At 39.7% G+C, this 72089-nt stretch overlaps 1 protein-coding gene and 1 long non-coding RNA gene across 3 annotated transcripts; one reads left to right on the top strand and one right to left on the bottom strand.

Annotated features, from left to right (window-relative positions):
* The first annotated feature begins 55470 nt into the window (after nucleotides 1-55470).
* On the top strand, nucleotides 55471-61535 carry LOC140526312 (uncharacterized). Its single transcript, XR_011974317.1, has 2 exons — nucleotides 55471-56288; nucleotides 56677-61535. It is a non-coding gene; the product is annotated as an uncharacterized lncRNA (long non-coding RNA).
* Nucleotides 57603-71624, bottom strand: LOC140526311 (uncharacterized). 2 transcript variants are annotated; one of them, XM_072642444.1, is made up of 2 exons: nucleotides 70272-71624; nucleotides 57603-61363 (listed from the first exon to the last, which is right to left on the bottom strand). In XM_072642444.1, the coding sequence occupies exons 1-2, from the start codon at nucleotides 70951-70953 to the stop codon at nucleotides 61059-61061; spliced, it is 987 nt and encodes a 328-aa protein (XP_072498545.1). In that variant the 5' UTR covers nucleotides 70954-71624; the 3' UTR covers nucleotides 57603-61058. The 2 variants fall into 2 exon arrangements, with proteins under 2 accessions (XP_072498545.1, XP_072498544.1); XM_072642443.1 differs by lacking the exon at nucleotides 57603-61363 and adding an exon at nucleotides 64139-69226 and having other exon boundaries at nucleotides 70272-71619.
* Nucleotides 71625-72089: the final 465 nt, after the last annotated feature.

Below are 72089 nucleotides of genomic sequence, written 5' to 3'. Positions count from 1 at the left end.
TAGGTTATGAAGGAATTTGAACTCCAAGCAGAGAATTTTGTATTTAATCTTGGAAGAGAGGGGGAACCATTGGAGGCTGCTGAGTAGTGGGGTAAAATGATTGGACCTGCATTTTAGGAAGATCACTTTGGTGACTGAATGAAAGATGAACTGGAATGGGGAAAGACTTGTAATAGGCAGACTAACCATCAGGCTATTGCACTAACGAGGGGATGAGGGCCTATACCAGGGTGACAGTAGTATCCGGAGGGAGAAGGGATCATATTTGAGAGATGTAAGAAAGGTGAAATTGACAACACTTGGCAACAGATTGGATATGGGGGGGTGAGAGTTGGTGAAGAGTCAAGGATGATATCCAAAGATGATGACTATGATGCAGACTTGGGGGACTGGGAGAATGGTGGTACCTTTGATAGTAATAGGGAAGTCAACAGAATGGCGGGGCTTAGGGAGATAATGAATTTAGTTTTGTACATGTTGAGTTTAAGATGTCTATAGGACATCCAGTTCAATATGTCTAATAGGCAATTGGAGGTGCATGACTGGAGGTCAGCAGAGGTTTAGGCTGGGTAAGTAGATTTAAGAATCATTGACATAAAGATGACAATTAAATCCATGGGAGTTAATAATGTTACCAAGTAAAGAGGTATAGAAGAAGAAGAGAAAAGTAAAGATGGGAAGGGAAGGGGAAGGGGAAGGGAAGGGAAAGGAAGGGAAGGGAATGGAAAGGAAAAGGAAAGGGAAGGGACAGGGGAAAGGAAGGGAGAAGGGAAGGGAAAGAAAGGAAGGGGAAAAGGAAAAAGGGGAGGGAAGGGAAAAGAAAGGAAGAAAAAAGAAGGGAAGGGGAAAAGCAGAAGGGAAGAGAAGGGAGAAGGAAAAAGGGAAAGGAAGGGAAGGGAAGAGACAACATGGTAATTGATAAGGGACAATCAAATAGGAGTAGAATCAGGAGAGAGCAGTGTCCTGAAAATCTAGAAAGAAGAGCAGTCACCCATGTTAAAGCCTGCAGAGAAGTTAACAATAGATGCCTCTGCTTTTCCTCTCACTCTTTTCTTAACTCTACAATCTGGCTTCCAACCTTATCATTCAATCAAAATTACTCTCTCCAAAGTTACCAACAACCTCTTAATTGCCAGATCTAATGATCTATCTTTGTTCTTCTTTGGCAATGCTATAAGAGTTTTGGAAAGAACCCCCTCACTTTTGATCCAAAGAACTGATAGGGAAGAAGCAGTCAAACACTTCTATTATGGAAAAGTGGGAACAGTTTAAAGTCATCAGACTTGAACCCTTGAGCTTTTCAAGTAGGGCTTGCTGAGACGTGTTGGCTTTCTGCAAGTGCACTGCCTATCACAACTTAATTTTGTCTGCTTGATGATTTATAATTTAAAAGTCTGGAACAATGGCAGAGGTACAGTTCATTCCCTGCTGCATGGCTTTGGTTATAAATTTGTTCAAGTGGCAAAATGTCCTGTCCCAAGCTGCCAAGCTGAAATTTCTGTCTGGGGACATGTATTTTTACTTTTGTGGCCCTGCAATAAAGTAGAAAGAGGGAAATGGAAATCACTGGACAAAATGAATAAGAACATTATTCATGCAAAATTCTGGCCACTGTCCATAGGCCATATTGGTTTCAGGTTTTACCGATTTTTTTTTTAAATGGAAGTGTATTCATTTCCCAGTTTTTCCTTTTTGTCCTCACCCCCAAAAAATAGGTTAAAAAAATCATTTTTCTCTCTCTCTCTAGTTTCATGACATCACATCCCATATTCTCCAAGGATTCTGGAGCCTGGCATGCTGCTATCAGATTTACTTCATCAAGTTCTCATGGGCTTAGCACTTACACAACACCATTTTGGATGACAATAATTTAGGGCAACTTTGGCCCAACATTCTCCCCTTCTTTTCAGCCCTTCTCAGATCAAAATTCTGAGAGGGAATTCTGAGAGATTCTATTCCCAAAAGGACCCTCTAATGTATATGTCAAGATCATAAAAAGGAACTCCAAGTTTCCTTGAGAGATGCCACTATGGAGCCAGAGAACCATAACATTGTTCAACATTCCATTGATAATCAATATCAAGTCACTCATAAAATAAGGAGACAGACCTTTGACAAAGAGGTTTGCTACCTTTCCTTCCCTTCCCTTCCCTTCCCTTCCCTTCCCTTCCCTTCCCTTCCCTTCCCTTCCCTTCCCTTCCCTTCCCTTCCCTCCTACCTGCTGGCAATACTCCAAACCAGACATCATACAGGCCCAAGAAAGACTCCCTAGAGATAGCTCTGCATTTGGCACTCTGGGACTACTTATTGTATTCTGGATTTGTTCCACTGAGTTCATATGGAAAGTTCAAAGCAGTTCTATAGGCCCAGGATGGGGCAATGAACAAGGACACAGAGCAGAAACCATGGTAGCATTGAACGGTGTTCAAATCAGGCTACTTGCTAGAACATGCAGGTGGTTTTGATGCATTTTTGGATGACAAGTATCTTCAAAATAAAACACTACTGTTTTGTTCTCTGTCTCTGGTATCAAAGATAATGAAAATAATCATAAAATCAGCTGCAATTAGTTAGATAGAATCATAATTAATTTAATTATGACAACTATGAAGGTCCTTGAGAAGGCCTTGTAGTACTCTGAGGCTTAACGCAGTCAGTATCATGTCTTCCACAAGCACAAGTATCTGGATGATCTCATCATTTATTAGGGAATCCTTCTTCCATTTGGCCTTTGCACAGGACATCCTCTGTGACAGTAGCAAACCTCTTTGTCAAAGGAATGTCTCCTTATTTTGTGACTGACTTGATATTGATTATCAGTGGAATGTTGAACAATGTGATGGTTGTCTGGCTCCATAGTGGCATCTATCAAGGAAACTTGGAGTTCCTTTTTATGATCTTGACATATATATTAGAAGGTCCTTTTGGGAATAGAACCTTTAAGGCTATGTTTTGCTCTATTAGATCAAGCATACTTTAATTTTTACAAAGTACTTTCTTTACAATTACTCTCAGAGGAAATATTCTCATTTTATAGATGAAGAAACTGATGATTAGGGACGTTAACTGACTTGCCTATAGTCACACAGTATGTTATCAGAGCTAGAATTTGGAACATAGTCCTCTGATTCCATCTTCAACAATTCTGTTCACTAGATTACTTTGCCATCTAACAAATATACTCCAGGATCATCCTCTTGAAGATAACAATAAGGAATCTGGAAGTTGTAAGGAGGGTCAAGATTTTGACCTAACCCTCTCCCTAAAGTGACAAGAGTGGGTTTATATTTTAGGACCAGCCTTATATGGGATGGAATAAATTATATTAAGATCTTAATGAAAGGGAAGGATTTAAAGCCTTCATAAGGAAAAGACCAGAACTAAACAAAAAAAAAAATTGACCTCCAAGGTCAAAACCCAAGAGAAGCATAAACAGGCTGAAAGGGAAAAGAAAACATAAGGGATTCAATAGAGCTAAACTGTTTACATCCCTACACTGGAAGATGATACTTGTAACTCTTAAAAATTGTATGACTATCAGTACAGATAAAAGGAATATATACAGAAAGGGGATATGGATAGAAGATGAATTTGAGGAAATGATCAGAAAAATTAAGGGATGAGAAAGAGGACTATAAAGGGTGCAGAAGGAAGGGAGAGGTAGAACGGACTATATTATCTCACATGAAGAGGCAAGAAAGAACCATTACAGTGGAGGGGAAGATGGGAGGGTGGATGATGGGCATTACTTGAAACTTACTCTCACCCAGCAATCTTACTTCTAGGACTGTATCTCAAAGAGATCATAAAAATGGGAAGAGGATCTAGATGTACAAAAATATTTATAGCAGCTCTTTTTGTGGTGGCCAAGAATTGGAAATTGAGGGGATGCCCATCAATTGGAGAATGGTTGAAAAAGTTGTGGTGAATGTAATGGAATATTATTGTGCTGTAAGAAATAATGAGTAGGTGTTCTTCAGGAAAATCTGGAAAGATTTATATGAACTGATGCTGAGTGAAGTGAGCAGAACCAGGAGAACATTTTATCCAGTAACAACCACAGTGTGTGAGAACTCATTTTGATAGACTTAGCCCTTCCTAGCAATGCAAGGACCTAAAACTTTTCCAAAGGACTCATGATGGAAAATGCCATCCACATCCAGAGAAGGAACTATAGAGTTGGATTGCAGAAGGAAGCATTCTTTTCTCTTTTGTTTTGTTTTGTTTTCTTCCTCATTGTTTCTCTAATTGGTTATAATTCTTCCATGCAACACAACTAATGTGAAAATGTGTTTGATAGGAATGTATGTGTAGAGCCCCTATCAGATTGCATGCCATCTTGGGGAGGGAGAGGGAAGGGAGGGATAGAAAACTTAAAACTTATGAAAGTGAATGTTGAAACCTGAAAATCAATAAATTAAATATTTTTTAAAAAGAAAATATGTACAGTATAAAAAATGAATAAATCCTTGTTGTTCTTTAAAAAAAAAATAAACTTACTTTCATCAGTATTGACTCAAAGAAGGATGATATGCACAACCAGTAGAATATAGAAATCAATCTTACCCAATAAGGAAGTAGGAGGGGAGGGGATTAAGTAAAGGGAGGAGGGGTTGGGGAACTGAATAAGGGAGGGAAGATCAGGGGAAGTGGTAGACAGAAGCAAAACATTGATGAGGAGGGAAAGGGTGAAAGGAGAGAGAGAGCAAAGAGGAGAAAGAAAACACAGGTGGCAATCATAACTGTGAATGTGAATGGGATGAACTCTCCCATAAAACAGAAGGGGATAGCAGAGTGGATCAAAAACCAGAATCCTATAATATGTTGCTTACAAGATACACACACAGAGTAAAGGTAAGGGGCTGGAGTAGAATCTGTTATGCTTCAGCTGAAGTAAAAAAACAAAACAACAAGGGTAGCAATCCTGATCTTAGACAAAGTAAAAGCAAAAATATACCTAATTAAAACAGATAAAGAAGAAAAATACAACTTGCTAAAAGGTACCTTAGACAATGAAGCAATCGAATTAGAAGAACTAAGAATAGTCTATCTGTCAGAAAAAAAAATACTATTTAAATAAAAATTTTAAAAAGTAAAATATAGATAAATGATACAAAAATAATAATATTGAGATCCCTTCCAACTCTGAAGTCCTGTGATTTTTACAAACATACGCGCACACACACACACATACACATACACACACATACACACACACACATACACACACACACACACACACACACACACACACACACACACTATCCCTAGTGAATCAGACATTTTTCCACAGAGGAGGAAAAGCCCTGGATTTTATTCACTTAGGGCTAAAATGGCAAATATTTGGGAGAATTAAATCATTCATGTTAATGTGTTTTAGTTCAAGTGTAAGGGATGATGGTGTATGTAACAAGATTTCATCTCCTCCCTCTACCCTCTTAGCTTAGTGCTTAGCAGCCCCAGAGAATTGGAACAACCCAGTTGCTCCCAAGGGGACCTATAAGGTGGGAGAAACGATTGGGGAGAAATGAAGGTGTTTTGTTCACTGCTAGACTCATGGGAAATGCTGAAATAGGAAGGAAACAATGGCAACTGTGTGCCTGGAGAAAAACAGGCCATCATTCCTTTTTTGATTCTTGGGCAAACTTTCATGTGAGACCAGATATGGAGGGGAAGAGTAGTTCAGAGAAAAAGTACTTGATGAGGCTCTGCATTTGAGTTCTGATGATGTGACAACAGGGAAAATGAAAGAATCCCCTCTGGAGCACTGTGGCAAGGCCCATAACAGAGGGCTTCTTCCAGAAAGGTTTAATGGAACTACCTACTGGGAGTTTTGGAAAGCTGCAATCAATCAATTAATTCATAAATATTTATTAGGGAAACCAGGAAGTCAATAGGCAGACTTTAAAAGGGAGAGCATTCTAGATATGAGGGATGGCCAGAGAAAATGTCCAGAGCAAAGAGATGAAGTCTTTTATTCGTGGAGGATCCAGGAAGAGTATATGTTGGAGAGTAAGGTGTAAGAATGGAAAGGTATGAGGGGCCTACCTTATGAAGGGCTTTATAAGCCAAACAGAGTACTTTGTATTTGATCCTGGAGGGATAAGGAGTTACTGGAGTTTATTGGGGAGAGGAGAAGGGAGATTGAAATGGTCAGATCTGGAAAAATCACTTCAGTGGCTGAAGGGAAGATGGTTTAGGATGAGGAGAGACATGAGGCAGACAGATCTACCAGCAGTCATAGGGACATACAGGAGCTAGAACATGGGTATGGTTCTGAAGTCCCTAAAGTACAGCCAAAAGAACAAAGGTAGATTGGTCTGAGTCCTTCCCAAAATGTAGGCTCCAGGACTAATTTAGGTAGCTAGATGGCACAGTGACTAGAGTGGCAAGCCTGGAGACAGGATGATCTAGGCTCAGAAACTTTAGCTATGTGACCCTAGGCAAGTCACTTAATTCTGCCTCAGTTTACTCATCTGTCAAATGAGCTGGAAAAAGGAAGGGCAAACCACTTCAGTATCTTTGCTCAAGAAAAACCCAAAAATAAGGTCCCAAAGAGTTAAGCGTGACTGAACATAAGTTCACACAAGTTGCAGATATCAGAAGCAAGTACTTCAATCCAGAAGTTTTAGATTTCTTTTTATTTTTGGTGGCTTGAATGAATTTAATTGGAATTGTTTTGTTTTTCTAAAAACTATGTAATTGTAATTCTAGTTGATGGACCCTGAGGGCCCTTCAGGTCTGCGACCCTTCCTTGGGGAGCCAGAACACCTCTGTTCCTCTTCTGCATCAGAAAGGTGACCACTGATTGACCACAGGAGGAGGAGAGTCCAAGATCCAGGAGTGTAGAAAGAGGAAGGAAGAAGTCAACTGCTTAATTTCCACAGACTGGTCTTTACCAATCCCCCTTCATCACCTTATGTTTATTTTTAAATTGAAAGAGAAATGTTTTTATTTACGGCAAATTTGGCCCAAAATACTCCAAGCCCACTACTTGGGAGAAGCTCAAGAAGCCAAGTAAGGGGGGATGACCCCCCCGGTGACCCTGACTTCCCATTGAAGGGAGGTAGAGAAAGGACTAGTCTTAGACAGAGATGGAAAGGAAGGATAAGCATTTATTAAGTGACCAGTGTTTGCTAAGCACTATGCTAAGACCTTTTCTAACCGGGTCTCACTTGATCCTCACAATGACACTGAGAGGGCTGTTATTATTACCATTCTTGTTTTATGAGTGAGGAAACCTAGGCAAATAGAAGTAACCAACAGGCTGGATTTGAACTCAGGTCTTCCTGATTCCAGGCTAATCTCTTCCTGCTAATATCAGCTTGGTATGAAGACAAACTAGCTTTGATAAGATCATGACTCCGGAGGAATGAGACGGATAACTTTGTGCAACTCAGCCTCATTAACTCCAAATCGCCCAGGAGTTAAGATAGCACCGGGGAGGGGAGGTCAGGAGCAACAACACTTCCAGAAAAAAACAAAAATAATACAAAAGAACTTACATTTAGAAAAATTCTAGAATACAACTAAGAAAAAGCAAAATTTTGCCTCTAAAGAAAATCTGCTTCTCCTGGAGAGAAAAGACAAAATGCAAACAAAATATGTTTTCAAAAATGGGAAGACAAAATCCTCCTTTGAGGCAGCAAAAATGTCTCGAACTTTCTAAGTCAAAGAGGAAGTTTCCTGTCTCTCTGTCTCCCCTGAGGTAATACCCAGTGTGTGAACCTTGGGTAGGTCAAAAGGCTGGGGAATGAAAACAGAGGATGTCAGCAAGATTCACCATCACAGGAATTAAAACAACAGCCAGGGGATGGGAGGAATCCTTCCTTTAAAGATACTCTTTAAAAAGCACAGCAAATATACAGATTTAAACTTAAGTCCTTCCGATTTAAACTCTTTCAAGGCCATCAAAGGTATAAATCAATGTAAGAAAATTCATCTCCTCGAATTGAAGCTTTGGGATCACTCAATAATAAGGGTAGCCTGCCTAGCCTTGAACTATTAAGGTAGCATGTTCTACGTAAGTATCACCTTGTATCCTCAACTGTGGGGCTGCTCCTGAGGCAAAATACTGCAAAACATAAGGACATAATTTTTTAAATATCCAAAGCTTTATTATTATTTCCATTTTTGCAAAAAATAAGTGAGCAGGGATTATTACTCCATATTTGTGGACTGTACTTCCACATGTAGGGTATGTGTTGCCATGTAGGTTTTGGAGGCTGAGATTAGGGCCCAGAGGCTGACCACTCAGTTGTCCTCATAGAAGAATCCAAGTCTCCTTTGGAGGACAATAGGTTGAGGAAAGCTCAGGAGATATCTCTTTGTGCCTCCCTTGGGAGTCCCGTCTAGACCGCATAACCCACATGACCAATAAACCAACTATACACATGATTTCAGATCCTTTCTTGGTTTATATAGGAGGAAGGGTTAAAAGAAATGGAAATCTTTGGATAGCTGAAAGATAGGGGATATTGGTATGGGAAAAGTATCTTCACTTGGCTACCGATCATATGTTGGTGATGGGTAATTGCTTACATTATTATATAATATATAATATTAAATATGATAATATAATATAATAATATATCATATATTGACCACAATGAAGAAATTATGGTAGTTAAAAACATAGGTTTTATATTATGCTCAGGCATAGTTTTCAGGCCTCAGAGAAAACCAGAGCAACCACTAGGATTCTGACAAGGCTTCTTATAAGCAAAATCATATCAGCCATGGAGAGGATGTGGGAGAGTTGGAACACTAATTCATTGTTGGTGGAGCTGCGAGCGCATCCAACCATTCTGGAGAGCAATTTGGAACTATGCCCAAAGGGTTACAAAAATGTGCATACCCTTTGACCCAGCAATATCGCTACTAGGACTACATCCCCAAGAGATCATAAAAATGGGAAAGGGTCCCACATGTACAAAAATATTTATAGCAGCACTCTATGTAGTTGCCAAAAACTGGAAGTCAAGGGGATGTCCATCAATTGGGGAATGGCTGAATAAATTATGGTATATGAATGTAATGGAGTACTATTGTGCCATAAGAAATGATGAACAAGAAGACTTCAGAGAGGCCTGGAAGGACTTATATGACCTGATGCTGAGTGAAAGGAGCAGAACCAGGAGAACTTTATGCACAGCAACAACCACAGTGTGTGAGAGTTTTTTCTGGTAGACTTAGATTTTTGTAATAACACAAGAACTTCTTACCAAAAAAAAAAAAAAAAATCCCAATGGAGGATCTCAAGGCAAAATGCCTGCCACACTCAGAGAGAGAAATATGGAAGTAACTCACATATTGTAGCAGATCATGTTTGTGTATGTGTATGTGTTTGTGTATCATGTTCTGATTTGTTATACGATTTCTTTCATTTATCTTAGTCTGACTACATAGCATGACTATAGTGAAAATATACTCAATAGGAAAGTATATGTAGAATCTATACAGAATTGTATGCAGTCGTGGGGAGGGAGGGGGGTAGTGGGGAGTAGGTGGGGAGGGATAAAATCGCAATTGTATGGCAGTGATTGTTAAACATTACAAAATAAAAAAAAAAATCATATCAGCCATGACATATTCATTTACTTATTTCAGTCTTCCTTTTAGGCCATGAAAAGTTAAAGGGAAGAAAAATCTACAATCCCATACTTCCTTTAATATCTTAAAAACTGAACAAATTTAGTTAAAAAGAGTCATAATCTCATATGTCCCCTAAGGAAACAAACATCATCAAACTCTATATGAAAACTAAATCAGATTATAGATTAAACTAGGATAGCTAGGTGGTACAGTGAGTAGAGCGCTAGGCTCCTCTTCCTGAGTTAAAATCTGGCCTCATACACTTACTAACTGTGTGACCCTGGGCAAGTCACATAACCTTTCTTGCCTCAGTTTCCTCAGTAAAGTGAGCTAGAGAAGGAAATGGCAAACCATTCCAGTATTCTTGCTAAGAAAACCCCAAATAGAGTCATGAAAAGTCAGATCTGGCTGAAACAATTGAATTATTGAACAACAGGAAGAGGATTCACAAATAGACTGTTTGAAGAAGACTGAGCAGGAGAATTCACAAGGATGTCACCAAAGAGTCAGGCACAGTTGAGATTCTTTCTCTGGCTTCTTATATAAGGAATAATCAAAAGCTTAAGACTCTAAATAAATTTTTATATCCCATGGGACAGGTTCTCATCAGGTGAGGCTAAAATTAAGTCAGTTTTAACCAAAATTTGAAGGAGGAATGGCCCTGCACCCTGAATAATAAAAGGAAATAAAAACACCCATAATAATATCTTAGAGCCAGCTCTATTTAACTTCATCTGTGCATAGTCAAAAAGAAACCGGACATAGAGACATTCCACTTTCTATGTATGTTAACATGCAAAAAACTATAGGCAGGACGGAGTCAGGCCAGATCACTTCACCTGCTCCACTTTACTATGCATGCTGGGATTGTTGACTCTTCCTTAGGCTAGAATGTCTACAGTCTTTATCAGGTGGCCTGTTCCCATCCTTTGGGTAGTTTCTTTTGGTCTATTAACCTATGAGTAATTAAAATTGTGTGAGTCAGGATCTGCCCATGCTAGCAGCTGTCTTATCTGCTCCCACTGTATCTCCATTTACAGACGCCAGACTAGTTCCTCTTGAGGATAAGAGGCAATGTCTTGACTCAGTGTCATATCGTAACTCTTTGTTATAAGTATTTTTTCATTTCTTTTTATTAATCTTTATTATTTGAGGATCAGGACTGCTACTCCTGGTTAGGACTTTATCTGACTAACCAAACCCTATCTCAGGGGATGTTAACATTAAGTGGGTTGGCTGATGTCTGTCCCATGGGATATTAAAATTTGCTGAAGGCATAAGACATTTCTGAGATAAGAAGCCAAAAGGGATGCCAGGCTTCCCAAAGTAATTTAACTTGTTTTCTTTGTGGAAGGATCCCAACTGGCTTGGACACTCTGGTTATTTTTGTCTCAATTAGCCCATTATAAATGCTAAATCTCACAAATTTACTTAACCTATGGACTCTAAAACTAAGTCTGTTAAACTAAACCTGTTTCTCTGAGAATGTATGAGATTATGATTCTGTTTAACTAAGTCTGTTTAACATTTATGGCCTAAAAGGACATGTGAGGTTGCTATGTCATCAAAACTTATTTCTCTGTCTCTCTGATATAATTGAAAACTACCCAAGTTTTGTTGGATCCCTAATCAGGTTTCAGAGTTATTTTTTTCTGAACTCTCAACCTGTGCTTAAGCATAATAAAACCTAAGTTTTAATCTTGGGAATCTCTGCATTGAGATAATGTTATTTGACAGCTGTTACCTGTCATATGAACTCAGTGGGAATATTTTTCCTGTAACTGGTTCTCAAACTTTTTGGTCTCAGGACCCCTTTACATTCTTACAAAATTTACAAGATTTTGTTTATGTGGCTTCTCCTCATTTGATGTTTATGACATTAAAAATTAAAATATCATAATACTATTATGAAAACAATTTTGACTTTACAGTCTTCCTGAAAGGATCTCAGAGACCCCCAGAAGTCAGTCCCCAGACCACATTTTGAGCTAGAAGGGACCCCAGAATCTATCTTGTTCAACTCCCCCTGCTCCCCATATTTTACAGATGAGGAAACTGAGGTAAAGTGACTTGCCCAAGTTTCATATGGGTAGTGGATGTCACCGTTGACCACTCTCTACTTGATAATCTTCCCTCTAGGTTTTCAGGACATCACTTTCTCCTGGTTCTCTTCTTAACTCTCTGACCACTCCTTCTCTGTCTCCTTTACTGGATTTTCCTCCAGATCTGTTATCTCTATTTGTAGGTGTCCCTCAGGGTTCAGTCCTGGGTCCTCTTCTCTTCTCCCTCTATATTACTTCATTGGAGATCTAATCAGTTCCCATGGATGCAATCACCATCTTTGTGTTGATGATTTTCAGATCTACCTTTCTTATCCCAACCTCTCTGCTGATCTCCAATCTCACATCTCCAACTACCTTTCAGACATCTCAAACTGGATGTCCAGTAGACATCTGAAACTAAACATGTCCAAAACTGAACTTATTATCTTTCCCCCTGAACCCTCTTCCCCCTTTCTACTTTCCCTATTACTGCAGAGGGCAACACTATCTTCCCAGTCCCTCAGGCTCCCAAGCTAGGAGTTATCCTGTTTTCCTCACTATGTCTCATCCCTTTCCCCCACCCCTCACATCTAAGATATTGCTGATTTCACCTTTACAATATTTCCCCAATATGCAACCCTCTTTCCTCTGACACTGCCACCACTCTAGTACAGACCCTTATCCCCTCATGCCTGGATTATTGCAATAGCTTTTACGCTTCCAGTCACTCCCTATGTCAATCCATTCTCCACTCAGCCACTAAAGTGATTTTCTTAAAACTCAGGTCTGATCATGCTGTCCTGCTTCTCAATAAATTCCAGTGGCTCCCTATTGCCTCCAGGAGCAAATACAAAATGCTCTTTTTGGCATTCAAGGCCAGCTTCTACCTTCCCAGTCTTCTTCTACCTTACTCCTCAACGCATACACTTTGATCCATTGACAATGGCTTCCTGGCTATTCCAGGAATAAGATCTCTTATCTCTTGACTCTAGACATTCTCCCAGCCTAGAATACTTTCCCTCCTCTGTTCTGACTACTAATTTTTGTTGGTTCCTTTAAGTCCCAATAAAAATCCCGCTTTCTACAGGAAACTTTTCAAAATTTCTCTTAATTCTGGTGCTTTCCCTCTTTTTAATTAGGTATTATTATATGAATATATTTAAGATAATATATAATGTTAACATATTAAAATTTATAATTTTAGTTAGTTCCTATTTATCCCGAATATAGCTTGCTTTGTATATATTTGCTTGCATGCTGTCTTCCCCATTAGATCACAACCTCCTTGAGGACAGACGCTCTCTTTTGTCTCTTTTTATACTTCCTGTGACGGAATCCTAATAAAGCTACCTCCAGCCCCAATATTCTAACTTCCCTACAGGCCTCACTGAACAGCAGGCCCACTGCCCCTACCTAGCCACTCACCCCTCACACACACACTCAATATCCTAACTTCTTTATATATGCCTCACTGCTCACTAGAATAACAGGTGTGTCCACACGATGGGATCCCAGACACTGCCTCTAAGTAGGCACTGCCTCAGACCCATTCTTCATGTTTCCCACAGAGACAGTAGATGTGTCCATGCACTCAACCACAACTACAACCACATCCATTTAATTTCAGACAGGACCACAATAGCCAGCCAATAAGAAAGCAGCATCACCAGGATGCCCCAACAGGATGTGGACCCCAAAAGAATGGAAGGGACTTTGCCTAAGTAGGCACTTGTGCAGTAATAGTAAAGAACTGACCTAGAGTGAACTTATGATGTAGGGAGGCTTATTATAATATATATCTATATATCTACATCTATATCTATATATATAGATAATCGCATGCTCAATTTCACTGAGGCTGGGAACCCTCTCCTATTACATAATCCCTTAACAAACACCTCCAGCCTTTTTACTATTCATAAATTCTGTTATGTAATTGCATCTTTGCTCTATAAAAATCCATCTTGCTTTCTCTGAACCAGTAGTTCCTCTTGCAGAACGTAGTCCCTGCTTCATGAGAGGCGCCAATCTCAATAAATGCCTAAACTTGGATTAGAGGTGGTCTGACTTTGAATTCTTTAGGATGGTTCCACAACAACACATCATGAAACCACCAACGTTTTTTTGGTGTTCCTGCGTGGGCAGAGTGTAAAGCTCAATACATGGACTCAGCACAGGCCTAGCATATAATAGGCACTTAATAAATGTTTATTGAATTGAATGTCAGAAGCAAAACTTGACCTCTGGCATTTCCTTTACTCTGACTTTTCCTGTGTTTTTTATCCCTGGAGTAGTGGGAAAAGTTTAGAATTTACAGTAGAAAGACTTGGGCTTTAATTCTGGCTGTGCTGCTTACTCTCCGTATAAACTTGGGTAAGTTACTTTGCTCGTTTACAAATTGAATAGTGGAAAATGTACTGGATTTGGATTGAGACGAACTGGGTTCAAGTCCTGGCTCTGCCTGTTTTAATTCCCTGTATGACCTTAGGCAAGTCACTTAATTTTGCTAGGTCTCAGTTTCCTTGCCTGTAAATGAAGAGGTTGTACTAGAAGAGGTTGGTCTTATATCTCTAAGATCTATAATTCTATGAAGAGATAATCTCAAAATTCTTGCCTTCCTATATCCACACTCTCTCTCCCTGGATACTGGATGTCTATCTGCCTGATTACCTGCTTCTGACCCATTGCTTGAGGCTGACTTTTATACAAGTATATATCTCAAATCTCACATCCTCACATGGGGCATACCTTTGGCTCTATCAACCAAGATCCAGCTGGATGACAAAGTGTCTAGATTACAGGAGTGAGGAACCTGTGGTCTCAAGGTCACATATGTCCCTCTAGGGGGCCTTTTGATTGAATCCAAACTTCACAGAACATATGGCTTCAGGGCTGCAGGTTCCCCACCCCTAGAGTCAGAAAGACCTGGCTTCAAATCTGGGCTCAGTTATGTGTTCTTGGACAAGTCTAAGTTTCCATCTGCCTCAGTTTCCTCAACTCTAAAATGGGGATAATAATAACAACCACCTCTCAGAGTTTTATTTAGCATGTTGTTGAATCATGTCCAACTTTTCATGACCCTGTGGACCATAGCATGCCAATACAGGCCATGGGGTTTCTTGGCAAAGATACTAGAGTGGCTTGCCATTTCCTTCTCTAGTGCTTATCACACAGTAGGTGAATAATAAATGCTTCCTTCTTTCCCTCCTTCCTTCTTTCCTTCCTTCATTCCATCTTGACTATCACCTTCTTGCCTCAGTTCTCCCGGCCAACTCTTCAAACCATCTCATTTACTCTGCTGACCATTCCCCCAAGGACATCAAATAGCCTATATTATTTTTAGGGATCACAGAAACAATAGCTATATGAGATCCAAAGTTAAAGGTCATTATGAAAGGATCAGGAAAGGTTTCTTGGATGAGATGGAATTTGAATTGAACATTAAAGAATGGGTGGGCATTCAACAGGTAAAGAGGCATTCCAATGAGAGAGTACAGTAAGAGCAAAGATGCAGAGATAGGAAAGCAAGGGCATGGTCAGGGGGGCAGAGAGTCCAGGCAAGAACAGGTCATGCCAAACTAACCTCATTTCTTTCTTTGATAAGATGACTAAACCTGTAGGTGAAGGGAATGTTGTGGCTACAGGCTCCCATGACTTGAATTTGAAGCAAATCTTTTCATAAAATATCTCTGACTATTTCCTGTGAAGGAGATGGTGGGATATGGATTAGGCAATGACATGATCAGAAGAATTCAGAACCAGGTGCATGGTTGGACTCAACGGTTCAATGTTCACATGGCAGTAGGTCTCTAGTGGAATATCCCAGGAACTAATTCTTGACTGTGCTGTTTAAAATTTTTATCAGTGACTTGGATAGATTGAGTGCTCATGTTCATCAAGTTTGAAGAAGATACTAGGCCAGAAGGCATATCTCACAAACTTAATGATAGAATTAGAGTCTGAAGGTTGTTGATAGTCTAGAACATTGAACAGAATCCCAAAGATGAAATTCTATAGAGATAAATGGAAAGTCTTGTGTTTGGGTAAAAGAAAAATTCCACTTCACAAGAGCAACATGGTAGGGATAGGGATTGTAGTTTTGAGGACAATTGTTTTGAAAAAGATCTGGGGAGGGGAAGTTAGGTGGCACTGGCCTTGGATTACGAGGACCTAAGTGCACATGTGACCTCAGACACTTACTAGCTGTGTGATCCTGGACAAGTAAGTCATGTAACCTTGATTGCTTCCCAAAAAAAAGAAAAAAAAAAGGGAAAGTTCTGAGGGTTCTAGAGGACTGCAAGCTCAATATAAAGCAGCAATGAGATGTAGCAGCATTAAAAAAAAAAAAAAAAGTTAATGCAATCTTGGGATTCATTAAAAAACTTAACTTCCAGGAATAGAAAGAGGATAATCTCACTATACTCTGCCCTTGTCAGGCCCCTATTCAATCCTGAGGGTCTTCCCCTCCCAGTTTGATTTTTTTTTTTAATTAAAGGGGTCATCCCTTGACTTATTTCTTAAAGCAGCCATTCACTGAATGGGCATTAAAGTGAGAGCCTGAAAAGGCCTTAACCTAAAAGAGTCAGGATCTCCCATTGCATCCTGGATCATCTCCAGTCATCCTGATGAATATCTGGTCACTGGATCCAGATGGCTCTGGAGCAGAAGTGAGGCTGGTGACCTGCACAGCCCTCCTTCACTCAAAACAAAGTCAAGTGCAAGTCATGTCATCATTTCTCTGACGGCATGATCATCTTCCAAAGTGAAGCACAAACAACAAAAACAAGGCCTGTCCTTGGTTCTGGGAACTATGATTTAAGAAAGCCATTGCTAAGTTGGAACCTGTTCAGAAGAAGACAAGGATGGTGCAGGGCTTTTAGTTCATATCATGTGAGAATCACTTGAAAGAAATGGGAAAGTTTAGCCTGGAGAAGAGAAGACTGAGGTGGGATATGATTGCTCTCTTTTTGAAAGTCTATCATGTCAAGAAAGGATTATCCTTGTTCTGTTTTGGCCCTTGAGGGCAGAATCAGGGCCAATAAGTAGAAGTCACAAAGGTCCCAATTTAGGTTTGACTCAGGAAAAACTTTCCAACTGTCAAAGCTGTCCCAAAGTAGAATGAGCTCCCTCAAGGAATGGTGGGTTCTGCTTTCTTGAAAGTCTTCAGAAAGTACTGGGTTCAGATCCCAGCTTTGATTCTTACTGTGTGACCTTGAGCAAGTCACACTTCCTTAGATCTCAGTTCCTATATCTGTAAAATATAGAAATTCCTTTTGGTTCTAGGTATATGATGCTAAGAAGGATGGAAAGGCGAGCTGGTGTTCCCACTGTAGGTTGATCTCCACACTAGGATCTAGGTTCACTCCAGCCTCCAGGCAGGGAAAACTGTAAAGATCTACGGATCACAGCTCAAGAAACTTATCACTGGGTCAACCATTTTGCTGATCTCACTCACTTGGAACTTCAAACAATATATAGGATATGCTAGATTCTTGTCTTTCAGGCTTAGACCCAAGTCTGTCATTGGGTCCCCTGCATAACTCTAAGGCACTTGATCAATAATTTGCTGACTAGACTAAAGGTTGGCAGGCAGACTGGGAAGTCATGTGGCCAATTCTACAGAAGGAGAAAAGGCTGTGGCCCAGTGAAAGTTTATTCCTTACTGAGGCAGAAGTGGAACAAGGAGCTAAATTTCCACTATATCACGTTGTCTCCCATTAGCTAACAACAAAAATTAATTAATAATAAATAATCTTAATAATTATTAATAATAATAAATAGCATTTATATAGCACTTTAAAGTTTGCAAAGAACTTTATATTATCTTATTTGACCTTCAAAACAATCCTGTGAGGTAGGCACTATTATTATCCCCATTTTACAAATAAGGGAACTGAAATGTCTTATTTATCACAGCAAAGGGATAGAGAGTTGCCACCAAAAAAAAAGGCAGGAGAGCCTTTGGGTTGTGCTCATAATAGCCACCCTGATCACAATTGCTGTGGGGATATGGGCTAGGAGGGTATTAATTGGTTTTATTTTGTAGCTTGGTCTCCACTGTACCCAACAAATACAAACTGATGTACCCTATGGCATAGTGGTTTAATTCTGTGTTCCTCAACTTTTTTTTCATACTGTTACACAGAACAGCATAAAGGAAAGACTATTAGATTTGGAATAAGAATTAATCAATCCGCATTCATTATGTACCTGTTATGTCCCAGGCAGTGTGTTAGGAGCTAGACGTACAAAGACAAAACTGAAATAATCTCTTCTCTCAAAGAGCTTACATTCTGTTTGGGGCAGATAACTTGTACATGTAAAGATATGTACAAAATTAATACAAGGTGATTTGGGAAAAGGAAGCTAGGAGATTATGAAAGGCTTCCTGTAAAGAAGGTGGTTCTTGAGTTAAGGCTTGAAGAAAATCAAGAATTCTAAGGGGTGGGGTCCAAAGACCTAGGCTTGTACCCTGGTTCTGATATTTGCTATCTGTGTGACCTAAAGGAGGGAACTTTGTGCCTTTGGCCTACACCTTCTTCATGTGTGAAATAAGGACACTGGACAACAAGTCTAGCTTAATTAATATACCTGAAAACTCTAAATCTTATAAACTTATGAATTTACTAGGACATGATGAATGGTCCTCTTTGCTCTCCCCATTAGCCATCCATCTGAACCTCACATAACCATCTACATTTCTTAAAATTCATATGAACACAAAGACCAAAGATCGTTTTCTCTCTCTTTACCATGAGTCATATCAGAACATCTAATCTCCTGGACAAAAACTGGCCTAGAAGAGAAACTAAAGGGTTAGGACACACCAAAAATATCTCAACTCATTGGTTTGCAAGGAGTGGTTTAGTAATCTGAGGACAGATAGAGAAGGTGGAGCAAGTTTTTCAAGGGCTGCTCATGGCCACATTATTTAACTAGACTCTAAGGGTGTGTCAAGGTTGAACAAGCAGCTAAGGTGTAGTAAAAAAATACAGTGGACTTGAAGTCAGAAGATGGGATAATTTGTGAATGATCTTGGGAACAATCACTTTTCTCCTCCTCTGTAAAGTTGGGGTTGAATGAGGTAGATTCAGAGGTCCTTCCTAGCTTCGTATTCTCATGATTTTATGTTGAATGGAACCAGGCTAAGAACAGGCATTTCACTGGAGATCTCTCTCCACGAAGATGTCTCTCCTTGAACACTCTTGTCATCTGTCTGGTTAGTTATCTGACTTCAGATCCAACTACCTGGATTCTCATCCAGTTCACATTTCCTCATCTTGTCCGCAAGGTCAAGATTAGATTGGACAGGAAGAATCTGGAGAAAGTTTTCAAATGTCTTGCTAAAATATACAATATACTTGATATTTCCCTGATTCACTTAACTTGTTCAGTAACTTATTAAATTCACTTCATAAACTTATTTTAAAAAAAAGAGAAACAAGATGAGTTTTGTACAACTTATTGTTTGTACAACTTATTCTTAATGTGTCATTAACTACCTCTTAGTAAATTACTTTTTTCCTTTCTAAAGTTTACAAATGTTCCTTTTAAAAATCAGTTCTAAAATTTTGCCAGGATGAAGCATTTTATATGTATATATATTTGGTTAACTCCCAAATCTCTATTTCCAGGCCTAGCCTCTCTGCTAAACTCCAGTCCAGCATTGCCAGCTGCCATTTCTCATCAGGGATATCCAACAAGAATCTTCAAGTCAACATGTTCAGAACACAATTCATTATCTTCCCCACCACCACCCCAAACCCTTTCTTCTGTTTTAACTCCTTTATTTCCATCAAGGGCATCACAGTCACTGCAGCCACACAATTTCTGAACTTCAGAGTCCTCTTCTACTCTCAGGTCTCCCTCATATCCCCATTTCCAATCAGTTGCCATGTTTTACCAATTTTTAGCTCTATTGTATTCCTTGCATCTCTGTACTGCTTCTAGAATAAGATGTAAACTCCTCTGTTTAGCATTTAAAGCCTTCACCATTTGACTCCAGACTACCTTTCTAGGTTTATTATGTTTTATTCCTTTTTTACACATTCTAAGGTTCAGCCAAATGGGCCTTCATTCATGAAATTCCATCACCTATCTCCATACCTTGGCATAGCTTTTCTTTCACACCTGAAATATATTTTCTCTTCACCTCTGCCTCTTGGAATACCTAACTTCTTTCAAAGCTCAATTCTTCTTACATGAGACTTCTGATTCCTCCAGCTTCTAGTGCCTCTTTCCCATGTAATTTTTGTGTTTACTTTGTATACCTTTAACTTATACAAGGGGCAGACTGAGTTGTCAATCATCCAGTAGCCAGAGGATCTATTGATCATGCTCATAAAACTTGCTTCTCCCTCCCTGTGGGTAGCTTCCTTAGGAGCTCCCTCTCTTAGGAGCATGACTTTCTCTTTCCAAGTATCCCACTCTCCCCTCTCTTCATGGGATGTGGTTTACTCTTATTTATTTTTGGGGGGGGGAGGGGAGGAAGGTGATCAGGATTAAGTGACTTGCTCAGGGTCACACAGCTAGTAAATGTCTGAGGATGGATTTGGAATCAGGCCCTTCTAACTCTAGGGCTGGTACTCTCTCCATTGTACCACCTAGCCGTCCCTACTTTTGCTTTCGAATGCCTAGAGTAGCACTTGGCCACAGTGGAGAAAACAAAAAATGGAAGAAAAATAGACTCAGTCTTTGCATTCTTCACAGCCCGCCCTTCCTTGGCAGCTAGTGATTTTATCTTTAGAGGTATATAGATTTCAAATGTATAATAACAGTTTATATATTATAACAGTTTATACTTATAATAAATTATATATTTATTATATTTCAATTACATTGAATTGTTTATAATATAATATTTCAATATGTAGTTTATAATAATAATAGTTCAATACCACCCTCTCACTTGGTTTAACTTTTCTGAAGTAGCTCCCAAACCTTCAACTTCAGTTTGGATCAAACATATAATAATGGTTCTTGATCTTTTTGGTTGTAGGCCCTCTATCTACTCTTAAAAAAAACCACTGAGGACCCCCAACAAGCTTTTGTTTGTGTGGGTTTTATCTATTGATGTTTACTTTATTAGAAAGTAAAGTATCTTAATATTATGAAAATAGTTTTGACCTTGCAGACCTTAACACTGTGAAAACTGCTACTTCTAAAATAAAGAATGGTCTCTTTTCCCTCTATTTGTGAGTATTAAATAGAATATACACAGAACTTAGCATTTGTATTAATCAATAACTTTACCATATCCGCAGGCTTAAGAACCATATAAGCTTAAATTCTTCTCAAACCTAGAAGTAAATGGACAGGGAGTGAGGATTAAAGTGAATAACTAAATGACTGACCCTCTCTAGGGTGAAAGAAAGGGAAGGCGGAATGACCATCACTAATGTCTCTTTCCAGTGGGACCATGGTCCCTATTTGAATTGTGCTTATTATCTTGGTTCAGGATTTCCTGGACCCATAACATCCTGTCTAATCCCCATGGTATCTGTTTCCTCCTCTTTTCTGCTTGCTTTTAATCACCTCTCCTTTTCTTGGCTTCTGTGTCTTCTACCTCTAATTCTCTTCCCCAATAAGAGGGTCAATTGCATTCAGAGTAATTGGTCCTCAGATCAAGTCTGAAAATCCCTTGGAGCTTAGGAAATGCTAGAAAGACCATCTGCCAGTAGATAGCCTCCTGGTTATCCTTGCTCCATGTTCAAGACTATGGTGGCGCTACTAAAGGTAGGTAATAAATACATATTATTTCCCTAGTAGAATGTAAGCATGCTTTAGGGTATGTGATAGGACCAGGGTTCCCTCCCTTCTCCAAACAATGACCAGTTTTCCCCAAAAGTCAACAGAGTTATCCCTGAGTCTTGACTGATCTTTGAAGCAGCATCCTGGTGACCTAAGAGTCCCACCCACATAGATTTAGTGACCCTTGGACTTGGTGGATGTATAAATATCACATAAGTCACCCTGTCCTGTTGTACTGATCAGTTGCTTTTCCATTTGGAGAAGAGATAGATCTGTAAGTAGAAAAACTAAGTTCCACTGTACCCTTGTTGTATATTCTTGCATCACTAGGATGAAGTAAAATTGCTTTGGTTAACTTGCCAAGACTTGCTTGAACCCAACTAACATTGAACCCAATGTTAGTCCTGCCCCTAATACACAGAGACTATTTCAATTTTGTCTTTGTCTTTTAAGCACTTAGCACAGTTCGGGCATATGGTAGGCATGTAATAAATGCTTATTTATTTATTCATTGGTTAATGATTAAGGGCAGCTAGATGGGGCAGAGGAGGATAGAGTACAGGGCCTGGAGACAGGAAGACTCATCTACCTGAGTTCAAATCTGGCCTCAGACACTAACTATGTGACCCTGGGCAAGTCATTTAACCCTGTTTGCCTCAGTTTCCTCATCTGTAAAATGAACTGGAGAAGGATATGGCAAATTACTCCAGTATCTTTGCAAGAAAATCCCAAATAGGTCATGAAGAGTCAGACATGACTAAAAAATGACTGAGCAAAAACTGCCCAAGGTTGCTGTGAAAATTAAATGAGATAATATTTGTCAAGAAAAAAAAAAAGCTTAGCACAGTGCCTGGTACATATTCCTTTCCTTTCCTTCCTTTTCTGGGTTTTGTTTTTATTCTTTTAAAAAAAAATTGAGACTTTATCTCTTTTCAGTTCTATGTTCCTTTCCCTGTGAGCCATTATCGCTTTAAAAAAATGGTTTAGCAGTCACATCATTCAGTTCTTTCAATATATTGGAATGTAATTTGTACCTCAAATTCCTTGAAGACAGCTAGAAATTGTCTGACCATTTAATTATTTATTTGGGGTCTCTAACAGCTTGCATTTCAGCTCACTCCATGTTGACTACTTAGTCTATTGCCAGATTCTTATAAACTCAGGCAATAGTCATTTGTCTGTATTATAATCATGTGTTTTGGATTCCAAAGAACCAATATTACCGGAGGAGGGGGCTTGCAGTGTCAAATCCAATAGTTCTAAAGTTAGGACTATGAGTTCCAACTCCACTTGGGTCATAGATTATAGTGAATGGGTCACTGAGTCTTTCTGAATCTCAGATCTGTTTTGTGTAAAGGAAGCATAAAATTGGCCTACTTTCAGGACCTTGGGAATATGGAACATCTTATAACACTGTGTTCTTACTCTGTGCCCCTTCAGCTGTCTGTAGAACCTTGATGTCTTAGCACATTAGTGTTATCTGTTTTCTATGGAAAATCTCCAAGGAGGTAGGGACTGTCACTGCCTAGAACACAGGCAAATCATTTCATTTAAAAAGATGAATATTTTCAAAGCAGCTGCTTCATACAGCAACTTATGAAGTACATTCTGTGAGAAACATTGTACTGGAATGCAAAACCCGGAAGATATATTCTCAAACCTTTTCAATACATTCTATCACAACATATATGTGCTATGAGTTAGGACCCCACCTAGCCATCACCCTATCTAAGACTTATCAACCACTTCCTAGAGCCCTGAATTCCAAGACCACCTGACCATAACCCAGGAGCTCCAGCCTCCCTAGGGCTCCCCTGGTGAAACTCCCATAGGATTTATGACCTATGACTCAGTGGTCTCTCTCCCTCCACATTAAGATCTATAACTCAAGACCCCATTTGGTGATATTTGAAGGTAGCTGGTGATAAAGGTCTAAGTGCTACCTAGGATAACCCATTATATCATCCTTTCCCCAAGACTAAACAAACTTAAGACCCCTCTCATACATACCTAAGATGCACAGCCAGTTTCCCAGTATCTACTGACCATGAGGTAGGGCTCCATCTTCATATTTCAACATCACAAGGTTTTGGTATTTGATAATATTCAGATTTTGTTTTATTATATTCATATCAGTTTCTTTTCTTCTGGTGTTTTTTCCCTTCATGGTGGGTTTATGAGTATCAGTACATATATAGGACCTCTTAAATTCTTTTATGTGACCTTGAAGCATTCAATTCTAGAAGAACCAAAAATCTCACCTCCCTACTGAACACTTCCATGGGACACATCTTCTGCTTGATACCCTTTTCACTTTCTTGTTAATTATTTTTAAAAAAAAAATTAGTTTTTTTATATAAACAAAAATTCTCAAATGTGTAAAAAATAATTTCATAATATTTTTGTTTTGTTTTCTCTTGAAGATGCCGTTTGCTTCTTTTGTTACAACCCAGAGTAACAGATGAGTAAGTAGACGTTGAATAAATCCAGGAATTTGATGAGTTGAGCTGAATTTTTAAAAATATTGAACCTATCCTTGAGAGAGGCAGCCACAACATACTCATCATCTGGTGGATTATAGGGTAGTTAGTCACTAGCACATTTAAGGGTTTACCAAAGTGTCCACAGGCAGCATTTCTGTTTTTCTACTCTCCAGGATATGGTCTCCAACAAAGCACTTGTCACCATCCCTTTGCATCCTCCTCAGTTCCTTTATTAACATATGCTATGCCTTCTTTCTTAGTCAGACTCCTGGGGCTTGCAAAGTGACTGCTCAGGATGCATGTGAATGTGTAATGACAGGTCTGTCTGGGAAGATTACAGGTTACCTCAAATCTCTGAGACAAGCAATCAAGAGAGATTTCCAATTCTAAGTTACCCCCCAGGAGATAGAACCAATCCCAACCCTTTCTGGGGATTGACTCAACTAGGCTTAACATTTGCTGGAGGCAACAGATCCAGTTCAAAACTCTCCTTCCACAGAAGGCACGGTATAGTGGAAAGAATACTGGCTTTGTTGTCAGACAACCTGGGATTGGATCCTGACTGCCACATTTATGTTTGATGTTAGCCAAGGTGAAATCTGTCTGGGTCTCAGCTTCCTTCATCCAGAAAACAAGGGAGTTAAACCCGATGTTCCCTTCCAGCTCTAAATATATGATCCTATGACCTCATTCTACCCATCATTAATATATCCGCAGCTGGGATTTCATCCGGGTCGGTGTGAACCTTAGCCAGTCTGATAACTAGAGAGGAGCCTGGGTAGCCCTATATTTCCAAATGTAGAAGGCCCCCTTTCTTTAATTCTTAATAAGGAAACATTTCACCTGGTGGAATTAGGTGGCAAAGATGAATGGTTTTCCTTAGCAACAATATAGATTAAAAATAATAACAATCTCTTATAGGCAGCAAATGACCAGCCTGTTTCTATTTCCATCTTCAGTAGGATTAGGATGGGGAAGTAGGATTGAGTGGAAAAAAAGGAGAAGTAGGCTGGATTGGAAAGCAAAAGAAATCCTTTGGGCCAAAATCAGAGGTTCAAAGTTTTCTCGTATGCATAGGAGCAGGTGACTTTCCGTTTCAGATACAATCCTAAATTTTTAGGAATGGAGGACATCTTAGACATTGCCTACTCCAATGTTTCACACCCAGACTGGTCCCTGGCAAATTTTTATTGGTCCATCAAACATTTTTCGCCAAATGTCCTTACTTCTTAAAGTTTATAATCTTGAAAATACTCACCCTTCTTCTTTGTATCTTACTTCTCCTGCCTAAGGATTCCCCATCCTGAGTTTTTGGGTTCTTCTCCCTGCACCTCCTTCCCTAAGGGAAGATTGGTTAAAGGTCAAAGATTTAGACATTTTACCAACTTAATAATAATCTATTCAAATCCCCTCCTTTTGAAAGGAGGAAGCTGAAGTCCAAAGATGATAAATTACTGACCTAAGAATTTATTTTTGTGTATATATCCCCACTCTAAGGTAGGCTTTGTGATCCCTTGAAGGACAGCCCAGTGTCACTATATAGTGCTGGGCTAAGTGACTCATGGTTGGCTGAGAAATTTTAGAGAGAAAAATTGAGGGACTGAGCGAGTAGGCTTTGAATGATGAACAGGAGATCCCACACACTCCTTGGAGCCACAGGTATATGGTTTATATGTGATTCCAGTATTCCAGTATGCAATTCCAGTATTACAATATACAATTCCAGCATCTCAACATGTCTCTTGTTTCCCAGCATCTACATCCCCAAAGACTGCTAAGAATGAACCCTTCAGGTAATGTAACTCTCTCCCTGGCTGAGTTAAGATTTCATCTTGGTCAGATGTTGAAAAGCCCCCATTATCATCTAGATCTGGGCTAGAAATTTCCTCCAGGAGCTTTCAGGGACAGTGGCTTTCCTCGGAACCCAACAAGATTCATGCCTCTAGATTTCAAATATCTGATATGTAATGGATAGATATAGTTTCAATCTGTGTACTTCTCTTGAAATTAGAAGAGTTAGGGAGTGCTCAATAAACCACTGTAGTGTTCTGTTCTATTCCCTCTAAGATTTAGAGGGGGAGGCAGAATTCCATCTCTATCTACAAATCCCTGTGTCAATGTGAGTAGACCTGGTCCTAGGTGCATGGTTCATTTGTGACATGTACATAATGTCTCTCCAATGGAATGTTAGAGAGTTCCTTGAAAGCAGGGATTGTTTTCATTTTCATCCTTCTGTACTCTGTGCTAAGTGCAGTGCCAGGCCCATAGAAGGTGCTTAATAAATGCTTACTGATAGAGCAGTTAGGTGGCATAGTGGAGAGAGTGCCAGGCCTGGAGTCAGGAAGACTTATCTCCCCGAGGTCAAATCCGACCTCAGACGATCACCACCTGTGTGACCTTGGGCAAGTCACTTAACCCTGTTTGCCTCAGTTCCCCATTCTTAAAATGAGCTGGAGAAGGATATGGCAAACCACTCCAGTATCTTTGCCAAGAAAACCCCAGAGAGGGTCATGAAGAGTCAGACACAATTGAACAACAACAATAAATGAATTCTAAAACATTAAAAACATTAGTCTAAGAAGACATTCATAAGTTCAACCAGATTGCCAAAAAGAGGTCCAAAACTTCTTAACAAAAGGTTAAGAATTCTTCAGAAAAAATGCTTACTGATTAATGGATAGTGGAAGAACTTAGACTAGAATCCATCTTTTTTTGCTGCGTATTCTGTGTGGAATTTGTATGCACTGCAATACACATAGGCTGGCAAAAGGAAAGGGGAAGGTGGCAAGAAAACATGTATTTTGGGGACAAGTTTGGCATTGAAATGGAGTGTTATTACTATTCTCACTCTATCAGACCCAAAGGGATTTATACTTGATGGTAGAATTTCAGGCATAATGATAAGCCACTCTGAAATGGGGCAGAGCCTTTAATAGCACCACTATAGCCCTAGCTGGAAAAATGGGAATTTTAGGACAAAAGCATAATGGGAGAATCTTCTCTGTATTATGATTAGCTTAAAGTGTTTTGAGTTGACCTTATATAACTTTTAAAATCTATCTAGGTTTGAACCTAACAAAAGCTAATAATACATACATATGTACACAAATATATGTACATGTAGAATACATATATTTGTGATATGACCTATATATTAAGTATTTATATACATATGAGAAACATATTTCTCATATATGTATACACATATGTATACATAGCATATAACTGTGGAGGTAGACAGTACAACAAGTGTTATCACCCCCATTTTACAGATAGGGAAACTGAGGTCTTATTTTATACTAGGCTCTATATTCTTTTTCATTGTACCAGATTCCCTCTCTCCCTTCATTGAATGTAAGCTCTTTGAGGTCAGGAACTATTTCATTCTTGTTCTTCTATACCCAGGGCCTAGCACAGTATCTGGAACATAATTGGCACTTAATATATGCTGATTGATTGGTTAATAGCAGATACTGGATGAAATTTTGTGGTTGTAAAGAATTTTAATGTACACTATCTCAACAGATTTTTTTTTTATACCATAACCCTGTGATCAATAGGATAGCAAAGGCTGGAATTCACGATGAAAAATAAATTAAAATTTGTTGGCAAGTATCAGGAGAGTGGCCAGGAAGAAGGAGGATGGAAAATCAAATTCTGCTTCCATGAAATTCTCCTACCTCTGCTAACATACGTAAAGGAAAGTGATCAAGGGAACCCTATGATCTGATGGACTAGGGTGTTTTTATGGAGCTGGCCATGAGCAGAAAGCTGTGAGATCTGTGATCTGACCCCTTGCAGAAGAGCTTGTATTTTGTTGAGATCGATCAAGAAGCAATTTTAAAGTTTCTGCTATGTGCTAGGCAACATGCTAGGCCCAAAGGTCACAAAAGAAAAATGAAACCATCCCTGCCCTCAAGGATTTTACATTTTATCAGAAGATTCAACAGCCTGTGACTGTTCCCTAGAGACAAGGGCTGTGCCAAGATGACTGGCCACGGAGTGTCAAGGAACCACTTTGGGAAGTGTTGGAAGGACTGAGAAAAAACCAAACACTTTGTTCCTTCTTTGGGGGTCCTTTTCTTGTTTTTTTTTTCCCTTGAGCTTCCTCTGACCATCCCTGTTACACATATAAGGCAAAACATACAAAAACTATCACAGAAAACTTGAATAATTTGCTTCTCCTCTCTGAGTCTCAGCTTAGGCATCTATAAAATGAAAGCACTGGAATGGAATTCCAAGGTCCATTCCAGTTTTTTGTTCTTTTTTTTTTTAACCAATAAAGTACAAGGTAGGGAAAGTCCAAAAGGCCAAAATGACAAGCATACTTTTTCCTAGATTTCTTGGAAAGGAAATGTGACCAAAGCCAGATAAAGCAATATTTAGTGAAACTGAGGGATCGTGTGACCAGGTCAGAACAGAGACTGGAATTTAAAAAACAAAACAAAACATTAAGATTTCCTGCTAGGAAAAAACTCTTGTTTTCGAGTTCTCACTAGCCATGATGCTTCAGCCTCCAAAATGGGAATTACGGGCATCCAGGATACTTTAAAACATAACAGGTTTGCTCTGAGAAAATGTATATGGGGTAGTTAAAATTCCACTCTAGACACACTTTTTGGGGGTGGAAGAGGGGGTTCCTTCCCTCTGGACCTACCCTTGTCACACCATCCCCCAAACCCTACACTAAGGTGGCTCTTCTTATCTGGAGTTTTGCTAACCAAGCCACTCCCAGGGCTCTATTTACGGAGGGTAAGGGCTGATTTGTTGTAGGTGGGGAACTCTTTCTTAAGACAAACTGCAAATTTTCTGGGCACTACAATACAAAGGTATAATAAAGCTGAGTAGTTAAGGAACCCTTACTATTTACTTCCTGGACAGCAGAGACCATATAAGAGCAGTTTGTTTAAGAGTTCAAAAGGGTATCTCCTAATGAGCTGTTTTGTTGACACAGGGGCCTCTGATTTAAGGAATTTTAAGGCATTATTAAATTTTATGACAAATTTAAATTTAAGACAAATTAAATTTTAATTTTTCCATGAGTCTGCTGTGAACAGAGTGAAAAGAGGATTTTAGAATATGGCATGTTAGGAGTTACTCGAATAATGAATGGAGAAGATATTGCTTCATGTTTTACATGCCACTCATGAGATCTTGCACTGCTGTGCTAGCCATTACTATCTTCATTTTACCAGAGGAGAAACTGGAGACTACACAGGAGAGGGGCAAGTAGCAGTGGTGGGAGAAAATACTCCAAGTTGTCATGCTACCAACAGCTCCATCAATATCTGACTAAATATTTTTACCTGTCTTTTTGAGTCATAACCCTAAGTCTATCCTTTTCTCAGACAGACCTCGTATGAAGAACAGCCAGTTATCCTTCATTTTCTCAATGTGGAAAAATGTGGGGAAAAAAACCACTTGATATGGTCTTATGAGCAAATCTCAATCCTCCTCTGAAGTTTGGTTCTGAAGGGTATACCAAGGCTGGCAAGCCTTACCAAAATGCAAAGTCTTCAAGTATGGGCCTGGTAACACTCTACCTGTCTGTCCTTATATATGTTTCTGTTAGTCATCTACTGGTTAGCCTTTTCAGCTGTTACCAAATCTTTTCTAATTCTCTATCTACAAGTCCACCCACTCCTATTAAAATTAAGCCCTTTTAGGGCAGAAATGATTTTCACTTTTGTCTTTGTATTTTAACTCCAAAGTCCTACTCTTAAACCTCAGAACCTGGTTTGAGTTGCATCAAGCCCTGGGCCTCAGTTTCCACAAATGTCAAACAAGGGAGTTAGACTAGATAACCTTCAAGGCTATGATCATTTGATCTTAGAGAGTCTCCATGGAGGACAATGTAGTGTATTGTGGAAATCTAATTAAGGAACCTTGGAAAGTGTTCTACCCCTCCCTTGAGATATCTTCAGGATGAGTCATTGAAGAGAAAAAACTTGGGGAAGTGGGTAGGTGAGGGTAACTTGCATCAAGTAAATCCTGACCGTTCATGGACCTCTGGACATGTGTGAGCTCTGTTCCGTAAATGAATTAAGGAAGAGAGAGAGTTGCTGGCACAAGAAATAGGAATTTGGAGAATAGCCCCAGAGAGAGAGAGACAGTCAGGGGTCTTTGAATCAGGAAGAGATCAGTTGTAGTTGGGAACTCCTAGAAAGTAGACTGGCTCCTGGGAAAACTTGAAATACGAAGGTCAAATGGCCACTCCATTGTGTAACTAACTTAGAGCATTAGAGGAAGCTGAATTTCACCAAAGGGGAAAACCACCCTTTCTGATAACTAGCTCACAAATATAATTCAGACAAATGAAACAGAAAAAGAGAGAAGGAGAGGAGAGGGGAGAGTGGGACTTCTAGGGTCCAGAGACAAGACAGCCTAAAGAGATGACTATATCCTTAATGCAGGCATAGATCAATAAAGGGGCAGCTAGGTGGCTCCTGGGATAGAGCACCAGGCCTGGAGTCAGGAAGACTCGAGTTCAAATCTGTCCTCAGTCACTTACTTGCTGTGTGATCCTAGACAAGTCACTTCACCCTGCTTGCCTCAGTTTCCTCATCTGTAAAATGAGTTGGAGAAGGAAATGACAAACTACTCTGGTATCTTTGCCAAGAAAACCCCAAATGAGATTGTTAGAAGTTGAACACAACCAAACAATAAGATTAATAAAGGAATCACTAGAGGTTAGATAGGAAAATGCCCTTCTCCTCCAGATGATCTGGAACCAGACAATTACTCTCTCTCCCCTTAAGGACAGGGCAACTGCAGAGGGGAAGTGTAATTTTATTTGAGGCTAGAGGGAATGATCAGTGGGGCCCAAAGCCAGAGATAAAATGAGGAAATAGTTTTCTGGAAAGACTGAGGTTTCACCAAGTCTGGAAACTATACCAACTCAATCTGCCTCAGGGGAGATAGGAAGTTAAGTATTTTTGTGTAGTGTCCAAACCAGCTCATAAAACTAAACTCAGAGAAATCCTATCTTGTACTTTCATCTGTCTCCTGTAACCCTTACTGACTGGCAATATAGTATAATGGAGAAAACTGGAAGTAGAGTTGGGACACTGGCCTTCAAATTTGCCTCCACTACTTATCAGCTATATGACTTTGGGCAAGTTATTTTACCTCTGAGACTCAGCTTGCTTATCAATGAAATGGGTATCATAACACTTGTCTGCCCTGCCTTATGGAGCTGCTGTAGGAAAAGCACTTTGTAAACCTTGAAGTGTTATATATAAATGTGTTTTCTTTTTCCTTTTAAACCTCCAAGCTATTTGTTGGTTTGTCAAAGTGAGGAGTAGGTATTTCCATACTTGGGTCTACATAGTGGGGAAAGGTGACCAGGTGTGAAAGAAGTAGGGAGTCAGAATAACTCTAATCCAGTAGCTAAGGGGAAGCTGGGGCAGAAAATGAAAGGGAACCTAGAAGAGTAGAGGAGAGGTCCCTACCTAATGCTTCAAAGAGCTGCCAGATTCTGATTTAAATGTAATTGGGGAAATATTTAATAAAACAATAAAAATACAATAGAACATAGATAATGATAATATGTAGTTTTTCTAGGTCAATATTCAGGGGCAGGGATTCTTATTTACAATTTAGTGATTCCCTTTTCTGGGCAGCTAGGTGGCACAGTTGATAGCATGTGAGGCTGAAAGTCAGGAATACTCATCTTCCCAAGTTCAAATCTGGTCTCAGACACTTATTAGTTATGTGACCCTGGGCAATTTACTTAACCTTATTTGCCTCAGTTTCCTCATCTGCAAAATGAGCTGGAAGAAGGAAATGGCAAACCACTCCAGTATTTTTGTCAAGAAAATCGCAAAAAGGGGTCATAAAGAGTTGGACACAACTGAACAACAATGGTTCCCTTTTCTATTTGAGTTTGACAACACTCAAGTAGGGCTATAACTAAGGTAGAACAACTGGGGCTTTGACCTAGGACCTTGAAGTTTGGAGGAATCTGCTTTCTTTTTGGGTTATCCTCCTGCTTGATGTCCCCATGCCTTGTGGTCTTCTATTGGTTTTATGCCATGACCATTCTTCTACCACTTCCTTTCCTTCCATGCCTTCTTCTACCACCATGCTTTCCTTACTACCACCTCCCAGAGGTCTGGGGGTCAGAAGTCAGTGGTTACACTCTAGAGACTTAGTCCAAACTCATAGGGGAATGGATTCCCTCTCTCCTGAAACAACTGCACTGGGAGTGCCTTGCAAGAGATCCATCCAAGGTTCCATGAAGGTGAAGGCCTAGCATGTTAGAGGTGGGATCACAAGGTCTTCCTACACAACAGGTGAACTCCTAGTCAAACCAACTTTGCCCTATTTCCTCATCTGGAGGCAGTATCCCCAGATGCAGCTTTATAATCTCTGAAACTCCTATTTACACTTCTGAAAGAACGTTTAAAGAAGGAGTAGATTTAGGCCTAGGCTGGGACACTTGACCCTTGTCTTCATAATCTCATCATTTTAACTGGGAAAACTGAACTATGTATTAAATACCCTAAGAAAGGATATGACAGAATCAACAATAATGATAAATAGTTATAGATAATCAATTATATCTCCTTCATCTCAGTAGAGAGTTAAGGGAGTACAGATATACGATATTGCATACCAGGAGAAACTCTGAGGGTCTTCTCCTGCCAGACCGATTCTTTTATGAAGACAAAGTAGGCTATTTTTTGCCCCTGTTTTTACCTAGACTTTAATTACTGAATGGGTGCTGCCTCAGACAAACTGAGACCTGGGAAAGATCTTAGCTTAAAGACCAAGGCCTCCAACTGCATCCTGGGCCATCTCTAGCTGTCATGACCTATGTCTTGCCACTGGACTCTGATGATTCTGGAGGAGGATGAGGTTGGTGACTTTGCACACAGCTCTGCCTCATTTAAATACAATTCACATGCAAGTCAAGACATCACCCTCCAGATGTCATTGGTCCTCTTTGAGAAGAAAAGGTGAACAACTGCTTACCTGTTAGATTTAGTCCTAGTGTCAGTTCACTAAGCTGAAGTGTTTTCTTTTGTTTATGGTTTGAACGGTGAGGATTAAAGGTGTCTTGATTTTAAGGGGATATGACAATTTCTTTAAAAGGCATGCTTCTTGAGGTAAGGACCTGTTTTGATGTTTATATCCTCAGTGTTTCACAGGAAGTAGATACTTAATAAATACTTGTCAACCTACCAAAAATTATTTAACAGAGCTAGAAAAAAGGATAATGACATTCTTCTAGAAGAACAAAAGAGTAAGGAAATCAATGAAAAAAAATGTGAAGGTGGCCTAGCAGTACCAAAACTTAAAATGTATTTACAAATGAGTAATCATGAAAACAATCTGGTAGTGGTTAAGAAGTAGAATGGTGGATAAGTGAAACAGATTAGGTACACAATACATAGCAATAAATGACTACAGTAATCTAATGTTTGATAAGTCCAAAGACTCAAACTTTGGGGATAAGAACTCTATTTGACATGCTGGGAAAACTGGAAAGCAGTTTGATAAAAGCTAGGTATAGACCAACATCTCACGTTGTATACCAACCAAGAAGGTCAAAATGGGTACTTGACTTAGATGTAAAGGGTGATATCACAAGCAAATTAGAGGAACACGGAATAGTTTGCCTGTGAGGTCTATGGATTAGGGAAGAATTTATGGCAAAATGAAATAAAAAAGATCCTGGTAGATAAGTGGATAATTTTGATTATATGAAATTAAAAGGTTTTGTAGAAACAAAGTCATGCAGCCAAGATTAGAAGGAAAGCAAGAAGCTGGGGGAAAAATTATAGGAAGTTTCTCTCATAAATGCCTCATTTCTCAAATATACAGAGAACTGAGTCAAATTTACAAAAATAAGAGCCATTTCCCAATTGATAAATGGTCGAAGAATTTAAACAGGCAGTTTTCAGAGGAAGAAATCAAAGCTATTTATAGTCATATGAAAAATGCTCTAAATCATCATCAATTAGAGAAAAGCAAATTAAAACAACTCTAAGATACCACCTCACATCTATCAGATTGGCTAAAATGACTGAAAAGGAAATGACAAATGCTGGAGGGGATGTAGAAAAGCAGGGACACTAATGCAATGGTGGTGGGGTCGTGAATTAGTCCAAACTTTCCCGAGAACAATTTGGAACTGTTCCCAGAGGGCTATAGAATTGTGCATACCCATTGATCTGATATTACCACTACTAGGACTGTATGCCAGAGATCAAAGAAAAAGGAAAAGGACCTATATGTACAAAAATATTAATAGCAGCTCTTTTTGTTGTGGCAAAGAATTGGGAACTGATGGGATATCCATCAAATTAGGGAATGGCTGAACAAATTGTGGTATTGTGCTATAAGAAATGATGAGGAGGGTGGTTTCAGAAAAAAACATGGTAACATCTGTTTGAACTGGTACAAAGTGAAGTGAAAAGAACCAGAAGAACATTGTGTACAGTAACAGCATTATCGTATGATGATCAACTGTGAATGACTTAGCTACTCTCAGCAATAGAATGTTCTGAGAAAATTCCAAAGGACTTCAGAAAAAAGAACTGATGGAATCTGAATGCAGATTGAAGCATGCTTTTTTAAAGCTCTCTTTACTTCTTTTATTTGTGTTTTCTTTCACAACATGACTAATATAGAAATATATTCTGTATGACTGTACACATACAATCTATGTCAATTTGCTTGCCTTTTCAAGGGGGAGGAAGAGGGAGAGAATTTGAAACTCAATTTTTTTAAATGGTAAAAAATTGTTATTACATGTAGTTGGATATACACATACACACATATGTAAATATTTCACACACAAAAAAGCCCTAAGAAAACTTGTATGAACTGATGCAAAGTAAAGAGAGCAGCACCAGAGCATTGCACATAGTAAAAGCAGTATTTTAAGATGATTGACTGTGAATGACAGCTATTTTGATTAACAGAATGATCCAAGACAATTCTGAAGGATTTGTGATGAAAAATGCTATCCACCTTCAAAGAAAGAACTGATGGAATCTGAATGCAGATTGAAGCATAGATTTTTTTCATTTTATTTTTCTTGCTTTCCCCCTCAAAATGGCTAATTTGGAAATATGTTTTTCATGATTTCACATGTATAATTGATATCACATTTCTTGCCTTCTTAATGGGTGGAAGGGAGGGAGTGACGCTGGAACTCAAAAATTTTTTAAAAATAAGAATGTTTAAAAAACAAATAATAAAATTAAAAAATTGGTGTTTGTGCAGTGGAACAGCATTAGGTGAAATCTATTAATCAGATATCCATTTCCCTCACTCCTCCCACACAAAGAAGCATCAATAAAACTTTAAAAATAATTTATTGTACACAACAATGAGAAGTTCCATAGAGAACACCAAGTCCTCCCCAATGAACATTATTATGTTTAATTAGCAAATCAATCAGGATACAGTCACAGGACTAAACTAGCTTTAAGAAAGTTGAATTTTAAAGGGGAAATATTACTGTTGATATGTCAATGTTGTTTATGGCAGCACTAATCTCTGTTTGCCCCTTAAATGGTGGTATTATGCAATGGGGGAACATCTGCTTGGTACTTCCCCTTCCACAAGCAAGAATTAACTGACAAATCACATGCCATCAGTATGTTGACATTCCTTGAAAATGTCATGAAAAGACAGTAAGTTAGAAATAAGGAGCCTCATCCCAGCAGCAGAGTGTCATGTGGGCTTTGTTCAGATATTTTGGTCTGTGTGACCCTGAAACCAGACAAAATCAAAGATCTCAGTGACTCCTGACGTCCATCTGCTCAATGGGAGCAAAGCCATGTTCTGCTGCAGCTAGGTCAAAAAAGGATATGTACCAAATTCATTTTGTTTATAGTACCTAATAGCAAACTTTTGACCCATTTTTAATATTCTTCCATCAGTCTTCCTTTCAGATGAAATGAGATATACTGTAGCTTTTAATCCAGAGACACCTTTGGATCGGAAAGATGCCTCAAAAAAAAAAAAAAAAAGAAAAGAAAAAAAGGAAAGAAAAGAAAGATGCCTTGAAACTTGTTTAACTATATTTATTTATAATTCTCTAGATATCTATGTTATTAAGAGACATTGTATGTAGCAGATAGAGAACTGACTCCCAAATTAGGAAAGACTTGGGTTGAGTTCCACTTCTGACAGATACTGGCTGCGTGACCTTGGAAAAGTAATTTTGCTTCCCTGCTGATAAGGAACTCTTTAAGCCTGTCAGTTACAGTGCAAGTTCTAATGTGAATTGGCAGAGGGAATTTCCCAAGAGTTTTCTATACCAGAAGTATCATACTCAGTCTAATTAGATTAAAATATAATTGGGAAATATTTAACAAAATGAATAAAAATAAAATACAATAGAGATAATTTTAATTTGGGGCAGTTAGGTAGCATAGTGGATAGAGTGGCAGGCCTGGAGTCAGGGGATCTGAGTTCAAATCCAGCCTTAGACATTTATAAGTTGTGTGATCCTGGGCAAGTTACTTAGCCTTGATTACCTCAGTTTCCTCATCTGTAAAATGAGTGGGAAAAGGAAATGGCAAAACACTGCAGTATCTTTGCCAATAAAACCCCAACTGGAGTCACAAAGAGTCAGACACAACTAAAAAATTACTGAACAACACATGTTAATTTGTGGTTTTCTAAGTCAATATGCTACCTGCAGTGATTTGTTTCTATTTGAGTTTGACTCCACTGCCTTACACCAGTGAAATCTCAGTTTGGGTCACTTTGTTATTTAAAAAAAAGTCTTAGGACTTTCATTTTGTTTGATTTCAGAGGGGAAAAAAAAATGTCCTTATGTACTAGAACCATGTTATAGATATTAGTCCTCAATCTATTAATTTAATTATAGAGAAATGCCATGATGTAATGGAAATGACACAGTTTTTGAAATCAAGAGCCAAATCTGAGTCTTGACTCTAACACTTACTAGCTGTGGGGATAATATTTTGTGCTTAATGTACTTTATGGGGTTATTATGAGGAAAATATTCCATAAACCTATATGAATATAAGTTACTATTTCTGTTTCACTTTTTGACAAAGCAGTAGACTTTTAAATTTCTTTATGTAAATGTATTTCAAGGATGGCAGAGCCAAGATGGTGGAATACAGGCAACAATTCAGCTGAACTCTCCCAATAACCCCCTCCAAACAACTTTAAAATAACCCCTCAAATCAAATTTTGAGGTGGCAAGTCCAACAAAAGGTTTGAGTGAGACATTTTTCCAGCCCAAAACAATTTAGGAGGATATCAGGAGAGATCTGTGCCACCAGGGTGGGAACACCAATAGCAACTCCAGCAGTGGGCTTTGGAGGTGGCTGCAGCAGCAGAGCTCTCAACCTACAGATGATGGTAAGGGGGTTGGACAACTGGTCAGAAAGAGATTATGGGGGACCCTTTGCTGGCATTGGGTGCAACTGGCACTGGTTGGCAACTCTATTGTCTATATGCAGTTCCAAGTCACAATTCCAGGGTAGAGAGGAATTGGTATAGTCTGTCACAAGGGAACAGGGGCCCTGGTCACAGTTCCAGGGCCAAGAAGAGCACTAGTACTTATAGCTGCAGAGGAACAGGAGTCCTTCTTGGGTAAAGAGCACAGTACAGACCAGGAGAATAGTAACCATACCTCTCCTGGCTTAGAACCATTGAAAATGTGCAGAACTCAGAAATAGTTCTGAAAACAGGAGCACAAAAATGTCTGAAATTTAAGACAGTGCCTCTCTAACCCTAGATGAGCAGAGCCCAATTTTAACATAAAGTTCAAAATCAAAAAATTGGCTAGAAAAATGAGAAACAACAACAAAAACAAAAAGAGGCTACTATTGATGTCAGGGAAGAATAAGACATGAACTCAGAAGAAGACAACGATGTGGAAACCATTACAAACAAAGCCTCAAAGAAAAATTGGATCCAAGTCCAACAAGAATTCCTGGAGGAGTTAAAGAAATAAGAGTGGTAGAGGGAAAGTTGGGGAAAAATGAGGCTCATGTAAGGAAATTATGAAAAAAAATTATTAGCTTCATAAAAAAGGCACAAAAAAAAATACTGAAGAAATGAACTCCTTAAGAGGCAAATTGGTCAAATGGAAAAAAAGAGGTACAAAAGCTCTGAAGAAAAGAGAATGCCTTAAACATGAGAACTGAGCAAGTAGGAGGTAATGACTCCATGAGACATCAAGAAACAATAAAACCAAATCAAAGGAATGAAAAAAATAGAAGAAAATGTGAACTAGCTGAAAAACAACTTAACTGGAAAATAGATCAAGAAGAGAGAGTTTAAGAATTATTGGACTATCTGAAAACAATTATTAAAAAAAGACCTATACATCATATTTCTTGAAATTATAAAGGAAAACTGTCCAGATATCTTATTTCCAGATGGCAAAATAGGAATTTAAAAAAGCCATTGATCATGTCCTGAAAGAGATCCCAAAATGAGAACTCCCAGGAATATTAGAGCCAAATTCCAGAGCTCCCAGATCAAAGAGAAAATACTTCAAGCAGCCAGAAAGAAAACATTTAAATATCATGGAATCTCAGGATCACAAAAAATTTAGTGACTTCCACATTAAAGGAGTGGAGGGCTTAGAATATAATATTCCAGAAAGCAAAGGAGGTTGGATTGCAACCAAGAATAATCTACCCAGAAAACTGAGTATAATTCTTCAGGGGAAAAAGTGAATATTTAATGAAATAGAGGACTTTTAAGCATTCTTAATGAAAAGACTAGAGCTGAATAAATAATTTGACATTCAAAGAGAAGACTCAAGAGAAGCAGAAAAAAATTAAACATGAAATAGTAATCATAAGGGACTTGAAAAAGTAAATTGTTGACATTTCTATGTAGGAAGATGATACATGTTACTTCTAACAACTTTATTGTTATTAGTGGAGTTGAAGAAGCCTATACAGGTAGGAGACGTGGATGTGAGTCAATTATGTTGGGATGACCTAAAAAAAATGAAGGGATGAGAAAGAGGGATACACTGGGAGAGGTAGAAGAGAAAATTTTTCTTACATAAAAGAGATGCACAAGGAAGAGTTTGTGTAGTGGAAGGGAAAATGGAGGGGGCATGCAATGCTTGAACCTCACTCTCATTGAAATTGGTTCAAAGAGAAAAAAATATATACATTCTCAGTTGGATATAGAAATTGATTTTATCCATTAGGGAATTAGGAGGAGAAGAGGATAAGAGATTGGGGAGGGGTTATAAAAGGGAGGGCAGATTAAGGGAAACAGTGGTCAGAAGCAAAACAGACTTTTGTGGAGGGACAGGATAAAAAGAAGAAAATAGGATGCAGGGAAATACACAGTAATCATAACTGTGAATGTGAATGGGATAAACTCACCCATAAAATGAAAGCAGATAGCAGAGTGGATTAGAAACCAGAATCCAACAATATGTTGCTCACAAGAGACACACTTGAAATAGAAAGATACACAAAGAGTTAAGAAGGCTGTAGCAGAATCTATTATGCTTCTGCTTAAGTAAAAAGAGTCAAGGCTAGTAATCGTGATTTCAGAAAAAACAAAAGTGAAAATAGACATAATCAAAAGATTTATTCAGGGAAACTACAAAATTTACTAATAGGTTCCATAGGCAATGGAGCAATATAAAAATTTTTTACAGCAAATTTCTCTGATTAAAGGCCTCATTTCTCAAATACATAACTGAGTCAAATTTATAAAAATAAGAGCCATTTCCCAATTGATAAATGGTCAGTTTTCAGAGGAAGAAATCAAAGCTATCTATAGTGATACAAAAAATTCTCTAAATCACTATTGATTAGAGAAATGCAAATGAAAACAACTCTGAGGTACCATCTCGTATCTATTAGAAATGGCAAGTGCTAGAGGGGATGAGGGAAATTAAGTAGACTAATAAACTCTTAGTGGAATTGTGAACTGGACTATAAAATTGTGAATACCCTTTGACCCAGAAATAGCATTGCTAGGTCTTACACTAAAGAAATCAAAGAAAAAGGAAAAGAACTTATATGTACAAAAATATTTATAGTAGCTCTTTTTGCTCTGACAAAGAATTGGAAAGTGAGGGGATGCTCACCAATTGGGGAATGGATGAACAAGTTGTGTCATGTGACTGTGATGGGATAGTATTGTGCTATAAGGACTGATGAGAGGGTGGTTTCAGAAGAAAATATGGTAATACATGTAGGAAATGACACAAAGTGAAGTGAGAAGAATCAAAAGATCATTGTGCACAATAACAGCAATGTTGCAGTGTTGATCAACTGTGAAAGATTTGGCTACTTTGATCAATTCAATGATCCACAACACTTCCAAAGGATTCATGATGAAAAAATGCTATCCACCTTCAGAAAGAGAACTGACGCAAATTAAAGTATGTAACTTTCTGATTTCTTTTGCAATATCGCTAATATGGAAATATGTTTTGCCTGATTTTACATGTCTAACTGCTATTATTTGCTTGCCTTCTCAGTGGGTGGAGGAGGGGTAGGAGGGAGAAAATAAATTTAGAACTTAAAATTTAAAAAGAAAAGAATGCTTAAAATAAATGTATTTTTAAAAATAAGTGTAGCTCAAGATAATAATTGTAATAATAATAACTAACATTTATATAGTGCATTAAGGTTTGTAAAGTGCTTTGCAAATATAATCTCATTCTATCCTCACAACTACCCTGGGAGATAGCCTGCTATTATTATCCCCACTTTACAGATGAAGAAACTGAGACAGAGTGACTTACCCAGGGTCACACAGCTAGTAAGTCTCTGAGTCCAGATTTGAACTTGAGTCTTCCTGAATCTTATTTCATTTTTATCCTCACAATGACCCTGGGAGGTAAGTGATATTATTATTTCTGTTTTACAGATGAGGAAACTGAGGCCAAAGCAGTTAACTGCCTTCATCAGGGTCACACAATAAGTGTCCGAAGCTGGACTTGAATTCAGGACTTTCTAAACCGAGATCTAGCACTCCACCACCTCATTGTCTCTAATCATACCACAGTCATATGATGTTTTTGGGAGGCTACAGACATGAAGACCTTTGAGTACACAGAGTATTTACACTAAACTGTGCCCACAGTGGAGAGCTAGGATCTGGTAAGCATGTGGAAAGATGACCTAGTGTAGGCCTGCACAACATACAGCCTGTGGGACCCTTGTGGCCTGACAAAGGATTTCAGGTAGCCAGCAAAATGTAGAGGATGTAAAAGAAAGTAAAGATATAATGAGTGCTTTATCTGTACCCTGTTTAACCCACCTTCCACTTGGCACTATTGTGCCCATCATGTAACTTGGCAGGTGGGTTGCCACTGAACACTCTCTCCTGATTGAACCGCGACCTGTGGCAACCATCATCAGTCTATCTCTAGCCTGAGAGGAGCAAGAGTTGAATCCTTTTGATGTGTTTTTGGTAGTTACTAAGTGTAAACAGTAAGAAAACCTGAAAAAATATATCAAAACTTATACCACTTAGCAAAATAATTTTTTTAACATTAATATGTTTTCATGGTAAAAAAAAATCTTAAGTAATAAGTGTAATTAACTGACATTCCTTGAAATTTCCTTTTTTTTAAAAATATGGTGTATTTGCAACATAGTTTAATCACTAATTATACCTTTACTTGGAAAGTAAACCTGCTCAAAACTTTTCTGCAGCCCTAAGAACTTTAGCCTGTTTTAATTTTGGCTCCTAATTACTGCCAAGTTGTGAAGGTTCATAGCAGCAAGCACCCTGGTACATATCCAGGATGACCTGCCAGCATAGGTTCTTAGATCTGCTTTTCTAAAAGGAAAGCTACTTTTGAGGGGACAACAATCTTCTATAATCACATATACCAAGAGAGAAAATACAAGCAAAGAAATAAACACCAACAGACAGGGTTTCTAACTGTCTGGCCATAAGCAATACATACATCACAGATCAACAGACAGATCCAACTGTCTGACCATTACATACCCACATAGTTACCACAGAGAGAAGCACCAACATCTGGGTTTTCAAAGCCAGGGGGTTCCTTAATGGCTACTCAGAGTCTCCTCTGGCGTATGAACCTTCTTCCAAAGAGTAAGGCCCTAAAGTAAAACATCACCCCAGAGTATATATACACTTTTGAGAGCTGGGGGACATCATGACCCTCATGACCCAGTGCCTCATTAGAAGTTAACAAAAGGTGTGGACCCTCCTACAAAACAAGCCTCTCCTAATCAAGCTACCCTTAATGGATTCCACCTTAGGCCTATTAATGGGTGGGAAAGATCTTTAATTTCCATTCTTACAAGGTCTGATCTAGGGGAAGCTATCCAGGAGAAGGAAAGTGTCTAACCTGCATACTCTTTCTGGGATGAGACCTGCACCATAATATGATACTGAGCTTATGGGGAACAAATCCTGGGATGGGGCAACAAAGATAGCTTATTGCAGTGTGTAAATCCTTGGGAATTCTTTAGAAAGATGGGAAACCATGGATGGTCTGCCTTGGTAACAGGATCATTCCTCTGGCAAGAATATACAAGATTTCCTCCAGTGTTTTTCAGAGTACTTGCCATAACTGAATAAACATGAAGGGAACACAGTAGGAATTCAAGGCCAGATAAAAAGTCATAAAGTCTTAGGAAATGGAGGTTAATGCATGTGGTGCCAAAAGGCCAGTTCTCCACTCCTTTGCACCCTATTGGAGGACATAACTTTTCTTCCACCATCAAACCCTAGAATCTGGCTGGCTAAAGTCCCCTATTAGTTTTTCTCATTGCCACTCTTTGGTTCTTTGATTCCACACCACAAAGGTAGATTGTAGGAGGGAAAAGACTTCTCCTTTATCCATAAAAAATATCCTATAACCACTCTTTTCCTTTAAGATTTTACTGCTATAGACTCCATGGAACAACAGTAAGTATAAGGAGCAGCAATAAATCAGAGAAAATTTGCAAGGCTATCACATTATTTACCAGCTCTAGAGAAATGGACCTTAGCCTTAGTTTCCTCTGTGTTACTGGTTGACTTGATTCTGCTATTTCTTGTGCTCAGATAATGCTTCTTCACTTGGTGTTCATTTTGTTGGATTTACTTTGGTTCAGCCTTCTGGAATTTGCTCCCTGTAACCTTCTGATCTGGGTGTGTGAAAGCTGGGGCCTTGGTCCTAAGTAAAGAGATGGAAGAGACCTCAAAGGCTATCTGGTCCAATCTATACAAGAAAAAGGAACTTCATTACAATACATCTGAGAAGTGGTCATTCAACCTTAGTCTGAAAACCCCACATTGAAGGAAAGTTTCCTTCAGAAACAGCCCATTCAGTTTTTGGACAGCTCCAATTATTTGAAAATTTTTACTTAAATCCAGCTTAAACTTGCCCCTTTTTAACTTGTACTCATTATCTCATTTTTGCCCTCTGGTGCCAAACAGAAACAAATCAGATCACTCTTCCAGTTTTTCAAATATACCCTCTGCTTCTTCAGGCTAAAACCTAATGGGATGGCTTTTCCTTTATTCCTCCAACATTTGACATGGGCTCAAGGCCCATCATCATCATTCTGATTTCCCTCCTCTCCAGCTTATCAATGTCTTTCCTATAATATTGTGCCCTGTCAACAAAATATTCCAAATGTGATCTGACCAGGGACAGTAAGCAAGACTATATTAACCTCCTTATTCCTGGAGGCTATCAAATAAAATAATATTTGAAAAACTACTTAGTACAGCATCTGATACACAGTAAGAGCTTTATAAAAACTTACTCTCTTCTCTTTCCCTTCTGTTCCTCCCCACCACATGCCCAAGATTATATAAGCTTTTTTGGCTCTCACATTAAAATGTTGTCTCATATTCAGCTTGTAGTCTACTAAAACCCACAGATCTTTTCCAAGCAAATTGCCACCAAATTATGTATCTTTCACCCTATACTTGTGAAGTGATTTCTTGAGCCTGAGTATGATTTTACATTTATCCCTACTGAAATTCATTGTATAAGATTCAGCCCAATTTTCTAGTATGCCCAGATTTTTTTGTGCCTTAATATAGAAATGTTTGGTCTAGTCTCCTTTTATTTTATTCTATGAACAACATTTATGAAGTATTTATTTTATAAATAACAAAAAGAATGACAATAAAATGACCACTGTATGCTTAATCACTAAATCTGTGAACATAGAAAGTGATGAACTGAGAGAGAGGGGAGAGTTTATCAAGGTGGCACTCACGAACAAAGTGCAGGCAAAAGATTTCATATTTTGGCAAATATCCCATCTCATCTCCTAGACTAGTTTCAGAACCAACTTTCAAAAGATACAAATATTTTTCTAGCCACTGCATAAGACTTGGGGGTAAGGGAGAGAGAATGGGAACTTCTAAGCTTTTGTAAAATGAGTGCTGTCTGGTGACCAGAAAGATGCTGCATGCACCCTTTCTCCAAGGCTCTCCTGCACATGGACCAGAAAGAAACTGACAAATTTAGCTTGTGGCTCAAGTAGAGGGACACCTAGTGGATAATTCAGATATTGTGCACTCTTGCTGAATAATTAAATACAGTGGTATGTTGCCTTTTCATATGTTAAGGGTAGGAGTATTGAAAAAGCTTTGGTTTCAGGTCCCCAAAATGCACTGTTTTCCCTTTCCAAAGTTTCCTGAAGTTTTATCACCTTTGGCTATGCTTTCTTTTCTTAAAAAATACACATACATATGTTGTATTTTCCCCATCCAGGGATACTTTTTAAAAAATGCAGTTATAGTCAACATATTTGTAGTTCTGATGCTCCAGAGTTCTTCTTAAGGAGAAGACAGAAATACAGAGAGAGAAGCTGGGTTGCACATGCGCCTAAAGAGACAGCACATCCACAAGACCTGTATAGAGAACCATGAACACCTAAGTGATGATGCCCGAGGGAGATTCAGAGAGCCTTGACGCAAGAATGAAGAAAAAAACTCAAACTTTGCTGAGGGAAGGTGGTAAAAGAAGTGAAGATATTCAGCCTTACTTGGACCTATGTTATCCCTAAAGAAGAAAAAAATGTTTTGCCTAGCACAGAAATATATGCTGAGGAAGAAACCAGTTCTGTCCGTTTTCTAGTAATTTGAGTCGTGTGAACTGTATAGATTCAGAGGGAAGGTGGAAACCACCAGAAAGAAAGCTTCTTGATAATTTCAAGAAAAGGGAGAAAGGTATTCCTGAATAATGAAAGGCCTGTAAGGTGTGTGGGCTTTTTGGTCAAATTAAATAAAATCTGTCCAATATCTGAAGTCTTGTCCATCTAAGTACTTACAGGGGAATTCAGAGATTCTAGAGTCATATACTCATATATCCCACAGAGACTGTAGTGCTTGGGTACAACAAGACAAACGCTACTATTAAAAAAGGATCCCAGTTGTGTTAAGGGTTATGATCCAATGGATACATGGGTTATACAACATCTCTACTACATGTTTTTGGAGAAGTGTGGGTAGTTTCTCCTCAAGCACAGTACTGCATTGTTTTGTGTCATAAAAGATCTCACTAAAGCCACTATATGTAGGAGAGACTGGCACTCACAAGTCTCATGCCTACTGGTATCACTGAGATTGTAAAAGCCAGTCTTTCCCCATCGTGTGAGCATGACTAACGAGGTAAATACTTTCAAAGTCATGAAAACCCTATGTCTAAACCCTCTTCTCTCCTCTTTTTCTCCAGTTCCCTTCTGAACATCACCATCTTTGGTTAGTACACCCAAGCGTTGAAAATATCTGTGCAACCTTGGGTGAGTCAATAAACATCTTTGAGGTTCTAGGTTCTGCATCTAAAAATTTAGGAATTGGAATCAATAATTTCTAAAATCTTATCCAGCTATACTCTGTGACTGTCGGTATATGATAATGAATAAACATGAGTATGAAAGAGAACAAAAAATGATGGAGAAATTTCAACACATCAAATTCTGGATCCTATTTTTAGGCATGTGAATGGCAAAATCATTCATCTATTCATTCTCTGATACCACACATATTTATTGAGAATTAATTATATTATAATGTCATACAAATACAGATGTGTTCAAAGACAGACTGGAAGAAAAGTAAAGGGAAAGATATTTGGATTTCATGACTTAAAACAGTTGGTCTTGGCAGGAAAGAAGAAAAAGCTAGTTTTTACAATTTTGGTGATATTGGCATTTACTTAGCCAAGTAGAGCCATAGGCATATCAATACTAGAGACTTCTCTATCATATCAGGTAGAGTTAATTTCTATTTTGTTTTTTTTTTTAAATGGAAAGTGGGGTTGCTACTCTTTCTGAGTTATAGATATCCTTTTAACTTCCTTTTTGTGGTCTCCAAAAATAGCTTCAAGTAATTTGCATAACGTGGTCCAGCTGTCCCAGGAGAAATCAGGAAAAGGAAAGATAAATTGAAAGGGGTTGAAAACACTTTTTTTAAACCCACCCCCAAAACTTAGTGGAAGGTGTCTCTGTGAGTCATACAATGCATTAACCTAAATCAGAAGACAGGCATTCATTAGAGTATTCAAAGAGAGAATCCTCTGAAGAGGACAGAGGTTTATAGAGGCCAGGGCCAACCCAAGACCTGAAATTGGGAAGGAGAGGTCAGACGTGGAAATGAGGTTCTGGTGAGGTTCCAGCTCTTAAGAAAGTTGATAACTGGAGAGGAAGTAACTAGTACCATCTGCTGGCAGAGAGCTGAACAGTAGGGAGCAAAGAAAGGTAAGAAGGCCAATGGTGGTGAAAATGATCCTTGGGGCTGGCCAAGATCAGAGGACTTCGACTTTGGAGAACAGCAGAAACTACTCTCCTCACAAGAGAATTGCAACAACAGAAAGATTAACAACAGAGCACAAGACACTATGACCTTCTCCATTCCTAGGGCCCTATCTGGGGTAATACTTTAAAGGAAGCTGGCACCAAAGTGGATAGAAGGCTGGGCCTGGTGTGAGAAAAACCTGAGTTCAAATCTTACCTTAGACACTTACTAGCTGTGTGACCATAGGCAAGTCACTTTACCTCTGCCTTCCTCATTTTTCTCAACTGTAAAATTATCTACCTTGGAGGGCTGTTGTGAGGATCAAACTAGGTAATATTTGTAAAAAAAAAAAAAAAAATTGGCACATCGTAGGTGCTATATAAATGCTTATTCCCTTCTCCTCCAGTGACTACAAAGGTTACCAATGAGGGAAGAAGGTTGTAGCTCTAGATTATCTGTGGGTTCAGATACAAATCCTTTCTGTATCTTTTATTGTGTAACTAAAATTATTCTGTGTTTTGAAGGCTTATAAACCTGAAAGCTTATAAGAGATGCTGGTGGCTCCCCTTGAAGGTAGTACCAGATATAAAAGTTCTTATGTTCCCCTTTGGTTAAGGACAATAAACCAAATAAATGAGAGGTCCCCACAGCATACCCAGAGAAGAGGGGATGTCTGACAGAGGGGTTATATTTGAGGGTTTCTGGCAGAGATACAATTAAAGAGTGGAAGGAACTTTAGAAATTATCCAGTATGACTTGTTTATTTTATAGAAGAAACAAAAGCCTGAAAGGTACAATGACTTGCCCTAGGTGACACAGCTAGTTAGTGATAGAGCCAAGACTTAAACACTAATATTCCAGGTCCCAGTCCAGCTTTTTTTCACAGGAAGAGATTTTAAAAATTCTTTCTTTCCTTTCCTTCCTTCCCTCCTTCTTTCCTTCCATGGCAATTGGGGTTAAGTGACTTGCCCAGAATCACAAAGCTAGTAAGTGTCTGAGGTTAGATTTGAATATCTCACTTATTTCTAATACTGAACAAATTATTCCACCTAGATTTTAGGTTACAATTCTATTTCCATGTCATAATTACAACATAATAAGAGTATCAGTAGTATCCACTTCACAGTGTTGTTATGAATAAAATCCTTATAAGCCTTAAATTATTATGGAAATAAGGTCACATTATACACACATACAATGTCATACGTGAGTATAAATTTTTATATATGTATTATAGATAGATAGAGAGATATTGTTTACGAAGCACTTTCCTGACAATCACCCTGTGAAGTGGGTAGTATGAATATTATTATCTTCCTTTTATAGATGGGGAAACTTAGGATCAGAGTTCAACGACTTTCTCAAGCTCATATAGCTAATAGAAAAACGACCTTGATGGAGAGGTTTAAAAAATTCCTAATCAAGACCTCTTCATTTCATTCTGGATGGATTACATAGTTTTCCATAGAACCATATAATTCATGGCTGGAAAGGCATTTTATAGTTTAGAAACCAGAAGCCAGAACAGGAAAGTTACTCGCTCTTATCACAGAGTTAATAAGTGGCAGAATCAGGATTTAAACCCAGGACCTATGACTTAAAAACCAATGAATATTCCATATATTTTTTTTCTATTTGTAAATGTATATAGCACTGAATGTATAAGACATCCCCAAAAGACTATTATGAGGTTAAAAAACCTGAACACCTTCTATCCCTTTTTACTGCCCTCCTCTCCAAGGAGATTCACAGATTATTTATTGTTTTGTCATTTTTTTCAGTCGTGTCCAACTCTTTGTGACCCCATTTGGGGTTTTCTTGACAGAGATGCTAGAATGGTTCATCATTTCCTTCTCCAGCTCATTTTACAGATGAGGAAAGTGAGGCAAACAGGGTTAAGTGATTTGCCTAGGGTCACACAGCTAGTAAGTGACTGAGGCTAAATTTGATCTCAGGTCTTCCTGAGTCTAGAACCAGGTGCTCTATGCACCTCACCACCTAACAGCCCTCAAAGAGTATAGAAGAAATAGAAACCTATGTCCCTGATTGGAACAAAGTAGCTGGCTTTCAAGATTGCTTCAAAGCATTTTGTGGACACACAGGGACACACACACACACACACACACACACACACACACACACACACAGAGTTGCCCATCACCAGGATTTAAAACATGCTTCATAAAAGGGGGGATTGTTTTCATATGCTTAGTAAAAGCTTTGACCTTACTGGAAGAAAGACATTTTTCAATGATGAGGTCTTCCTAATTAAACAATTCAGACTAACAAAGTAAATGATATAATCTTCAGCTATTAAAAATTATATCTCTTAGGCTACAATATGTGGGCAAGACTGCACCTGTACAAGGTACACCCCTTGCCTGTGATGTAGGGAACTTTCCCAAGTTGTATTATAGTTTTAGGGTTGTTTTTTCCTATTTCTGCATTAATGAATAACTTCTGAGCTACCAAATCTTTGGGAGAAACATTTTTAAGCCATTCATCCACACTGACTCACATTTAACTTTTAATCCAAGGTCAATTTGGCTCTCAGAAATGAATCTCTACCATCCTTAAAATTCACATGGATTGACCTTTTTTTTACCTCTTCAGAGCTCCGTTTCTCAGAGAAGCTCATGAGAGAATGAATAATTTGAGGAACAAGGAAATGTAATCTACAGCATGGGGTCAAACTTGCAGCCCATTGATTCCAACTTCCTGCCAAACTCCCAAGAGTTATTCTTGTTGTTGAATCATGTCTGACTCTTTGTGACACCATTTTGGTATTTTCTTGGCAAATCTGCTGGAGAAGTTTGCCATTTCCTTCTCCAACTCATTTTACAGATGAGGAAACTGAGGCAGAGTTAAGTGATTTGCCCAGGATCACACAGCTAGTAAGTGTCTGAGGCCAGATTTTTGAACTGATAAAGATGACTTTTCCTTATTCCAAGCCTAGCACTCCATCCACTGCTCCAATTAGCTGTGCTTCCTAAGAGACCTAAACCAAATTAAACTGTAAATGGAAAATGTTTACCAAAATAAATAAAAATACATTACAACACAGATAATGTTAACTTGTGGTTTTTTTAAGTCAATATTCAGTTTGCAAGGCTCTGTTTCTATTTGAAGCTGACACCATTTTTTAGATGACCATACATTATAAGCCAGGAGTCAATCCAAAATCTAAACCAAGGCCAACGCCTTATTAATTGACAGTTAGAGTCCATGAGATAGATGATACCTGATTAAACCAGAATGAACAATTTGTAGCCATACTGAGGCGTCATGGTACAATGGAAAGGACATTGACTCTGGAGTCAAAGGAAATGGGATCAAATTTTTGATGTTTCCAATGTATGTGACCTGGGATAAGTCATTTAACTTACCCTGGACCAAAACACACTTTTTAAAACAAAAGAAATGGACTGACTAAGTGGTCTCTAAATTCTCTTCTATCTTTAGGTACACAGATTGTCTGGTATTAGAATAGAGATACCAACTGACCTATGTACGGAACTCCAAGATGAGAAAAAAAGCAGGTTGATACCTTCTCTGCAGCTTAGAGATTGAGAGTTTCCTAAAGCTGTGGACTCAGATGCAAGACTTTTTGGGATCTTTTACTATACGAATAAAACTATTCCAATTTGAAGCCTTGTAAGTCTGAGTATTTTGAAGGGAAGCTGGTGGTTTAAGGCTACCAGATCATAAAGTTCTGAGGTTGCACTTAGATGAGGAAATGAGCTAGATAAGTGGGAGGTCCTGAAAGAACACCCAGGCCCTTCAAGTCAGCCTATGAAGGAGGTTAAGTGACTTGCCTAGGATCACACAGCCAATGTATATTAACAGTGGCACTTGAATTCAGGGCTTCCTGAATGGGTTCCCTAGCCACTGGGTCATCATGTTGCCTCTCTCCTGTAGTGAAATTGAAAGGAATAGGAAATCTGGATCCTGCTGTTTGTCTCAGCATCTGCTCTTATCTATAAGAATGGAAAAGGGCATACTCCAATCATTATGTTTCACTTTAGAAAAATTTCATGTAAATGAATGCTTTGCCTCAGATTAAAACATCTGACAAACGTAGAATAATTCACAGGTGACAGAGGAAATTTAAATGAAGGTTGTCATATTTTTTTGAAAGAGAGATTAAAGATTAAATTTATTGTCTGTTAAAGTCTTGTTTTCTACGTTCTTAACTATATGGTCTGTAACGAAGTGAAAGATGAACTCAGCACTTTGCTAATCATTGTGAGGGATACAAAAGAAATAGAAGGAAGACATAATTCCTCCCTTTGAGAGTCCACAAAGCCTCCAAGCCTGAATTACAACAATAGCTCCCTAATTAACCTCTCTGTTTCTAGCCTTTCCCCTCTCCATTTAATCTTGGATAATGCAGATTAATCTTGCTAAAACACTGCTTTCATCCCTTGATTCTTATATTTAATAGCTTTCCACTGCTTCAGGATAAAATTCTAACTCCTCTGACTGGCTTTCAAAACCTTCCCTAATCTCACTCTGTCCAAGTTTAACTAACTCCCCGTGGGAACCCTTCATTCCAGCCAGACCAGTCCTTGTCCTTTTCTATAATCAAACTCAAATCATCTACAGCATTGTAGCTTTTGGCTCATACTCTGACTTTCAGCCTGAAATTCCTCTTGTTTTCCCCATCCAAGTTCTACCCATCCTGCACAATCCACCTTCATCTCTTCGGAAGCCTTCCTCAACTACTGTATCTCATGCTGACCTTTCCTCTCTCCTCACATTTCCCTTCTCTATTCTAGACAGCTCAAATGGAGCTAGCCTCCTTCAGTTTTTGCTTGGAAAAACTCCTGTGAAGGGGAACTTGTCTCAGATTACTGATCTCCCTGGTTTCTTTTAAGTCCCAACTTAAATTCTACCTATTACTGGAAGGTTTTTGCAACCCCTCTTATTTTACTGCCTTCTCTCTGATAATTATTTCCTATTTATCCTGTATTCAGCTTGCTTTCCTATATTTGTTTGTTTTAAATTGTATTTAATTAATAATAATTATTATATATTTATAATTATATGTAATTTATATCAATATAATAACTTAATTAAATTTTGTACTAAATTGTATTAAATTGTAAGTTCTTTGAGGGCAGAGACTGTCCTTTGTCTTTTTTTGTATCCCTCTCACTTAGGACAGTACCTGGCACATAGTAGGTGCTTAATAAATGCTTATTGATTGATTGGGGCTGATCAGGACTTGGCATCGGGAAGAAATGATGAAATCCCTCTTCAGACACTTACTAGCTAAAGTGTGACCTCACCTATCTTCTCGTAGCCTCAGTTCCCGAATCAGTTGGACTAGGTGGCTTCCATGGTTGTTAATACTTTAAATCTGTGATCCCATGATCCACATTCAAAGAACTCTAATTGTTTGGCAGTTTTTTCCTCATAGCAATCTTAAATTTGACTCTTTGAATCTTCTTGCTTCCATCTTCTGGCCACATGGCCGCCATTTATAAGCTTAAAAACATTGATCGTGGACCCTACTCACCCCAAGTCTTCACTGATCATGTACCCCACCTCCCCCAGTCTCACCAGCTGGTACCCATATGATGTTAAGGTTCTTTACCAACTTCATTAACCTCCTCTGGCTGGCTTTCACTGTATGTGGACAGTCAATGGCAGAGAAAAATGTGATTATTGTTTGTCTGGTTGTGGCCTTTCAGTCTGTCTGAATAAAGCCCAAAATGGCATTAGCTCTTCTGGCTGCCATATCACAATGTTGATTCATGTTGAACAGATTATACTCATCTGTGAGAGCTAGCTAATGTAGTGTATAACAGGGGAAAGGAAGGGAATAAGCATTTATCAAGTGCCTACTATGTTCCGGGTGCTTTACAAATATTAACTTATTTGCTCCTCACGACAATTGTTCAAGATGGGTGCTGTTATCATCTTCACCTTACAGTTGAGGAAACTGAGGCAGACAGATGTTAAGTGACTTGCTAGTAAGTGTCTGAGGCTAAATGTGAACTCAGATTTTTCTGACTCCTCGTCCATTATTCTATCTGTTGTGCCACTTAGATTCTTATCATTTAGGGTTGAAGCTAAAAAACATAATTTTTTTCAGAATAAACATTAAGGCTTACATTTGGGGGAAAAAATCACCTTGTCATATACAACATTGGGGAAGCGAAGCTAGACAACAGCTCATCTTTAAGGGTTTTAGTGGATTACGGTCTTAATATAAGTCAACAGTCATTCAAGTATTTATCAATGATAGTAATGAAAATACAAGAATAGCCTCCTTAGTTTACACTGTTTGTATAAGTCTTCCCATACTCCTATGAATTCTTCCTAGTCTTCCTTTCTTAGGGTAAAGTAGTTTTCCATTGTATTCATGTGCCACAACTTGTTTAAGCATTCGGAGGGTGTGCTGGTAAATGTTTAACAGTCTCTGAGGAGAAATAATGTACTGCAGCACACATTTTTAAATAAATTGCATTATTTTCTCCATTATTTCCTTAAGTCCAGACAGTCAGCAGAACAACAAATCAAGCTCTGATTTGTAACATTTGCTAATTTCCAAGGTATAAATATTAATGCTGAAAACTCAACAATCAGCTCTCCAGAGCTAGTGTGAGCCCACTCCAGAACACCACTACCCATACTCCAGTCTATAAATATCTATTATGTTTCCAGTTCTTGGCTGCCTGTCATTATTTTTAAGTTGAAAATACTTATTTGGCACATACTATGAAGGAGTATATAAGGATATGAGTATATAAGAAGTATATAAGGATGACTTAATTCCTACCTTCAAAAGAGATTATACAGTCTTTTAAGAACACACACAAAAACTGTTACATATACAAGGGTTGTCAAGTTATTGGCACATGTAAGAAGTGTATAGGTGTTTAGAGGGCAGAAAGAGTTAAGATTGAGACCCAAAGCTTCAAGAAATATGAGATTAAATAAATGGGCAAGGGACCTGGAAGTCAAACTAAGGAAGGTTGGGCAGGACTTTTGAGTCTTGTCTCAGACCAAGGCAAACTTTACAGTAGGAAATGAGAGAAAAGTCTGGCTGAATGTTTCAGGCTCTGGGTTTTATTTTTTTGTGGGTGTTGGGGCTATCTGTCTTAGGGCAGGGAGGGAAGGTCGATCGCAGGTGAAAATAGTATCATGTTGTCATGGAAGGAGTGTAGGTCTTGAAGTTGAAAGACCTGAGTCTGAGTCCTGGTCAGGTCATGTTACTTACCTTCCTATGTCTTGTTTTCCTTATCTATAAAATCAGAATAACATTTTTTAGTGTAATCCAGCTCACAATGTTGTGGTGAGGAAAAGCCTTTCATAAACGATTGCCCTGATCCTAGCTCTTACCTATGAGTGCCAAATGAGATAATGCATAGGAAATGAAAGCTTTAAAACATTATATAAATATCCATTATTATTATTACTTAACTGGAAGACGGGACTAGGTAATTCCCAGGGTACCTTCTCATTCCTCCCATCTCCCCTTCTCATCCTCTCGGGTGAGGTCCCTCCTTGACTCTGGCACCTCCATTGCAATTAATTGGATCCCACACCTGTAATTTTACATTTGACAAAGGATGGAGGATCCCGGGAAACAAGGTGGGAGGAGGAGGGAGAAAGGAGGGGATAAGGGAGAGATCGCAGAGTGGAGGAAAGGGGGAGGAGGGAAACAAGGAAAGAAGGAGAGGAGGACAGAGAAGAGGAAGGGAGGGCCCACTGAGTCCCTACAAGATACAAATGACGGTGGCAGCCCGGACTCCCAGTGCCCGCAATAGCAGACCTAGCTGCAGCAGCAGTGACCCATCCCCAGGCCCCGCCTTTGCCAGGTAAGCAGCCAGCCGCCTGCCCCGCCCTTCTGCTCAGAACGCAGCATCTTCTCTCTCCGCATGTTCCTCCCCGCAACACTCCTCTAAGAGGCGTTACTCAGAGCCCTCTACCTCTACCCACTCCACACTGCAATTGTTTTAGCTAAAGGCTCTATGCAGCTGTGTTCCCCTGCTTCCCTCCCCGCTACACTTGGTGCCAAGACCCACTATCCCCAAGGCTCTGATCCATCCCCAGAGTGATCCGCTTGGTTAATCTTCTCTTGAAACATCCAGGTGCAGTAGCTACCTGCCTTTCCACTGGAGCAGCTTACCCCTCCAAGGCAGGTAACCCTCATAGTACGGGGATCTATCCCTTTAATAAATCCTCAAGTGTGGGTGTGGGTCAAGACTGTGTGTCCATCTATATTTGTGTAGGGAGGGTATTGTGAGGTGGTCCCAAGTACTTTTGGAATTTTTTTGTCCCACTTTTTATTTTAAAGATTATTAAACACAAAAACAAGCAAACAAAAACTCAGAGGTCCACTCTGCCTTTGATGGGAAGTTAACGTTTTGCCAAGTGATGTGATTTGACGAGATCCTGGATACGTGTTCATGTTTTTCCTGGTTCCTTGAGGAACCCAGGATTCTTGGGAAAGTGGGATGGGATGGAAGTAAGCAAAGTGAGGGCAGAAGCAGAAGTGTGCAGATATGGGTGGGGACCTGCCTGATACACATATATAGAATTTTGGATAGGTGGAAGGGGTAGATGGAAAGTTGCTATCCCGCCCAACTTTGTGAGCTTTGCAATTATTTTAAAAGGACCTGTCACAAGGGGACAGCTAAGTAAGTCAGGTTTGGAAACCTGAACCAGACCACTGGGGTGCTCTCTATTTTACTGGGCTATGCCTTAGCAGCTCCAGGTAGACAACAACCTAAGTAGGTGGGAGGAGAGGAAGGGAGATGGTTTTTGATCGTTTTAGAAATCCACAATTAAAAAAAAAATTTATTCATTATTTTATTTTCATTCATTCATCATTATTTACCATTTATTTTTGTTATATTATTAATCATTTGTTTATCATTTATTATTTTTTTACAACTTTTGAAATTCACAGATTTTTAATGCCAGAAAGTGCCTTCAGAAAGCTGGGTCCCCGTGGCAAAGACTGAGATCAGAGGGGCAGAGTTTATGAGATCTGGGATGTAAAAAGATTCCTTCTACCTGGTTGAAAAAATGATTGAAGAGGGATAATGACAACCAACTTCATCTGTTTGTAGGGTGTGAACTTTCAGGAATAGGGAGGATTTTCTTATCCAGGGTGTAAAAATGTATCGAGAGATTAAAGGGATGAATGAGGCAAGGGCGAACTTAGAAATGAAATCCAGTGCAGAAAATATTTCTTTCTAGTCGTTGGGTATAAAACAAGGAATTACTCAAAAGAAAATAATAGTGATGAGGATGATAGTGATAGTGATGATAACTAAGGTTTATATAGCACTTAAAAGTTTGCAAAGAGTTTTACATATATTATTTGATTCTCACACAAGCCTTCTGAGGTTGAGGCTGCTTTATCTCATTTAACCTCCTTAGGTCTGAGTTTTGTAGATGAGGAAGTTTGATAGATGAGGAACCTGAGGTCTAGAGAGCAAAATAAGGTCAGAACTAATAAACATCTAAGAAGAGACGAGAACCTATGATTTCCTGACTCCAAAATTGTTTTCTAGCTATATTATATGATGATGATAGCCTTTACTTTAAGGTTTACAAGATACTTTATAAATATTATCCCATTTTTATCCTCACAACAACCCTGGGAGGTAAGTGCTATTATTATTATTTCTGTTTTACAGATGAGGAAACTGAGGCCATGACAATTAAGTGCCTTGCACAGGGTCACACAGTAAGTATCTGAGGCTGAATTTGAATTCAGGTCTTCCTAAATCCAGGTCCAGTACTCTATCTACTGCACTGCCCAGCTGCCAGAGCCTTAAGACTATGGAAAATGAACAAGTCCTATGGGGCAGAAATGAGATTCATTCATTAAGTTTTGAGGGTAAGAATGGGACAGGTATTTCTAACATCTGATGATGAGTGTTTGCAGTTCTAAGAACTATGCCTGGTACCCTAAGAGTAGAGATAAGTTCCTTATCAAGACCCAAGTTACAGTGACAATGTGGTGCAGTGGGTAGAGTGCTGGGCCCTAGAGCCAGGAAAACTTATCTTCTTGACTTCAAATCTGGCCCTAGACACTTACTAACTGTATGTTCATTTAATCCTATTTGCCTCAGTTTCCTCATCTGTAAAATGAGGTGGAGAAGGAAATGGCAAACCACTCCAGTATCTTTGCCAAGAAAACCCTAAATGGAGTCACAAAGAGTCAGAAAAGACTGAACAACAGCTATCAGTCACCAAAAAAGTGTCAATCAACTTCATGTCTCCATCTCTCTTGCTGGTATACGTGTGTTCGTCCTTCATTGCCGAAGAAGACCATGCCATCAGAGAAATAATGACATGACTTGCACTTGACTTTGAGTGAAGGAGGGCTATGCAGGTCACCAGCCTCACTTCTCCTCCAGAGCCATCTGAATCCAGTGACCAGATATTCATCAGGATGACTGGAGATGACCCAGGATGAGGCAATTGGGGTTAAGTGACTTGCCCAAGGTCACCTAGCTAGTGAATGTCAAGTGTCTGAGGTGAGATTTGAACTCAGGTCCTCCTGACTCCTGCACTGGTGCTCTATCCACTGCACTCCCTAAGCTGCCTTTGCTGATATATAACACAGTACTTAATATACCATGACACTTTCTAATCTATATAAAGCTAGTATTTCCCAGATAATCTTGACCCTAGTAGGAACCAAACAGGATTGTGTTCATTTTAGAAACAAACATTGAGTTCGACAGAGAGACCTGCCTCAAGTCACACCCTAAATTATTGGATCATAGATTTCAAGCCAAGATTTCAAGGAAGCCCAACTTCCTCATATTTCAGATAAAGAAACAAGCAAAGAAAGGTCAAATAATTTATCCAGCATCATACAACCCCTAAGAATCTGAGGCAGGACCTGAACCCAGCTCTTCCTTCCTCTAAGACTAGGACCCTTTCCACTACACCATACTGCCTCTCTAATTAAAAGTTTAGGTTGAAGCTTTGTCAGGGATACTCAGCAAAGGTGTACAGATTTTCTATGTTTTTCCTTTATTGAAAAATTTAGCATTAACTATAGAATGTTCAAACTGGAAGGCACATGAGAAACAATTTATATCCACCTTTTTTCTATTTGGATGAGACTATCAAGACCCAGAAAGAATGACTTGCCGAATGGTAACAGTTAGTAGCAATGTTTTTTATCTCCAGAGAGTGCCCCAATGTTGTTTTTTTTTTCCTTTTGGCTTTGGACATGATATTCATACGGAACAGGAAATAGTAGCAGGAAAAGGAATTGGGAAGGGATGGGAATGTGGTATAGTGGAAGGAACCCTGGTTCCAAAATCAGAAGATAATGGGATCATAGATTTAGAGCAGGATAGGACCTTAGAGGTCCTTGAAGCTAATCCATTTATTTGTTTAGAAATAATTTCTTATTGATGTTTTCTGTTCCTTATGTCCCCATAGTATCCCAAGAATCTGTCCCTCTTCCCCTCCCCACCAAAAACCATCCCACATGAACAAATAGTGGATTTTTTTAGAGAGGAAAACAGAATCTGCATAATTGATTATTACATTGAGAAAGGCTGAAAATATGCGTAATTTATAACAACACTTCCCACCTCCATAAAGGGGTAGGTTGGGGTTATCTTTTCACATCTTTTCATTCAAGTCCTGCTTGATTTTTATAATTTTGTTACATTTACTTTTGTTTTTTTTGGTATGTAGTTTTTTTTTCCCATTTACATTGTTGCAGTTAGTATGTATATTGCTTTCCTGGCTTTGTTTACTTCATTCTGTATCAGTTCATATAGATCTTTCCATGCTTCTCTGTATTCATTTACACAGAATTTCTTATTTTTGCATAGTAATATTTCATTATATTCATGTACCAAAATTTGCTTAACCATTTCCCAATCAATGGGCTTCTACTTTGTTTCCAATTCTTAACTATCACAAAAAGTGCTGCTATAAATATTTTGGAGTATATTGGTTACTCTTTCATACTGATGGCCCTCTTGTGGTATAAGCCCTGGAATAAAGTCTCTGGTTCAAATGGCATGGACATTTTAATCACCTTATTTGCATAATTTCAAATTGCTTTCCAAAAAGGTTGTACTATTTCACAGCTCCACCAGCAATGTATTAGTGTACCTATTGTCCCACAACCCCTCTAACATTGATGTTGCCATTTCTAAAAAATTTTTGCCAGTTTGCAGGATATGAGGTAACCAACCCATTTATTTTTAGAGATGAGGAAACCAGTTGTCACAGAGGTTACGTGACTTTAGAAAGGTTACACGGTTAGTATCTGGAGTGTGATCTAAACCTAGGTTTCCCTGATTGCAAGCCCTGTCTATTATGCTAGAGTCAAAGGACGAGGGTTCAAATTCCACCTCTACCTATGTGACCTTGAAAAAGTCACTCAACTTCCCCAGGCCTCCATTTCTTCATCTCTAAAATAAAGGATTTGGAATCAATGACCTGTAAGGTCCCATCCGGCTTTAAATCTATAAACCTATAAGGACCTATATTCAAATTCCATTCCTTATACTTATTACTATGGAACCCTGGGTCATTTAACCTCTCTGATTCTAAATTTCTCCAACTCTAAAATTAAGCAATTGGATGACTTTTGAGATTACTTCCAGCTCTATCTAGATCAGTAGTCATTGTAAAAATGTGCCCTTTGGCATGACTTGGGTCTCCCAACATGCAGATCATTTAATAACTTGAAAAGGATTTATTGATTGTAGTCAATGCTTTGACAATCTGAGATTTTATAGTCCTAAACTTCATGGCCTACTATTTGCTGGGATATGTTTCATTTTGACAGCTCCAAAGAGTCCTTAATTTCTTCTTTTTGTTCAACCCCTGTAAAACAGGTGAAGAGATGGGTCCTACCTTTTCATAATTGAAACTCAGAATTAAAAATTCAGCCAAGAACCTGAAAACAGATGGAAGGAAGTGACCCTTGACAGAAAGGAATTGTAAACACATTTGAGAAAAACTAGTCAGACTGGTTGATCAAGTAGCCTGCTTATTTTTTTTTTTCATTGACACTCCCTGATTTGGAGAATGGGAGGAAACTTCCTGTATCTCTTCATCAACATGTCTACTTTTTGAAAAGGATGCAGGAAAAAATGGGAAATGCCTGCTTATAAATAGAGTATTTAAAATGAGGAAATACCAATGTGTGGGAAAGAGAGAAAACCTGTCTGTCTGTTAGCCTACAAATTGTGTTATTTACTCCAAAGTGTCTCATTGGCTCTGTATTTTCAACAAGGCCAGTAAGAAGATGGAAAGGAATATATATGTGCTTACAAGGGTAGGGTTACCTTAATACCCTAAGCAGTTCAGTGGAAAACCTGCTGGCCCCATACCAAGACTCCTGCCTACCTCACTTTTTTATTGGGAGGACAGAATTATATTGCCCACTATCTGGAAACATTCATCGTGGCTCCAACGTCACCTTTGATCTCTAAATTCCATTTCATGGAACTGGCTCAGCAAGGCCTTCATCTTCTTGCACAAGCAGCTCTGCAAATGGGAGCCATTGCAGAACCTTTTGTAGCAGAGAGTGAGGAAGCTGAGAAGACCTCTTCTCTGGCTCAGACCATGCAGGCCAACCTGAATCAAGCCATCCTCCATACTCAGGTTGTACTATTTCACAGCTCCACCAACAATGTATTAGTGTACCTATTGTGCCACAACCCCTCTAACGTTGATGTTGCCATTTCTAAAAGATTTTTGCCAATTTGCAGGATATGAGTTCACCTAGAGCTCACCACCTCTCTGCTCATGGAACCCCAGATGCCTACTGTGTTGGATAAAGAGCCCACAGGGGTTCAGCCTTCTCCTCCCCTTCCAGACTGTGGCGGGACCTCAGAGCTGGCAGGCTAGACCCCCAGTGCTGGCAGTGAAACTTCCAGATGCCTGAGGAGACCTTCTATTACATCTGTGACCAGTTGACCCCATACCTCCAACATGAAACCACCCATATGAAGTTCTCTCTCTCAGTGCACTGAAGGTAGCCATCAGCCTATGCCATTTGGCCTCCCCTCTCCCTCTTCAATGTGTTGCTGAGCTTTTTGGGATGGAGAGATCCGCTGCTGGACATGCCTTCCATGAAGTTGTGGATGCTATTTGCATGGGCTTTCGACACCTTCTGGAAAACCAATCTGATCTTGAGAAGGTCATGGAGATGTTTTGGATTAGGCATAGTTTCCCAATGTGTGCTGGGGCCATTGGTAGCACCCATATTGAGGTATGCTGCCCCAAGGGACAGGAGAAAAACTACCGGGAGTCGCACCAGTACTTTTCAGTTATTCTTCAAGCTGTGGCTGATCGCAGACTCCAGTTCATCCAAGTGTTTGTTGGTTGCCCAGGTTCTAGCCCTGACTCCCACATTGGAAACAAACTAGCTCTGTCAAAAGGGAGACCTAGGCACTCTCTTCCCTCCCATCTGTAAAGAAATTAGAGGCCAAACCACTGGACCTGTTCTGGTTAGTGATAAGGCCTACCCTCTTCGAGAGTGGCTGATGGTTCCATGATGCCACCCTGCCACCCCTGAGGAACTGCACTTCAGTGAGAGGCTATCAACTGCCCAAGGGACAATTGACCAGGCATTCAGACAGCTGAGAGGATGGTGGCAGTGTCTCTTGGCCAAGGCTCCTTGTCGGGCTGAGTGCATTGTGGAGGTTGTCATTGGTTGCTGCTTGCTACACGATCTGTGTATTAACCGAGAAGAGGTCTTCCACCACCAGTGGGACAATGGTCTCCAGTCTTGATGCTGCACTGAGCGGACCCAGACTGCAGAGTGTCCTGCAAATGATGAGGCACAAAGGAAAATGGGGCAGCAAGTATGTCAAGCTATCATTCGACATTTAACCCTGGAGGCCCAGCAGGAAAGAGAGTGAAATCTCCCTTGCCCTATCTTTTTTTTTCTTCTTTCTCCAGCACCTCGTTAATAAATTTATGCTATTAATATTTACAACACTTTTGGTGAATCACATTCCTCCCCTCCCTCTCCCCCTTCCCCTCATTTATTTTTTTAATATCCAGGACTGGCTGATGGAGAGGAGCTGCATGTAGAGCTTTAAAAGCAGGAGGTATATATTGTTCAATGTGTGATTTGACAGGGTTTGTAAAAAATGGGTTGAGAGAATAGATCCATGTAGTTCACAAGAATTGAGTTGCCGTAATATTCTAACGGTTCATAGTGATGGGCTTGATGTTCATAACTGGTTTTGCCCTAAGCTTCCTAACAGCCTCACTTTTTGCCTGCAGGACAAGAATTTTGTTGTCCAGAAAGATATACATCTGTATACAAACACTTCATTTTATAAATATACAAATATAAATAAAATATGTGTATGTATGTATGCACATGTAAAATGTGTACATACATGTGTGTATACCTACATACCTACATGCGTGTTTGTATCTACCAGACCCGTGATTTTATTGGTACTAAAAAAAAAAAAAATCTCATTGAGAAAAGTCCCCCTGCTAACAGCTCAGCACCAGAGCTGAAACTTAATCTTAGAGTTGCCTGGGGCACTGAGAGGTTCAGTGACTTACCCAGGGCCACACAGCCAACATGGACCAGAGGTGGACTTGAAACTAAGTCTTCCTGACCCTTAGGTCAGCATTCTATCCACTGTCTGTGCTTTTCTGTGTATGTGTGTGTGTGTGTGTGATGTGTATCACATATTTATGTATATATTCCTCTACATGTATATATGTATTATGTATACATATACCTAGAGGGACCAATATAAATATGTGTTTATATACACATATGTATAGAGGCATATATTTGTATATGAGACTCTGACCTCTGTCTCAATTCAAATACCATCTGAAACCTACACACATACAGGAGTATATATGTATACACCTACATATATATAATATATATACATACATATATTTACATATGAGACTCTGACCTACTCAATTCAAGTACCACCTGAAACCACAGACATGCATGCGTGCACACACACACACACACAGAGGAATATATATGTATGCACCCATATATACATATATCTGCATAGACACATTTATTTGTGTATAAGGTTCTGATCTACTCAGTTCAAACACCACTGGAAACCTCCAGCATTTCCCTACAAAGATACTATCTTCTCTCAGGTTCTGTCTTTCTCCTTGCACTCCTCTCACTTTATAGAACACATACACATTTTAAGGATAGGGACTGAACCCTAGATTTCATACTTGTTGGGACCTCCTAATGTGGCACATCTCCTACAATTCAATGTCCAGTCTTAGAGAATTGCTTGCAGCTCTAAGAGGTTGTGACCTACCCAGGGCTACACAGCCATTAGAAGTCAGCAGTGAAGATTGAGTCCAAGTGTTCCTGAGTTCAAGGTCCCTCTATCCTACTTCTCTGTGCACTTTTTACCTATAATTAGGTACCATATTTTTTATTTAACAGGGAGTAGAACGCAATGCCTAGAAGACAGTAGGTTTTTAATGTTTTTTGGATTTGAGGGAGATGACCTATAGGGACTGCGTATTTCCAAGGAGATTACAATCATTGAGGGTGGGGAGATAGGGAAGGTGAGAAAGGTCACTACCCAGCATTTCCATGGCTATGAGGGAATGGTACACAATGGGGATTCAGTGATTGGAGTTCCACAAACACTAATGAGACAAACTTGGGGGTATAGGGAGTGTCTGTGGGGGAACCAGCATGAGCCAATATATAGAAGTGGGAAAGAAGCATGGTATATGTGGGTCATAGTAGAGAAATGAGTCTTAACCCAGGGGAAAGGTTCACTTTTGAGAGATCAGTTTGGAGTTACAGCTTTCAATATTCCAGCATGGGTAGAAAATGACCACTAGTTGGAATTCTAGAAAGTGTAGTTTTGGGGGGTCCTCTCCTCTCATCCTCCCTCCCCTTCTTTAAGTTTTTCCACACCTCTCCTTCAGTCCACCTTTCCCATCTTCCTCTTCCTCCTCAGGCTGAAGTTTGGGCATTAGGCAACTTTCCCAGAAAGCTATAGTGGACAAAATGTGTGTGTGTGTTCGTCCTTCGTTGCCGAAGAAGACCATGCCATCAGAGAAATGATGACATGACTTGCACTTGACTTTGTTTTAAATGAGGGAGGGCTATGCAGGTCACCAGCCTCACTTCTCCTCCAGAGCCATCTGAATCCAGTGACCACATATTCATCAGGATGACTAGAGATGAGCCAGGATGAGGCACAATTGGGGTTAAGTGACTTGCCCAAGGTCACACAGCTAGTGAGTGTCAAGTGTCTGAGGTGAGATTTGAACTTAGGTCCTCCTGACTCCTGCTCTATCCACTGCACCACCTAGCTGCCCCAGTGGACAAAATAACCCAGGAGTGAAAGACATATGAACTGGACTTCTGCAGTAATACAGAGGGCCTCCTTCTCTGTGATGCTTTAGAAATGCAAGGGACAACCCCCAAACCCAGCTTTTATTAAATTTGTATTTACCTAATTCTCCTCTCTCTTCAGTACTTCCTCCTCCCCATCAGGTTCCTCAAGCAATGAAGAATTATAACAGGTCAGGGTTCACATTTAAAAAAAAAAAATCACACTCAAGTTTTGATAAAGTGCTGTTTGGACAATTTATTTCCTTTAGAATAAATGACGTACTAGATTTGGAATCAGAGGTTTCATTGTTCTGTCACGTCCAACTCTTTGTGACCCCATGGGCCATAATCTCCATGAGGTTTTCTTGACAAAGATCCTGGAGTAGTTTGCCATTTCCTTCTCCAGTGAATTAAGGCAAATGGAGGTTAAGTGACTTTCCCAGGGTCACACAGCTAGCAAATATCTGAAGCTACATTTGAATTCCATTACTTTTGACTCCAGGCCCAGTGCTCCATTCATTGAGCCATCTAGCTGCTGCCTGGAATCAGAGGATCTGCTTTCAAATGTCAACTTGAGGGTTTGTTTGTTTGTTAACTGTGAGATCTTTAAACAACTGACTTAGCATCTCTGATCCTCAGTTTTCCTCTTCTGTAGAATGAGTGGTTTGGATTAGATCACCTCTGAGCTCCCTTCCAGCTCTTACATCTGTTGCTAGTAAACAAGCACCTACTATGCACATGCTAGGGATAGGTGCTGGAGATGCAAAGGAAAAAAGACAGCCCCTACAATCTATGACCTTACAATGTAGTATAACACGAATTTTAATAGACAATCAAAAATCTGGTGTAGTGAAAGGAATGCCTCCTTTGGAGTCCACTGACCAGGGTTCAAATCCTGCCTCTACCTGTGGAAAGTCAAGGTCACTTAAACTCTTTCGGACAGAGTTTTCTCAGGAGTAAAATGAGGGGCTTGGGCCAAATGTCTTCTTCTCAGGTGTCTTTAAACTTTAAAACTGTGATCCTACAAAGTGAATTTGGCTGAAATTGGTTTAGAGGAAATAATACTGAATTTGGAGGCAAACAATCCAGATTTTATTCTCAGGTCTTGCCATTTTTGTTTTTTGTGTCCCCACGCACTTAGCACAGTTCCAGGCACATAGTAGGCATCTTTGATTCCCACCTGGCTGTACTCCTTTGAATTTCTCTATCATTCCCTGGCACCAGCTGAGTTTCTCCCTTCTTCCCCCATTCCTCTTTCGGTTTTCTTTTGTGAAGAGTCTTCCTCCATCAGAGTGTAAGTGCCTTGAATCCTTTCCTTTGTATCCCCAGCACTTAACACAGTGGCATCTAGTAGGAGCTTAATAAATATTTATTGACTAATAACTGCTCATGGATTGATTCATTTTGTCACCTTCAAGAAGTCACTAGACTCTAATTACTTCAATATTCTTTTGTTTAAATGTTATTTTATTTAAATGTTATTTTATACAGCTAGGTGAAGCCACAATGGATGGAGTAGTTGGCCTGGAGTCAGGAAGACTGACTTACCAGCTATGACCCTGGGCAAGTTACTTAACCTGTTTGCCTCAGTTTCCTCATCTGTAAAATGGGGATAATAATAGCACCTACCTCTTAGACTTGTTGTGAGGATCAAATGAGATAATATTTGTAAAGTGCTTAGCATAAGGCCTGGCACATAGTAGGTACTACATAAATGTTGGGCATAAATGCCCTCCAGCACTTTGGATAAGTGGGACAAGTATGATATCAGGAATTGGGACAGCAGGCCTGCTACTCACAGTGTGACCTTGGATAAAGATTTCCTGGATTGTTACTTTCTTTTCCTCTAAAATTAGATGATGTCAAAGAGCCTTTGCAACTCTGAAATTAAATGTTTTCCAGGATGTAAAACCTACATCTTTGCACATTCCTGTGTACACAGCAGTCCTTTTAGGGTTTTGAGAAAGATAGTAGATTTAACACTAAATCTTAGGATTTAGAGAGAGAAGAGGTCTTGGACATGATCTAGTCCATTTCCTTCATTTTACAGATCAGGAAACTGAGACACAGAAAATTAACAGAATTTGTACAAAGTCAGAGGAGCAATTGGTAGTAGAGCTGGATTTTTAACTCAGGCTTTCCATTCTTGTCACTCCACTACCTGTCCAAAGGTTAAAAGAGAAACAAGGCATTTAAATGATGCCCAGAAACTAGACTGTTTTCTCTTGGACTGAAATCTGCTTGGGAAAAGCAAAGAGGTAGCACATCCGTAGATCACAGATGTATAGCTAGATGGGAACTTACGGGTCATTTGATCTACCTACATTGTTGTACAGATGAGAAAACTGAGGCCCAGAGGGGTTAAGTGATTTGTCCAGAGTTAACATCAGAGGTGGGATTTAAACTTAGGTCCTTTACCTCCAGGGTCAGTACTCTTTCCACTGTTTCTTATCGTTGTTGAGTCATTTCAGTCGGGTCTGACTTTTTGTGAATCCATTTGGGGTTTTCTTGGCAGAGATACTAGAGTGGTTTGCCCTTTCCTTCTCCAGCTCATTTTACAGATAAGAAACTGAGGCAAACGGGGTTAAGTGACTTGCGCAGGATCACACAGCTAGTAAGTGTCTGAGGCTAGATTTGAACTCAAGAAAACAAGTCTTCCTGACTTCAGGTCTGGCACTCTATGCACTGTGCCACCTAGGTGGACCTTTCTACTGTACCATGTTTTTTAATTTCCTAAGAGAGAAGGGGCCAGGGCAATTCTGTGGCATCTTGGAAAGGAGTAGAACCTTTGCCCAAAGATTGGTAAAGGTCAGGAGTTTGGTGAAAGATAAGTGATCTTCATGGGCAGTTGAAGAAATTTGGTCTTATCCATGGATAAGATCTCATGTAAGAGGAGAACAGTATATGAGATATTGCTTTGTGCTTTCCAATTGAGCATTTCCCTTTCTGTCTTAATCTCCAGCTCCTAGATAAGTTGCCTTTTCTAAAGTGGACACAAGGATTGTTAGAATAAGTAATGATTATGATGATGAAAATGATATGTGTATTTGTGTGTGTCTATGTGTGAGAGACAGAGATGGAGAGAGGGAGAAGGAGGGAGGAGGGAGGGGGAGAGAGAGACAGAGAGAGAGAGAGAGAGAGAGAGAGGGAGGGAGGGAGAGAGATGGAGAGAGAACAGAGAGTGGAGGCAAAGAGGATGGGGAAAGACAAAAACAGAGAGAGAGAGAGAGATTTATGATCTTGGGTCTTACAAGGAATGGAAAAAAGAGGTAAGCCATTTTTAAGTGGGTGAAATCAATGTATAATTACTGTAACAGTCACAATGTACAACCAGGTCCTTTAACTTTCTCACTTGGTTTCCATGCAGCTCCTTCTCTTCTATCAGTTTCCATTTCTTGGGAATCAAGAGCAGAAGTAAAGATGGGAACAGGGATGAGCTGATGAATTTCAGTTGTGAAACTAGTGGCGAATTTAGGCATATTAATGCTATTATGAAAGATATGATGGGATCAATGACTTAAGAGCTGAAAGGGATCTTAGAAGACACTGAATCAAATGCCTTCATTTTACTGTATCTTTACAGATGAAGAAACTGTGGTTCAGTGAGGATAAATGACTTGCCTAGGGTCACATAGCTAGTAAGTATCCCAGGTGGGGTTTGAACTGAGGTTCCAAGCCCAGCATTCTGTCCACTGTTCATCCTAGCTGCCAAAGCATAGGCAACATTGTTAGCTATCTCCCCAACCCTTTTGCTTTTTAGCTGAGTGGGACAGCGGATAGAACATTGGGTCTGGAGTCAGAAAGACTCATCTTCCAGTTCAAATCTTACTTAAGAGTTGTGTGACCCTGGGTAAGTCACTTAACCCTGTTTTCCTCAGTTTCTTCAGCTGTAAAATGAGGTGGAGAAGGGAATGGAAAACTACTTCATTGTCTTTGCCAATAAAATCCCAAATGGGATCATGAAGAGTTGGACATGACTGGAAAACTACTGACCCACCACAAAAAAGAACAAGGAATGATCTTTTAGGGCCCTTTGGTAAAAGCTTGGCCATCCAAATTTACAATAATCCGAAGCCTCAGATCTGATAGACCTTAGAGATTCTCTGGTACAACTCTCTCATTTTACAGATAAGGCACATGAATCTCAGAGAGGGATAATGCAAGTGACTTGACCAAGATCATATAGATTCACCCTGCATCTATTGCTTGCTAGCAAGCGTAGGTTGTTTTAAGAATGCAGGAAGACACATCTAGTACGGTACCTCTCTGTGATGGTATCACCTGAATCAAGCTTCTCTAATGCCTCATTACTCATCCTGTTTTTTAGCCATGTCTGATTTTTCATGACTCTCTTTGAGGTTTTCTCAGCAAAGATACTGGAGTGGTTTGCTATTTCTTTCTCCAGCTCATTTTACAGATGAGGAAACTAAGGCAGACAGGGTTAAGTTTCTTACCTATGGGTTACACAGCTAGTAAGTTTCTGAAGCTGGATTTGTACTCAAGAAGATGAGTCTTCCTAACTCCAGGTCCAGTGTTCTATCCACTGTGCCACCTAGCTGCCATACTCATCCTTGACCTCCTGCCTAACACAGGCTTGTTCCAGTTTTGTCTCTTGAGCTGAAGACCTGAACACAAAGAAACTATCAATCCTTTTTCATTTCATGGCCTTTTGCTTTCATGTCTGAGTCTTGGTTGCCATGTCCTTTAACTCCCTATTTTTCTGCTCTTCCCCACTGACTTTCTCCTGAAAGAAAGGGTTGTTTTTCTCTTGTAAGGTAACCAAGTGAAAGAACAAAACAAAACAGTTTTTGCAAAAACAACAAAAAAAGGTCACTTCTCCCCAGCTCCTTGGGATGCCAGATGTGCAGGAGGCTGGAGAATAGGGAGAGAGCCGAAGGTCAGAAGGTCTTATTCTTGACCCAGGTGGCCAATGGAAGACCTTAATAGGGCCACCCCCTCATGGACATTATCTGCAACATCTTGCAAGAGAGCCACTACTTCTTGGTTCTGGGCATAACTGTCCTGGACCACCTGAACCAGGGCTGCCATGTGGGCATTGTGCTGGTCCAGGTGGTGCTGCAGTTGAGATGCTGACTCCCGTGCCAGTTGACTGGCCAGGCGGCGATTCTCTGCCATTTCAGAGGCAATCATGGTGGCTGCTGTTTGGTTCCGCCTGAAGTTGCGAGCCCTTAGTGGAATCTGGCGGACTCGGCTAGATAGTCCTCTGAAAGGGGTGGTTGTCACCACTGGTGTTGGTGGGGATGGTGGTGGTGGTGTCTCCCTTTGGGATAGATTTTGGTCCAGCTTCCTTTGAAAACCTCGAGAGATTCAAAAAAGAAAAAAAAATGTAGTTCTCACCTTTGTGCCTCCCTTCATCCTCATCTCATTCTGGTACCACCTTCTTAGAAAATAGTCGATTATGTTTGGAGGCAGGTAGGTGGCATGGTGGACAAAGAAGACAGTAAGTCAGAAAGGCCTGAGTTTGAATCCAGCCTTAGATGCTTACTAGCCATGTGACCCCCGGCAAATCACTTAACCTTTGTTTGCCTCAGTTTCCTCAACTGTAAAACAGGGATAATAACAGCAACTACTTCCAGGGTTGTTGTGAATATCAAATAATATTTGTAAAGTACTTAGCACAGGGCCTAGCACCTACTACAAGCTTAATCAATGACTGTTTCTTTCCTTCTTATAACTAGTTGTCATGATCACAGCAAAGAGACACCATGGCGTAATGGAAAGAGGGGAAGGGCATTATTCATAGAGAGCCTACCTGTGTACCAAGCACTATGCAAAATGCTTTATAGTTATTATCTCATTTGATCCTCACAACAACCCTGTGACATAGATAATGTTATTATCCCCATTTTACAGGTGAGGAAATTGAGGCAAACAAAGTTAAGTGACTTGCCCAGGGTCACACAGCTAGTAAGTGCCGGAGGCCAGATTTGAATTCAGGTTTCTCTGACTCCAGCCCTGGTTTTCTATCTACTGCACCATCAAGCTACTTACAATGAGAAAATGTGATTCTAATCCCCTAGTTATATTTACTTAAAACTTTCCCTGCCGCAAAACTCTAGAGTTTTATCTCAGTATCATATAATGTTAGTGTTGGAAAGGATTTGGGAGGTGATTTTGTCTAACTTATTCATTTTTACAGGTGAAGATTTTAAGGTCTTAATAAGTGAAAGGACCTGCCCACAGTCATATGGGGAACAAAGGGCAGAACCTGGATTAACTCAAGTCATTTTGTTCCAATCTCAGCTCTCCTTTCACCCCATGACACTAGCCCCTTTTATGAAGTCTCTCATCCCCCTCCGACCACCCTCCACCTCAGGGGCTGCAGTACACCTGACCACTTACCTGTCCCAGACTGATGGCGGGGCTCTCTACCGTGCTTCCGTCCCTCAGCTGTAGCTTGGCTGTCTGGGTTTAAATCACCGGGCAGCTCTGCCACCTCCCCCTTATCTAGATGCTCTGCCTCTGGCCGGTGCTGCTGCTGCTGCTTGTAGGGCTGGGGTGGACACCCCTCCTTGGCTTCCTTCTCCTCACCTCTGTTCTCTCCACCTCCACCTTTCCATTTGGAATAGCTCAGATCACACTGCTGCTCTCGCTCGTGCTCCAAGGCGTGCTTGGGGCTGGCAGGGGTGACCTGGGTTTGTAGCACCCGATCCATTTCTTCATAAAAGGGACATCCTTGAGGGGCCATACCAGAGTGCAAGACTGCTGCGTGAGCCTTCTTATAAGCTACTTTGAGAGCCTTGAACTTGGTGCGGCATTGGTGGGCATGTCGAACATAACCTTGTTGCTGGAGGCGCCGGGCCACATCCTCATACACAGAAGTGTTACGATGGACTGTCTTCAGGCGCCGCCGAATGGCTGGCTCCTCCATGATGGCCAGCAGGTGCCGGATCTCTGCTGGGGCCCAGTGGACCCCAGCTGGATCTTGCTGAAAAGACTGGGAAGGCCCGCCTGGCTCTTGGCCGGGTGGCATGGGGGCTGAAGCCTTTGGTGGCAAGCTTGAAGCAGTCCCCTCCTGACGCATAATCTTCCAGAGTAGGCTTGAGGAAGGAGGCAAAATGATATGACTAGGGTTCTTTCCTTCCTCTTATAGCCACTTGGTGATTACCTAAGAGAGAGTGAGGTGGATGCAATTGGACTGGTGGGGAGGCCCCAGGTTCAGCATGAACAACCCTGAACTTGAGCTTGATCTTTTCCCCAACAAGAGTATGGAATGGAAGCCTTGGGGTATCTGCCGCAGAACTAGAGGATGGATGATGAGGTCGCTGCTTCTCCTTCTGTGACTGCTGGTGGACCTAGAAGGATGGTCCTCAGGGAGCAAGTGATGATATGGTAAATGCCAGACAGAAGAAGGACCTGATGATGTCCTGGGCTCCTGCTGCTTGCCCCTTTTCAGCTTCCTCCTTCTGAGGCTGACCAGCCCTGACATCTGAGTGGATCCAAGGCCAGGCTGAGCTCTTTGGTGGAGTCCTGTAGTGACTAGATTCAGCCACCACCCTGTAGAGTCAGGGAGAGATAACTTCTAACTTTCTAGGCTCCAAGGACTCTAGCTGTAGTCTCCTGCCTCTGTAGGGATCCCCCAGCTCAACCAGAGGAGGTGGCTTTACCCTACCAGTGTGTCTTCTCTTTCTAGATTGAACAGGAAGGCGGCTCCGGGGCTGTGCAAATATCAGAATTGTAGACAGCTTGTCTGTTTACTTACCTCCAGTTAAAAATGACTCCTTCCCAGCTAACAGCTGAAGGGCCAGTAGGTCCAGCATGACGGGCTAGACAATGAGGAAGCACACCCAAAGCAGTGAGGTTATGGGGGGGAAGCTCGCACTCCAACAGACCTGTTGCACTGTTTGCATTGCAAGCCAAACAAACGTCTTTGTGGGAAAAACCCATTCAATTGCAACTGAACAGACCGGTTCCCACAGTACAGTTCACTGCAGTAGCTTACAAGGGCCAGACTGGTTTCTGAGCTAAGAAAGTACCACCCACAGCTTTAGGTTCCAGTTTGTTTCTCCCTGCTAAACAGAAGATTGTTATGATGAATATCAGGGCTGGCTTTTGGGAATATGAGGCTGGGGTGTGAGAGATTGCTTTCTGAATCAAGGATTTATGCATGGGAAGAGGGGTCAGAAGAATATGACAGAAAGGTGGGGACAACTGCCACAC

This window comes from Notamacropus eugenii, chromosome 2 (assembly GCF_028372415.1).
Source record: "Notamacropus eugenii isolate mMacEug1 chromosome 2, mMacEug1.pri_v2, whole genome shotgun sequence".
Lineage (NCBI taxonomy): Eukaryota > Metazoa > Chordata > Mammalia > Diprotodontia > Macropodidae > Notamacropus > Notamacropus eugenii.
Note: the sequence above shows the minus strand (reverse complement) of the source record. Positions and strands in the feature narration are given on the sequence as shown.

Coding starts and splice junctions, on each gene's coding strand:
- LOC140526311 (XM_072642443.1), bottom strand. CDS start 70,953: ATGCGTCAGGAGGGGACTGCTTCAAGCTTGCCACCAAAGGCTTCAGCC. Junction 69,227..70,271: donor CCGCCATCAGTCTGGGACAG/GTAAGTGGTCAG, acceptor GAATCTCTCGAG/GTTTTCAAAGGAAGCTGGAC.